Raw genomic sequence first — 60,948 nt, forward strand, 5'->3', positions numbered from 1 at the left:
GGAGCCGGCCAAGCTCTCAGCTGGTGCAGAAAACGGGAGGCTGTGACTCACAGAGAAATTGCCAGGATGATCTGGATGCTTCTGAAGTGCCAAAGGTCCTCTTCCCCTGTGGGGGTCCTCAAGCCACAACACGAGCCAGGAAGCTCATGGGACAGAGCTCGTGATGCCCATCTCTGTCTCCCCGGGGAGGCCCAGGGTAGAGCTGGGATTTCAAGCCATCTTGAGAGCCCTCGTGACGGCACAGCCAGAGTCGCACCAGCCCCGGGGCTGCCGGTGCAAGCCTGCTCCTGGGCCTGCCCGGGGCCTCTGGGCTCTGCCAAGCCTGGTAGAGGTGGCAGAGCCAGCCCCTGGTTCTTAAGCCCCGGGCCAGGCCGGGAAGCACCTCCGCTGCAGAACGGGGTTTGCTACGACTTGTTGTGCGGTTGCTAAGTTCTGCTCTGATCACTCCGGGCCTCTTGGGGTTTTTTTTTCCCCTCTGCTTTCATGTTCTGACGGGAACTGAGTGAATATGGAGCGAGTCAGTGGCAGCCACAGCATTCCAGAGGGTGTGACGTTGCAGTGCCTCCTTGGCCCTGCTTCCCGGGGCCACACCCTCCCCGGGCTGCTGCGGGCTGGAGGCTTCGAGAAGAGCAGCTGTAGAGGGCTGGCCCTCAGCCTCCGCTGTCCTTTCGAGAAACTGGCTGCCTTCTGCTGCTTCAGCTCGCGTTTCTGGCGTGGAAGGCCCCACACACTTTGGTGCACATCCTCTCCCAGACTGAGCCGGCCACACGGCGGGGGGAGTGGCTGCCCCCCCCATCCCAGGCACCCGGGGTTGGCCCCCGCCCTCCTTCCCTAAGTCCTTCCTTCCTCCCTCCCTGCATTCCTTTGTCCCTTCCTCTGGCTTTAGGCAGAGTGTGTGCTGCCACGGAGCTCACACTTCAGACCCAAGCAATATTGGGAGTTCTAGAAATAACCATTTACATATTTTATCAATAAAATCATAGTGTCAGGTGGGAATAAGCACTTAGAAGAAAAACTAAGGAAGACAACATATAAAAGAGGAGATGGGCAGGCGTTTGAGATGCTGCTCGGGACCCCAGCATCGCATATGGGAGAGCCTGGGTTCAAGTCCCAGCTCCGCTCCTCATTCCTGCCTCCTGCTCCTGCACGCCCTGAGAGAAGCAGGTGGTGGCTCAAGGAGTTGGATCCATGTTACCTGCATGAGAGGCCTGGATTGGGTTCCTAACTCCTGGCTTTGGCCTGGCCTGGCCTGGCCCAGCCCTTGCTGTATCGGGCATTTAGGGAGTGAACAGGCAGATGAAAGATCTGTGTGTCTGTGGCTCTGTCTCTCAGATAAATGAAAAATAAAGAAGTTTTTAAAATGTTGTATAAAGTAGGGCCTCCAGGAGGCCCTCTAAGGAGGCACTTTTAGGGGGAGACCCCGAGGGCAGACACTTGCCACAGGGGGGTGTGGGAGAAAGTGTCCCGGGGCAAGGGCATAGAGGGGGCAGGGCTCTGCAGGCAGCCGAGCAGAGACTCCTGTGGGCCAGGCAGGATGACCAGGAGGCAAGGGAGGAGCTGCCCTGAGCGACCTCAGCAAGGGACAGGGAGCGGGAGGCAGAGAGGCCGCCCGAGCGGCGCCGGCTGGCTCTGACTGAGGGTGAACTCAGAAGCAGGGGCTGGAGCTAGGAGGCTCCCGCTGCAACCTCAGGAGCCACAAGGGCGGAGGGCGTGCCCCGGAAAGGACCACGGGTCGGGAGAAGGAAGGAGTCCGCTGAGCCACGGGGAGTCACTTCATCTTGGAATCTGTGACTCAGTTTCCCCAATATTTTGCTTCTCTCTAAAAGCTCTTGCTGCATGCCAGACTCTGGGTTAATTCTGATGCTAGTGCTGCTACATTAGTGATGGGGGTGGGAAGTAACTTGCCCCAAGGTCAGAGTGGAAAAGCTGGGAACTGTGGGAGTCTGCGTGTCTAACCACTGCACTCCACTGTCTGCACACACACACACACACACACACACAGCTCCGGCCCTGGCCTAGTCATATCTGCAGGCTCCTCTCTGTGTTTATTCATTCCTTAGATAAATATTTTTAGGAGAGGGCCGGACTGGGGGCCGCTGGGAAGGCGACAGGAGGATGAGGAGCCCGCGTTTCCTGCCTGTGCTGTGATGGGGGAAGGTGGGGCGGTGACATGAATCCGGCCAAAGCTTTGCCGGGAGAGAAGGGGGCCGCTCACAGGGTCCAGCATGGGCCCAGAGTGGGCAGGAGAGCACTGGCGTTCACAGGGCCTGCGTCAGCAGCACCCCTGCCCTGAGTGGTGGTGGACAAGCCACCCCCAGCTCCCAGCCTCCATGGCGCCTCCTCGTGGTGGGGACAGTCTGTGACACCCCCTTCCCAAGCTGTTGTGCACAGCCCCAAGCCCTCACAGGTGTTCTCCATATCAGTTAAAAAAAAAAAAAAAGTGAATGCCCCACACCACTCTATAAACAGAATAAGGACTTTTTTTCTTTTCTACATTTTTATTTATTTATTTGAGAGGCAGAGTTACAAATAGAGAGGGAGACCCAGAGAGAGAGGGGTCTTCCATCTGCTGGTTCACTCCCCAAATGGCTGCAACGACAGGAGTTGAGCCGATCTGAAGCCAGGAGCCAGGAGCCAGGAGTTTTTTCTGGGTCTCCCACGTGGGTGCAGGGGCACAAGGATTTGGGCCATCTGCTACTGCTTTCCCAGGCCACAGCAGAGAGCTGGATCAGAAGAGGAGCAGCCGGGACACGGAACTGGCACCCACATCAGATGCTGGTGCTGCGTGCAGAGGCTCAGCCCACCACACCTTACCGCCGACCTTTATTTTTATTTTTTGAAAGGTCAAGAGACAGAGCCAGATAGATAGATAGCTTTCCCACCTGCTAGTTGATCCCCCAAATGTCTACAACAGCCAGGGCTGGGCCAGGCCAAAGCCAGGAGCCTGGGACCCAGTCTCCCATGTGAGTGGCCGGGACCATCATCTGCTGCTTTCCCGGCATGTTGGCAGGAAGCTGGATCAGAAGCAGAGCTGGATCTTGAATCCAGCCACTCTGATACAGGATGTGAGAGTCCAATGCTCACCCCTTGCACCAGCAGGGTTTACTATTTCATGTGCCTAATTTCTTTGCACAGTTCCTTTTCTCAGAGAGGCTGGGGGGCAAGGCTTGCTGCTAAAAGTGTGGGTGATGGCCTTTGTCTTGCAGTGCCCCAGGCCCCTCCCCCAGCCTGCACTGTGGCAAAGGATGCTGACTGCATGGAGTCTCAGCGGTCACTTGCCCAGGCAGGGCCAGGGCCAGAGCCCTGCAGAACCTCTGCTGCGGGTGAGAGTTGGAGCGACCCTCCCCATGCCCCCTGCCAGCACTAACTCACCTGCTCTGCTGGCTCCCCACACCTGCCATGAGGTGGGCAGTAAGAGCTCAAGCACTGGAGCCAGGCCGGCTCACAACCTTGGCCTTGGTCTTGGAGCCTCAGTCCTGGGCCCTTCTGGAAACTGTTCTTGACACTGGTTGATCAGTTATGCATTGGCTCCTGCATTTAGCGGCCAATGTGAAATGACCCAGAGAGGAAGAAAACTGAAGCCTCCTCTGGGAAGGGAGATGAACTATAAGGACATTGCTCCTGCTAATACCATCAGAATTCAACACTCTCTGGGGGCCAGTGTTGTGGCATAGTGGGGTAAAGCCACTACTTTCAATGCCAGTGTCCCATATGAGGGTGCCAATTCAAGTCCTGTCTGTTCCAATCCAGCTCCCTGCTAATGCACCTGGACAAGCAGTAGAAGATGGCCCAAGTGCTTGGACCCCCGCCACCCACAGGGGAGACTCACATGAAACTCTGGGCTCCTGTCTCTGGCTTGGCCCAAATCTCTTCTTGGCTGTTGTGGCCATTTGAATAGTGAGCCAGTAGATGAAAAAATCAATCTCTCTCTCTCTGTCTCTCTGTCTCTCTCTCTCTCCCTCTCTCTTACTGTCTCCCCTTCTCTTTTTCATTCTGCCTTTCAAATAAAAATGTTTAAGAAAATCTGAACACTCCAAAAGATGAGATATGTCTTAATTTAAAAAGCGTACAGGGGCTGGAGCCGTGGCGCACTGGGTTAATCCTTCACCTGTGGTGCCAGCATCCTATATTGTTGCCAGTTCTAGTCCCGGTTGCTCCTCTTCCAGTCCAGCTCTCTGCTGTGGCCTGGGAGGGCAGTGGAGGATGACCCAGGTCCTTGGGCCCCTGCACCCGCATGGGAGACCAGGAAGAAGCACCTGGCTCCTGGCTTTGGATCGGTGCAGCTCCAGCCATTGCAGCCATTTGGAGAGTGAGCCAGCAGATGGAAGACCTTTCTCTCTGCCTCTCTCTCTCTCACTGTCTGTAACTCTACCTGTCAAATAAATAAATAAATAATCTTAAAAAAAACATACAGATATATCATATAGCCTGGAGGACAGGACAGAACAAAACCATCACCATGTTGGTCACCCCTGTCCCTGGCTGGAGGGAGATTCTGTGTTTTTATGCTTTCATTTTTTTAAATTTTCTAAATTGGCTCCATTGAAAGTGCACTACTATTAAAATTATGAGAAAAAAATCCTTTTTACAACATAAAAAAGAAGCTCAAAGATACAGCAGAAAGAAACAAAACATGCAAAAGTGTAAGTGCAGTGTTGAAAAGCAAAAATTATACAGGAGATTTCATGACTACAACACCATCCGAGCAGTACGTGATGAGCAGACCACACTTGACATGGAACCAAAGGCATGGCTCCTGCGTGGCCACCATGGCGGCACAAGGGCAGCGCCCTCTGCTTATTCACTTACAGTCTTGCAAGACTACAAGACACTCGAGGGCTAAGATAAAGTGTTCTCGGTCTCTGTGTTCCTTTCTGAAGATGTGACCTGTGGTGGGTGCCCAGTAAATGATTATGAATGACTAGGGGAGCACCATCTTTAAACATGAAGATATAGGGGTGGGTGTTTGGCCTAGCTGTTACATACGATGCCGGTTAAGACACCAGCATCCCACACCAGACTACTTGGTTTAACACTTGGCTCCAGATCCTGATTCTGATTTCCTGCTAACGTGCACTCTGCGAGGCAGCATTGATGGCTTGGGTAGTTGGGTCCCTGCAGCCCATACGAAGACCTGGGTTGAATTTCTGGCTCCTGGTGTCAGCTGGCCCCACCTGGCTGGTGTGGGCATTTGAGGAGTGAACCAATGAATGTGAGCACTCTCGGTCTCTGTATTTTTCTCCTGTGTCACTCAGCCTTCAATTTTTTTTTTTTTTTAAAGAAAGATTTGCTTATTTAAAAGGCAGAGCCATAGAGACATCTCTCATCCACTGGTTTACTCCCCAAATAGCTGCAACAGCCAGGGCTGGGCCAGGCTGAAGCCAGAAGCCTGGAACTCCATCCTGGTCTCTCACATGGGTGCAGGAGCCCAAAGAGTTAACCCTCTTCTGTTGCCTTCCAGCCACATCAACAGGGAGCTAGATCAGAAGTGGAGCATCCAGACATGAACTGGAGCCCATATGGGATGCCGGCAGTGCAGGCAGCAGCTTAACCTGCTACATCACAATGCTGGCTTCTATTCATTTATTTTGAAAGTCAGAGTTACAAAGAGTGAGGGGGAGACAGAAAGAGATCTTCCATCTGCTGGTTCACTCCCCAAATGACCACAACGGCTAGGGCTAAGCCAGGCCTTGCAAGTGCAGGGGCCCAAGGATCTGGGCCATCTCCTACTGCTTTTCCCAGGCCATTAGCAGGGAGCCAGATGGGAAGGGAAATGGCCGGGACATGAATCAAGGTCATACAAGATGCCAGTATTGCAGGCGGCGACTTTATCTGCTACGCCACAACGCAGCCCCTAAAGTTATCTTTTAATTCCATTTCCCACGGACTTTTGGAAGTGCCCTCGTATTCTGGAGGACAGTGGAAATACGGCAGCCATTAGGGAAAGGCAAGGGCGGAGATGCTCTTTATTCCATGAAGCAGTAAGGCAGGCCTGGCTGTCAGCCTAAACGATGGGAGCAGGTGCACCCGGAGGACAGGTGCCTAGAACAGGCCAGGTCCTCCTAGGGACCCAGCCTCCTCCACTAGCGCAGCTTCTGCCCAGCACACAAGAGGCTTCTCTACTCCAGGAATTCAGGGGACAAGGGACGACGGTGCCGTCGAGTCGGGAAGGAAATGCCCGAAGTGAGAGGGACAGACGAGCGGCGCTGCTTCCTTCCCGCGCACAGGGCTGGTCTGACTTGCCTGTGTTCTCCAAACAGAGCTCCTTGTACACAGGGGGTTGGGTGGGGCTTCGATGTCTTTGTCTAAGAAACTCAAAACAGCTGAATGAGTCCGTGGCATTTAAGGCTCCACTGTGTGCTACTGTGTTTACTGAATGAATGGATGGATGGATGAATGGATGGGTAAAGACTCATTTTTGTCACATTTCTATCCCAAGGCCATTTCACTGGAGACACCAGAATGAATGAGAATTTGAGCATCTGCTTAAAAATATTCATTGAGTTTCTCGAATGTGCTAGACACAGCTGTAACTCTTGTGCTCCCTGTCCCACTGTAGCAATACTGACACTTTAAATCCACTCCACTCTATGCATCCTTTGAGTTGCTTTTTTTTTTCACTCTCTGTCTCCTCTTTAAAAAAAAAAAAAAAGAGGTTTTGCTGTTGAGGCATAGAACCAAGGGAACTGAAACATCTGTCCATCCACACCAGGACCCGTCCACGAGTGTTCCTGGCAGCAGGATTTGTAGTAGCCCCCAGATGGAAGCAGCCCACGTGTCTGCCAATCAAAGAATGAACAGATGGATGAAGGGGCAGCCATAGGAGGAGATATTATTCAGCCATGAAAAGGCAGGGAGTACCGATCCGTGCACACAGCGAATGACGTTGAACACATGATGCTGGGTGCAAGAAGCCAGACCCCTAAGACCCCCTACTGTGTGATTCCATCTAAGTGAGGTTTCCAGGGTCCACCAAAAGTAGCTGCCTGGAGTGGCGGTGAGGGGGATGGGAGCGACCGCCCACCGCCAGGGGCCCCTGTTTGGGGTTGGAGGAAACTGATTCCCAAGGCTGATTGTGGTGACAGCTGTGCAGCTGCGACCTAACTGAAAACCACCGAGTGGTACATTTCACATGGGTGAATAATGCGGTGAGTGAATTATATTTCAATAAAGCGTTATAAAGCAAAAAAGCAAGCAAGCAGAGAATTTCCCCTTTCAAGCACGCAGAAGGTCACGGAACTGATTGCACAACCGAGTGATCTGCCACGGTTTAGGAGTGGAATTTTTAGTTTTCAGCAGCTTTGAGTTCTCTTCAAAGCTACCGTTCTCAACACCCGCTCTGTCCTCAAGCAGCCTCCGCGTCCGTCACCACTGCCCGGCCCCAGGGGCTGTGGCCGTACCCCGGGCCCGCAGCCCCCACCCCGGGGCCCCCACGGCTCGGCCGCCGCCCGCCTCCCGACGCCAGCGCTGCCACCTGGGCCCCTGGCGACGGCAGGGTGCACAGTGTTGTGCTGTGTTTGGACGCGGAGCGCGCCCGGTGCCAGCGTTGCCAGGCTCCCACGGTGACTAATCCCATCTGCTTGTTTGGTTTCAGCTGCCGGGCCTGCTGGGCTGGAGGACCTCAAATCTCCCAGCTGTTTCCAGAGAGGCTCTGGGCGGATGCCTGGACGCGAGGTCCCGCACCCCTGCTTACCCACCGCTGTGTCCGTGCTGGTGGAGCCCCTGCTGTGTGCGGCACACGACTCTGGGGATGGGGCAACTCTTGCTCTAATAAGAACAAACAAACCAAAAAAGAAAGAGAGAGAGAGAGAGAGGGAGGAAGGAAGAGAAAAATCTAGAAAGTGTTAGAGGCGTTGTTCTGAGACAGAGTGAAGTGGCTGTGAGGACAGGGGCCCTCTGTGGATCAAAATATTCAGAAAAAGAGGTAAGAGTGTAGCCTAGGGGTTAACACTCCGGTGTGGACACCTGTATCCCATCTCAGAGCATCTGGGGTTAACTCCTAACTCCGGCTTCCTGAATGCTGCCTGGAGGAGGCGGCAGTGATGGCTGAGGTTGTTGGGTTCTTGTCTCCCATGTGGGAGACGTGGATTGGGTTCCTAGCTCCTGACTTCAGTCTCAGTCCTGGCCATCACAGACGTCTGGGGAGTCAACCAGGAGATAGGAACTAGCTCTCTCTCTCTCTCTCTCTCTGTGTCTCTCTGTGTGTATGTTATCTCCCTCTCAAACAAATTGTAAACATACTTTTAAAAAATCTCACCTGTACTGAACACGTACAGACATTTTTCTTGTTTTCATTCCCTGAACAATGCAGTGTAGCGACTGTTTACACGGCGTTTCCATCATATCGGGGACTATAAGTCATCTAGAGATGACTTCAAGGGTACGGGAGGATGTAAATAAGTTATATGCAAACCTTCCCCACTTCCTAGAAGGGGCTGGAACACCCGCAGATTCTGGGTCCCGCAGGAGAGCCAGGAAACGATCCCACCCGCCCCAGAGTACAGAGAGAGGACTACGCTGGGGAGCCCTTCTAAGCCGAGGGACAGGGCCAAGGCCAAGGGCAGCGTCCAAGTGAAGAGCTGGAGGTGATGGTCGAACATGGCTCCCACCTGAAGAGGAAGAAGGAAACGCAGCGGGAGCAGCATGCAGCCAGGGGTGGTGGCACCAGGGACAAGAAGAGGTTGCTGTCTCCTAAACGCAACAGAAAGTCCTTGGGAACAGGTCCCGGCTCCCGGCTCTCCACTGTGGCTGCTGGTTGGAGAACGAGCAGACAGGCGGAGGCTTCCGGGAAAGCTGGCACCAGCACTGGGACCCCCGCTCCTTCTGCCCCTACTTCTGCTGCTATCTCCAGGCGGCCAGCCGGGCCCAGACAGGTGGAAGCCCCTCATTCTGCTCTCTCTGTAGTGGCTATTTCCACATCTTTTGGCTTGTACTTGAAAGTCGCACTTAATTCAATCGCTGTTCTTTTCACTGAACCGATTTTTTTAAATGGAAATTATATCACAGCCAAAGGTTATGGGTTTGATGCACAAGTTACTTTTTTTTTTCTAAGTTCATATGAACATAAACACACAGCAATTCGGAAGGTTTTTAAGTGAACAAATGAATGTCGTCTTAAGACTCAAGATCAATGATCAGGTGAGATAAAAGTTCAGGGGCCAGCGTTGTGGGACAGCCACTTGTGATGCCAGAATCCCGTATGGGCCCCCATTCGGCTCCACTTCTGACCCGGCTCCCTTCTAATGGCCTGGGAAAAACAGCAGAGGGTGGCCCAAGTGGTATCCATGTGAGAGACCCAGATGAAGCTTCCGGCCCCTGGCTTCAGCCTGGCTCAGCCCTGGCTGTTGTGGCCACCTAGAGAGTGAACCAGCGGATGGAAGACTCTCTCTCTCTCTCTCTCTCTCTCTCTCTCTCTCTCTCTCTCTCCCCCTTTCTCTCTCTCTCCCTTTCTCTCTCTCTTTAACACTGCCTTTCAAATTGTAAAGAGAGAATAAAAGTTCCACAGGGCTGGTGTTGTGGAGCAGAGGGGTTAGCTGCCATCTGTGACACTGGCGTACCATATGAGCGCTGGCTCGAGTCCTGGCTGCTCTGCTTCTGACCCAGCTCCCTGTCAGCACACCTGAGAAAGTTCCCAGCTTCAGCCTGGCCCAGATCTGACCATTACAGCCATTTGGGGAGTGAACCAGGGGATGGAAGATCTCTCTCTCTCTCTCTTTCCCTCTGTGTGTGTGTGTGTGTGTGTGTGTAACTCTGCCTTTTAAATACATAAATAAGTCTTTCTTTTAAAGATTTTTTTAATTTATTTTCCTTGAAAGAGTTACACACACACAGAGGTAAAAGTTACACAGAGAGAGAAGGAAAGGCAGAGAGAGAGAGAGGTCACTGGTTCACTCCCCAGATGGCCGCAACTGCTGGAGCTGTGCTGATCCGAAGCCAGGAGCTTCTTTCGGGTCTCCCATGTGGGTGCAGGGGCCCAAGGACTTGGGCCATCTTCTACTGCTATCCCAGGCCATAGCAGAGCTGGATCAGAAGAGGAACAGCTGGGACTCGAACCAGCACTCATATGGGATGCCGGCGCTTCAGGCCAGGGCATTAACCCACTGCGCCACAGCACCGGCTCCATAAATAAGTCTTTGAAAAGAAAGAACAGAAGCTCACCAAGAATGTTGGAGCTCGGTACTGCAGGTTATTTTTTTTTTTTTCAAATAATCCCATGCTGGTTTGAGGAATAAACTTAAATTAGAACAAGGGACTTCGGCAGTAGTTGGGCTCCAGTTCTGCTGCTTCGTGGCTGTGTGACCTTGAGCCAGTGATCGAACCTCTCTGAGCTGTAGTTTCCTCTTCGATGAGGTGGGGATAGTAACCATGAGAACGCAACCTCATGTGGTTGTGCTAAGAACTAGATGCGAGAATGCTTGCGACCAGGCTACACAGACAACTGGCTCCACAAGCAGAATCAATTCCGTGGGTGAAACAGAGCATGGCTGAACAGCACCAGGCTTTCCTGAGCACCTGCTAGCTACAGGCTCTGTCGGAAGGCTGAGGGTCTGAGAGATGGGCAAGAGCAGCCCCTCTCATTCGGCAGGGGAGACGGCCTCACCTCCAGGTAATCACAGCTCACCTTAAAGGGAGCACAACAGGAGGACGGTCCACAGAGAGGGGGGGTGGGTTCTGCCTGGGGCAAGTCACGGACAGTGTCCAGGAGAAGGTCTTGGCTGATGAGGGCTCTGACAGATGGAAAGGAATGGTGAACACAGAACATTCCTGGCAGAGGGGACAGCAGATGCGAAGTGTGGAGGCCTGAACTGCAGAACTACAGTGCCTAAGGGGTAACAGGTGGCCTTGAAGGAGATGTCCCTGCACATCAAGCCTGGCAGGTGCTAAGCTGGTGGGGGCAGGGAAGCCAGGCCCTCACCTCTACATTTCGTGGAGACAAAATGTGCCTCAGTGTAGAAGCAACTAAGAGAGTCGAGGGCCATGACTTGAAATCTCTTCTGTCCTCTGTGTGCAAATAGAGCCCACGGTCTCCTCACCTGTCACATGGCCACGAGGCAACTGGGTGCTTGAGAGTTAAGTGAGAGTGTGTGGAAATAAGTGGTCCAACAGCCTCGGCTCACCCAAGGCCTCGCTGTGCCCCCCGCCCCACGCCATCCCCTGCCCTCACTCCCACCTCAGTATGCAGGGGGCTGAGCCACCCCTGGGAACAGAGAAGGAGTCCCCAGCAGGCTACCTGCCTGCTTCAGTGGCAGCCGGACCGGCTGAGCCAGCCTGTCCTCATCCTGGCCCCACCATGCCCCTTCCCACACCCAGGGAGTTCCCAGGCCGACTGGCTGGGCCTGCCCTCCGGTGGGAGGGTCACGGCAAATGAGGCGTGGATGCCACAGACAGCTCTGGGCTCTGCACCCTCGATCCTGAACAGCATCTTAACACGGCCTTTCTCTGCCCAGTGGGCAGACAAGGGGCCTTGTCCAAGGTTGAATAGCCACAATCAGGGTGCAAACACAGGCCAGACGACTCCAGATCTCCTTCTTGGCCTGCGGCACGTGTGTGTGCATATGTCTGTGTGTTCTTAGCCCCTCCAAGGGCCCCCCGGCTGCCTCTCCTCCCACGGCTCCCACCCACGCCCTGCAGCCAGGTCCCAGGGAACCGCTTGCTCTTGTGTCTTCTGCTGGCTCCTGTCTGCTTGAAGCGCTCTTTTCCCTTCACCCCCTCTCCTGTCAAGCAAACTCTTACTCACCCTTCAGGGCGCAGCCCAACTGCCTCCACTTCCAAGAAGCCTTCCCTGATCCTCAGCCCTACTGAGTTAGTCTTACCCTTCCCCTTGATCGTGCTCATCTCTTACTAAATGTGGAGCCCCTGGGAGGTAGAAGACCCTCCCCAGACGAGAGCTTGGGGCTCCACACCAGAGTGCTAATCCTGAGTCCTGGCGCCGGTCCCTGTGACCTGGGACCCGAGGGCCTGGCTCAAGCAGGCCTCTGCTCAAGTTTGGCGAGGCCAAGCCACCTTCAGAGGCCTGGGACATCAGCCATCCGGAGCCGCCCAGATTTGGGCATGGGCTCTGCGTCCCGGCTCGGGAGCGTGCTGTTGACGCCGTCTCCCAGGCAACAGGATCACAGCAGCCCCTGGCTCCAGGGGTCTAATTTTAAACACAGGGCTCTGGGCAGGCAGTCCCAAAAGGTCAGACGCTGCCTATCTACAAGACGCAGGCACTAAAAAAAGATGACCCTGAGAGCAGAGAACGGAGGAGAGAAAATGCTCGCCCCCTCCTCTGCTCCCCGCTTCCACCAGCTGACTTCTGCCCCCAGGAGCTCTGGGGAGGAGGCAGACGGCCGTGCGGTGCGGCCGTTTTGCCCCAAGCCAGGAGTCTCCAAATCGCCTGTGTGTTCTAGCAGACCCCTGGGCCTGGGCAGGTGATCCTCAGGGCTCCAGTTGAACTCCCTGGTTATTCGCCGCTGCCTTTCATTCGCTCAGCTGCTTTCCAGTTTGTTTTGACCAGTGTGTTGATGAGTTGTGTACCTGGCAACTGCCCAACAGGTCTCCCAGTTCTCATTACTTCATAAACGCCCCTCCCTTTGTCTACTTATTTACTTCCTTATTTCTTGTTCCCGTCTTTGTTATGTGACTTTTCAATTTGTTTCATTTGAGACACAGAGATGGAGAGAGGGGCATATCCACCCGTTTGTTTCACTCCCCCAGTGCCCACAACCACTGAGAATAGGCCAGGGTCATGGCCAGGAGCTGGGGACTTGGTCTACCACAGGCCAAAGGCCTGCTCCTCTCTCTTTCCTTGCAATTGATGTGTAGGAGAAACCCGCTAGTCATCTGAGGAGTGTCCCACAGCTGAGGTTTCCTGGCTGCATCCCTGTGGTGCCACTCGCCCCGTGCCTCTCTCCCCTGCAGCTCTGGAGCTGAGTACCTGCTCCTAGTGCCTTTGTGGATTTTCTTGGGCCCCAGGATCGCTCTATTAGCTTGCAGTTCCTCTGTAAAGGTAAGTGCCTTAGCTTCTGGGAGCCACACAAGGGTAAAGCCAGGACTGAGACCCTGCATCCTACAGATTGGAGTTGCTGCTATGGTTAACGTAGTTAATATCTCCATGCCAGCCTCTGTTCCAGAGCTTTACAGAACTCAGAGGCCCCACCGAACAAAGTGATACCCAGTCTCCTTTCAGACCCCAACAGGCAGGAGCCCACTCTTACCATTCCAAAGGAAACAGTGGGCCTCGATCACTGACCAATAAAAGGAAGGCCACGCACTCTGTGGACCAATCAGAGACCCATACACAAGCTGATCACCACACTGCACCCTCCCACCCAACTTTGGACCATAAGATTCTTTGTTTTGGGGGCCAGAGCTGTGGCACAGCAGGTAAAGCCACTGCCTGCAGAGCTGGTATTCCATATGGGTACCGGTTCAAGTCCCAGCTGCTCCACTTCTGATCCAGTTCCCTGTTAATGCTCCTGGGAAAGCAGCAGAAGATGATCCAAGTCCTTGGGCTCCTGTACCCACTTGGGAGATCCAGAAGAAGCTCCTGGCTCCTGGTTTTGGATCAGCCCAGCTCTGGCCGTTGAGGCCATCGGGAGTGAATCAGCAGATGGAAGACCTACCTCTCTCTTTCTCTCTCTGCCTCTCTGTAACTCTGCCTTTCAAATAAATAAATCTTTTTTTTAAAAAAAAAAAAGAATGAACAATATTTTTTTAAAAAAAAGATTTTCTGCCTTTAATCCCTCAGATAGTCCAGGAATAGAGCATGAGCTACCTCATTCTTTGCTCTGTGTGTAAATAAACTACTGTCTCCCAGCACCCTGGTGGCACCCATCAGCTTGCTGTGTGGTAGGCAAGTGGACCCAGTTTGGGGGTTCTATAGCAACTCCTCCAACCAGTTCTGGGGGTTGTCCTGTATCAGCTCCTGGAACTTGCGGGTTGAATGCAAGGCTTGTTTAGATTCGGCTCTGAGATTGAGGCAAGACGAGTTTGTGGAGAGGTTGCTATGTGGGTCCCTGTGGAGGCTCACTGCCTGCTCGTCTTCCAGGGATGGGCGCAGTCCTCGCAGTCCAGGGTCCGATTCCATTCATCCATTAGGGGTGGAACATGACCAGGCTCCAGCTCCACAGCTGGGTCCACATTTTGAAGCAAGAGTAAATCTATAAACAGCAACTTCCTCCATCAACATCACCTTGGTTGCCTGAGGGTACCAATTACATCAGAAAGGCAGAAGGAACTCAGCTTCTTCCTTCTGAGTGACTTACATCCTTTTTTGGTACCGTGACGGTGTGCTTAAAGCAGGAGTGGCCACACGCCTCTGTGCCTCTGCCTTCCCACCTGCACAGTGAGGAAGCTTTGTCCCCACAGCCTCGTCCTGGTATCTGCAAAGCTCCTCCCCTCCAGAGGCTGTGTGTGTGGGCTCGCTCACTTACACACTGGGGAACCCCAGCACACAGCAAGGTGCCCTGGGCCATCCTGTATGCCTCAATGGGCCTGTGCAGATAAGGATGCCGGGCATACTTCCCAAGAGGCAGCCACTAGTCTGACACGTGGGAAACCCAGCAAGGGTCTCACAGTCCCCCTAGGGGAGCACCCTGGCTCCAAGAAGCTCAAGGTCTCTGGGTCCCAGCACCCCTCACCCCCTGCCACACACGCTCCCGCGGGGACAGATCCCTCCGTGCAGCCCCATTGTTCGACAACTTCCCCAGCCCGGAGGGGGCCCGCTGGGAACGCTGAGGCCCTTCCTGCCTGCCCCTGCCGACCGCTGACGCTCGGGCTGCGGAAGGAACAGCGCGTCTCGCATTCCATTCGTGCCCCGGCCCCAGCACGCACATCCGCTCCCTGCGCACTGATCCCCAGCTGCCGCGGGTGGGCGATCCGAGTCCCCTCCTGCCTGGGGACAGAGGGACTTGGAGAAAAAAAGGGGGCAGAACAGATCTCACATGACCTCCCGGAACCCTCCTGAGCCCTATGACGACAGGTGCATCAACCCATTCTACAGCTAAGGAAAGTGCAGGAAAACAAAGATACCCAAGGCAAACAGGGCCATGCTGGGGCTGGTGACTCGCAGCCTCCCGCCCTGCCTGATCAGGGAGCCCGAGAGCTGTGATTCAGGGGCCCTGGGTACCGGGGTGCCTCGGGCAGGACCTCAGGACGATTTTGACAGTCAAATCTAGATGGCCAGGTTCTCGCCATCCCAGCAAGGAAGGAGCCTTGGGGAGCAGAGGCAGTACTTCCCCAGCACCTCCAGTGTCAGGCCTGGTACACAGGACTCAGCTGACCCATTCTCATTCCGTCCCCAGCACTACCCGGCCCAGGAGGAAGGGACTGAATCCAGGCTCTTCTAGGACCCAATGCATAGCTTTTCTTTTTTTAAGATTCCAAAGGCAGAGAGACAGACAGAGACAGAGACAGGGAGAGATCTTGCATCTGCTGGTTCATTCCTCAAATGGCCACAACAGCCGGGGCTGGGCCAGGCTGAAGCCAGGGGCCAGGAGCTTCATCGGGATCTCCCACATGTGTGCGGGGGACCATCTGCTGCCTTCCCAGGCTCATTAGCAGGGAGCTGGATGGGAAGTGGAGCAGCGCAGACTTGAACCAGTGCTCCCATATGGGATGCCAGCATTGCAAGTGACGTTGTAACCTGCTGTGCCACAGCCCTAACTGGCCTTATCTTCCCACACAGCAAGACAGGGGCCTGTGGCCCAGAACAGCACAGTTCAAATCCTGGCTCACAGCTGGCTGTAGGGCAGGAAGCGGGCTGCAGTGGCTCTCTATGCCTCAGTGTGAAATGAAGATGATAATGCCAGCTACCGCATGGGATTGTTGTGAACATTCTAGAAGGGGACACATACTGTTCCATTTATTAACTATCACTCAGCTTCTAGAACTAACAGAGACTGACTTGAGCCAGGGTGAGCACCTGCCCCAGGGCGTTGGGGTTCAGGGGTCCTAGATGAGAGACCATCCACGCTAAAGCCAGGACCACCCCCTGCAAGCAAGATGGAGACATGATCGCCCACAAGGAAGCTGATGTTTCTAAAAGTCCAGGTGACTCTCACAAGGGCCAGGTGAAGCCACCTGCTACTCAGTGCTGATAGATTTTCCCAGAAGCCCTCGGACCCTGGCCCTTGGTCTTTCTCCTTGCAGAGCCACAGGGAAACCAGACATTCTCGACACGAAAATTTTCCACATCCTTCAGAACAATCTTTTGGTGCCAGAAATAGTCTGGAGGATTTGGGAGCTAGCCCGGGCCTCTAAAAATAGCCTCCACTGCCCCCCTGGCAGGCCTGCTCCATCTCGGCCCCAGATGGCCCTGGCGGGTGCCTTAGCTGACCACAAGTCTCCACCAGACTGGCTGCCCTGGGGCTCAGGGGAGATGAGCCCACACTCAGCTTCCTCGGGCCAGCTGCCAGGCTGGGACCACCCGGTCACATCTGGGCCATCACACCAACGGCCTTGCTGGTGCTCACAGCCACAAGCATACACGACTGTGCCCTCCCTGCCTACTGCCATGGCCACGCACTGTGACACACAGACCAACCACACGCACTCTCGCCCCAAGCGTCTCCTTTACTATGCACCCATCACGCCACTCTACACGCTCAAGAGTTTCCAAATCTTTTGCCTCAATGTCTTGGCAGCTCCCACTCCAGCCCCAAGATTTTTATTAAATTTGCTGCTGGTACCTGGGGCTTGAGGGGAAAACAAGATGGACTCCGCATTTCAAGCTGTTTTAAGCCACCTGCTACTCCCCAGATTTGCTACGTGTCCCCTTCCTGCCTCCAGTCACGTTGGTGAGAATCCAAGGTGTGCGGAGCAGGAGGACTCTTGGGGAGTATCTATGCGGGCTCCAGATTCTCTGCCCAGTCCACGGCCATGGCCCAAGGCGGAACAGAGGGGCCGGGGAGGCCAGTACCCCTGAGGTCAGTGCCACCTGCTGTGGCAGAAACACTTGTCAGCACTGCTGTAGTCCCACCCCCACCTGTTTGCCTGTTCTCTGGCAGGAAATGGAAGACAGGTGTGTTCTGGGCCCAGCCCACCCAGGAGCAGAGGCCAGATCCTTATCCCTGGTAAAAGCCGAGAAAGGAGACTTGCCTGCTGGCTTTGACAAGACCTGAGCGGTGGGGCAGGAAGAAGGTGCCCAGTTTGGACACCCCCACTCCCGCTCTGGCTTGGCCAGGTCCTCCCCTGTCTCCAAGCTGCAGTGCCATTGACAGGTGGTATGCATAGAGTGCGACCTGTTCCTTCACTTATTCACCTCCAAAAATGTTGCCTTCATTTATTAGAGAGGCAGAGACAAGGAGAGAGAAGGGAAGAGAGAGAGAGAGAATCTGCTGCTTCAGTCCCCAAATGTCCACAATGGCCAAGATTGGACCAAGGCAAACTGGAACTGGAAACTCAACCCAGGTCTCCCAGGTGCATGGAAGAGGCCAAATTACTCAGGCCATTGTTGCTACTGCCCAAGATGCACATTAGCAAGAAGCCAGAGTCAGGAGCTGGGGCCAGGACTCAGCCCCGGTGCTCTGATAGGGGACACAAGTATCTCCACCAGTGGCTTCACTACTCGGCTAGACGCCTGCTGTTCCAGGCCTGAGCTTGGGCTGGGGACAGGCTGGGAACAGATTGGCGTGGCCTCCGCCTAATAGATGCTTACAGTAGAGGGGGCGGCCCCAAGAGATTCCTGTTACTCTGGGAAGGTGGCTGTGTGGGCACAGTCATCGTGGAGAGCGGTAGGAGGCCCATGAATGGGGCAACAAGGCTGAGAAGTGGAGGGAGGGGCTGCCCTGGAGAAGGTGTCTTGTAAGACCCCCCAGGGGAGGAGGAGAAAGCAGCCTCACAAAGCAATGGGGGCAGGGGCTGGGAGTGTGTGTGTGTGGGGGGGCGATCATGAATTCATAAGCGTGCAGATTCCAGTGTGGGTACGTATATGTGTGCGTGTAAACAGCCTGCTTAAAACTGAATGAAAGGGACTGGCGCCGTGGCTCACTTGCTTAATCCTCCGCCTGCGGCACCGGCATCCCTTATGGGCACTGGGTTCTAGTCCTGGTTGCTCCTCTTCCAGTCAAGCTCTCTGCTGTGGCCCGGGAAGGCAGTGGAGAATGGCCCAAGTGCTTGGGCCCTGCACCCGCATGGGAGACCAGGAAGAAGCACCTGGCTCCTGGCTTCAGATCGGTGTAGCTCCGGCCGTAGCAGCCATTTGGGGGGTGAACCAACAGAAGGAAGACCTCTCTCTGTCTCTCTCATTGTCTTACGCTGTCAAAAAAAAAAAAAAAAAAACAAACCTGAATGAAAGCCCAGAACAGACACCTCACAGAGAAGATAGATGGAAAATATGTGTAGGAAAAGACGTTCATCAGGGAAATGCAAATTAAAATGACAGTGGGGCAACACACACACCTATTGGAACGGCCAGCCTCCAGAACATTGATAACACCAACGCCAGCAAGCACGTGGAGCAACGCGAGCTCTCGGTCGCTGCAGGGGGAATGCCGAATGCGCCAGCCTCTGTAGAAGACAAGCGAGCTGTTTCTTGCAAAATTGAACGCAAGTTCTTACCACACCATCCATCCACTGCACACACTGGTTTTTACCCAAAGGAGCTGAATACATAACGTCCACAAGAAAACCTGCGGGTGGAAGTTGCTGTCATTCTTATGCACAATGGCCCAAATTGGAAGCCGCTGAAATGCCCTTGGGTTTGTGAATGAGTGAATAAACTGTGCTGGCTCCTGGCGATGGAACATTGTTCAGTGCTCAGAGGAAATGAGCTCTCAAGCCAGGAGAAGATGCAGGAGAGACTTAAAGGCACCAGGGTGAAAATGCTGTTTATCATATGGCCCCAACCTTGCAGCATTTGGGAGGAGGCAAAACTATGGAGAGGGGCCGACGCTGCGGCTCAGTAGGCTAATCCTCTGCCTTGCGGCGCCAGCACACCAGGTTCTAGTCCCGGTCGGGGCGCCGGATTCTGTCCCGGTTGCCCCTCTTCCAGGCCAGCTCTCTGCTGTGGCCAGGGAGTGCAGTGGAGGATGGCCCAAGTACTTGGGCCCTGCACCCCATGGGAGACCAGGAGAAGTACCTGGCTCCTGCCTTCGGATAGGCGTGGTGCGCCGGCCGCAGCGGCCATTAGAGAGTGAACCAACGGCAAAGGAAGACCTTTCTCTCTGTCTCTCTCTCTCACTGTCCACTCTGCCTGTCGCAAAAAAAAAAAAAAAAAAACTATGGAGAGGGGGAAATGACCAGTAGTTCCCAGGGCCTAGAGGGAGGGATGGATGAACAGGTGGCATTCAGAGGATTGTTTTTAAAGATTTATTTATTTATTTGAAAGGGTTACAGAGAGGCAGAGGCAGAGAGAGAGAGTCAGTCTTCCATCTGCTGGTTCACTCTCCCGGATAGCCGCAATGGCCAGAGCTGCACCAATCTGAAGCCAGGAGCCAGGAGCTTCTTCTGGGTCTCCTACACAGGTGCAAGGGCCCAGGGACTTGGGCCATCTTCCACTGCTTTCCAAGCCTATAGCAGAGAGCTGGATCGGAAGAGGAGCAGCCAGGACTAGAACCGGCACCAATATGGGATGTCGACATCGCAGACGGAGGCTTTACCCGCTATGCCACAGCCCTGGCCCCCAGAGGATTTTTAAGGCAGCAATATTATTGGGGACAGCATGATAGTGGACACATGGCATCCTATGTGTGTCCAAACAACACCACGAAGGAACCTGTTATAATCCAGGGACCCTTGGTGGTAAGAACGTGTCAGCGAAGGATCACTGATTACAGCCAGCCTACCACTCTGGAGCAGGAGAAGGGAGGTGGGCAGGCTGTGTATAGGGGAGCAGGGAGCACCTGAGAATTCTCTATACTTCCTGCTTGATTTTTCTGTGAACCAAAAACTGCTCTGAAAGACAAAGGCCATTAGTGTAAAAAGAAAAAAAAAGCTACCCATACATACCACAACATGGATTAATATAAAAATTCTGTGGATTGAAATGGCCAAACACAATAGCAGAAATACCATACGATTCCACTTACATGAAGCTCTGGAAACCACAGACTGTTTACTGTGCCAGAAAGCCTGCCACTCATTGACTGGGAAGAGGAGGGGTTGCTTGGGAAAGGGCACAGGGAATTCCTGTATCCTGAATGCGTGTGGGTGGATAGGAGGCGTCCTTAGCAGGTTGGTGGGAAATGACTGTTATGGAAAAGCTATGTGTGGATTCCAAAAAATAATAATAATTTCTATGAAAGTAAATTCATTTTTTTAAAACTAGGAGTTCTTTAAAAAAATTTTTTTTTCACTTGGAAAGCAGAGACAAGAAAGAGATCTTCCATCCACTGGCAGACTTCCCAAATGCCCACCAGAGCTGGTCCTGAACCAGGCGGAAGCCAGGGACTCGGAACTCAATCTGGGTTTCCCACGACCTCAGCCCTCACCTACTGCCTCCAGGGTGCCCATCAGCCAAAAGCTGGAATCAAAAACAGAGCTGGAACTCAGCCTCAGCTGAGTACTCCGATAAGGGATGCGAGCACCCCAAGCAGTTCTTCACTGGTGCACCGAACGCCTAACCCTGAACCGATCTTTTAATTCCATTGTTCTAGAAACTTCTTGAAGCCCCCTTGTACATTCTGTAGACAACTGTCAGCATTCACATATATACACAACTGCATGCATTTGATGAGATTCATCAAGCTGTGAGCAAAAACTAGATGCTCTTAATAAGTCTTCAACAAAGTGGCAGAAGGTGCCATTAGGGATATAAAAACGCCATGAAGAAGTGTCACTCAGCAGTCCCCAGGGACCCAGGCTCCTCCTGGGCATGGGTTCATCTTGCTGCTTGATCACCATTCCTAGTACCACTGCCTCAGCTCCAGCCATCACTCTGTACCCCAGACCCCAGGGAAGACAAAGTAGGGAGAAAAGCGTTTCCCCTCCCTGTAAGGACGCTCCCTGGCACGTGCACACACCTGAGGCCTGGCTGTACGGGACGTGAAGGACGTAGCCGTATTCCCAGCTGAAACCCTGTCACTACGGAAGGCCAGAGACTGGGAGACCCCGCCTCTGCGCTCCTCATGGTCAGCTCAACAGCAGTCTAGCACAGCACTGAGTACCGAGGACACAGGACCCTGGAGGGAGCATCTCATTTAGTAGCCATAGACAGCCCTTTCTACCTTTCCCAATCTTAAAAAAAAAGGGGGGGTCTCTTGAGCCCCTAAGTGAGGGCAGCATCCTCCCTTGTCTCGCGTGGTGCAGTGGAAAGACCACGCCAGACTTGGGTCGTGGGCCACACACTGCACTTATCCCCCAAAGGCCAGCAGGTCTGTTGCTTCTCCAGGCCCCAGCTCCCTGATCCTGGTGACGATGTGGTAATTAACCCACCACCCAGGCCCGATGGCAGCAACAAATCGATGCCCTATGATGTTGGAAAGGGAATGGCCACAGTTGGTGCTCGAGAAAGGAGACGTAGGAATCCTCCCCCTTCCTGAGCTGCCAGGGCTCTCATGGGCATTAGCTCTGGCCAGGGACACTGGAAATGAGGGGACTTTGAAGGGATGAGCCAGGACCTCCGTGGGATCCTAAGTCTTGCCTTGCTAACGCCGCAGGGCTCTGCACACCAGGAGAGCATCTTAGAGCAGAGAAGCCAGTGTTGAGTGGCAGAGCAGCCTGGCTGTGTGGCATCGGCTCCAAGGTCAGGGTGCATGGCGGCCGGAATGGGGCACGTGGCAGGCGTGGGCATGTCCTAGGTTCACTCTCTGCAGGCTCCAGGTCGGGAGTGAGTCTCTTGGTTCATCTTTTCCACGTTTCAGGATGAAGAGTCTACAAGGACTTTGACTCTTTTGCCTATGAGTAAGACAAGCGCAGGGGCCCTTGTGAGAATCAGGAATGCAGTTCTAGGGCAAGTGGGTTGGACCTGGAATGACTCCTGTGGCCTTTATTCTGTCCATGGAATCTATTGGGTAACAATGAATTGGCTTCAGGACATTATCTCTCAGAGTCCTGGGATCAGGAATCATTCCCAAGCCCCCAGACTGCCAGGGCTCCAGGATCACCTCCTCCAGGAAGCCCCCCTGCCTTGTCCTCCTCCCCACATCTTCCCTCATCCTACTCACACTTCACCCACAGCTCCCAGATCACCAGCAGCCTCTGCTATGTGAGCCCAAGGTCAGGGGCCACGTGTCTCCATTTCCATGTGCCTGGGATCTCCTGTGGGGTCTGGCACCACGGAGAGTTCAGGAGGGGTTGGGTCAGGGACCAAACTGTGGCAAGGGCTCGAGCACCCGGCTTGACCAGAACTGCCTGCCTTGATCTCTCTCTTTCTCTCTCTCTTTCCCTTCCCTTCCTTTCCTTTCCTTTCCTTTCTCTCTCTTTCTTGACTTATGTTATTTACTTGAAAGGCAGAGTTACAGAGAGAGGAAGAGATGAGAGAGAGAGAGAGAGACAGAGAGAGAGAGAGGTCTTCCATTTGCTGGTTTACTCCCCAAATGGCCATGATAGCTGGAGCTAAGCCGATCTGAAGCCAGGAGCCATGAGTTTCTTCTAGGTCTCCCACACAGGTGCAGGGGCCCAAGTACTAGGGCCATCTTCTACTGCTTTCCCAGGCTGGATAGGAAGAGGAGCAGCCAGGATTAGAACCGGTGCCCATAGGGGAAGCTGGAGATGCAGGCCAGGGCTTTAACCCCCTGTACCACAGCGCCACCACCACCACCCCTGCTGCCTTGGTCTTTCTAACATCATCCCTAGCAGGATGCCACTCCTCCCACCACCCGTGCCCCCTCGAGGCCCTATCGAGGCTGCTGCTATCCTAGAATGTAGTGCCCCAGGAGCCCCAAATGTTTCTTCATTTATTCAACCCATTCGCTTCCCCAACAATGTGCTGAGTGGAAGCCGGGGATGCAGAAGTGGAAAAGGCAGCATCCTGGCCCCTACCCACCCTGGGGGCTCCCTGCCTCCCTCCCTTCTTTCCATTGTCATTGAGCAACAGACACACGAGGACTCCAACCACTGAGGGCCAGGAAAGTGGCTCCTGAGAGCGCCGTGGGAGTCCAGAGGAGAATCCCCCATGGTCACTGGAGACCTTGGCCAAGGACATTTCCAGGCGAGTCAGCAGAGTGGAGACCAAGTCTCCCTGCTCGAGGAGAGGCCATGACTCATCAGCCCCAGAGTTCCCCATGAATCACCCCTGCCTCGCTCTTCTCCTTAGAGGAACCCGCTGTGGGTGGGGGAGGGGAATTCTCCTCTGGCCATGGCCGATGAAACACGGGGTGGGGGGGAAGTGGTGGATGGGACTCGGAGTGGGGCCAGGGGCAGATTTCCCCACCCTGGTCCTTTCCAGCACCCCGGCCCTCATCCCCGCTGCTGAGCCTGAGCCCACACAGGGCTTCCTGCTCACAAAGGGTTTCCCTACAGCCCATCCCTGCTCTTATGGGCAGCTCTCCACGGGAAATGGCCGCACGGGGAAGGGAAAGAGCCTGGTGAGCAGAAAGCAATCACTTCCCCCTTTGCTCTGGCTCAGGAGCCAGCCAGAAGGGAAGGGGATTGTCCACAGCCTGCAGCCTTCCTTCATCCAGTCGCCTCGCTTGGTAAGCACCCACTGCACACCAGATGCACACCAGACGCTGCTCCACCTGTAAGATCCTCAGCCGTGAGCAAGACGGACAAGCTCAGTGCCCCCAGGAGCGGCTGATTGTGATCACACACACACGTTTCAGGTGGAGATAAGTGCTACAGAGACTAACGGAGCCGACAGAGGCCGCGTGCTCCCTGGGGCGGACAGGTGGCAGTCAGGGAATAATGGCCAACTGATCTGGAGACTTCTGAGCAGAAAGCTGGAGGAAGATCAGACCAGGTGCAGGCAAGAGCAGGGGTCCTGGGGGGCAGAGCCAGCTTTGCCCACGCCACAAAGAACAATGGGGCCCATGTGGCAGGAAGAAACGAGTGAGGGGGGAGAGTGGTCCGAGGGATGGAGCACTGGGACGAGGGCGCCAGGCCCTGTCTTCTATAAGGCCCCGGGCTTGGATGCTGGGGCATGGGAAGGGGGGGGGGGTGTTGGGTAGAGGAGAAACATTACTTGATCTATTAATCATCTTGCTCTGGATCTATTTTTTTTTTAAGGCTTACATATGTATTTGAAAGGCAAAGTGACAGAGAGAGAGAGAGAGAGAGAGAGAGAGAGAGAGAGAATCTTTTGTCTGCTGGTTCATTCCCCAAGTAGCTGCAACACCCAGGGCTGGGCCAGGCTGAAGCCACGAGCCAGGAACTCCATCCGGATCTCCCATGTGGGTGGCAGGGCCCCAGTACTTGAGCATCTCCGCTTTCCCAGGAGCATTAGCTGGGAGCTGGGTCGGAAGCAGGGCAGCCAGGACGCGAACGGGCACTCGGATGTGAGACGCCGGCGTCGAGGGGGGTGACTTAACCTGCCGCACCACAACACCCACCTTGATCTTTAAAAGCTCAACTCCCTCCCAGTCAGGGCGGAGCACGTAATCCAGAACAATCCTACTCCTGAGAACAAGGACAGCTGGGCCAAATATGTTTAAATGTTCACGTTTGAAGACATCAAATGCTAAAAAGGCAATCAAGAATTGGGGGCCAGTATCTGGAAGAAACTCCAATGGGGCAAGCACAACCCTTGGGGCTTCTTTTCCCCCAAGAGGTATCTGCCAATTCTAAAATAAAAAGGCAAAGGCTAAACAGTTGAACGGTTTTTAAAAATACTCCTGGGTCCAATGGGACAAAAGTTTGAGTTCAGGGCACACCAATGGGGAACCTAGTATGCGCCTAGGTCTTTTGGGGGGTGGGTATTAGCCAAAAAAGCAATTTAGGATAGGTGGCCTGGAAAATCCCCCTAACATTTAGTTGAGCCGTCAGAAAGATACATTTTGGGACACCTTAGGGGCGCTAAAACCCATTTTCAAGTCATCTCAAGCCATGTCGATCTTGGATTGGATTCCGATAACCCAGGAGTCCTAGGAAACCTACACACCTGCGGCAAAGCCCTCTTCAGAGAAAGGGAACACCCAGAGAAAGCCTCAAGTAGCCGCCCCAGGTTCTCACACACAACGCCTGACATGCAATCCAAGGGAGCCAGGCACACGCGACAGGATCAGAAATCAAGAGAAAAACCTGGCAACAGAAATCAACACCAGAGGAATCCAGAGAGCTGTTGGTCATAGATGTTACAATAACTTGCTTTTAGAAAGCTAAAGGTTTTAGATGGAGAAATAACTGAAAATGTTGCAAGACTATCGCAGGCATTAAGTCATAGATTCAAAAGCACTGTGCATCACAACCGATACCAACGGGGGGGGGGGGGGACTACAAAGATGCATGATAAAAAAAAAAAAAAACTGCTAAAAGACAAAGAGAGGTCCCAAAAGCAGCCAGAGGGAAAAAGACAGAGAGGAACAAGAGCAAGTTAGTGAGCTGACTTTGGACAGACACAAAGGTGGCTCAGAGACAATGAGATGCACCTTCAGAGTGAGTGCCGAGAGCTGAGAACATACTGGGCGCAGGGTTGATGATGGAGCCAGATGGGCAGTTTTGGAAGAGATGAGGAATGGACGCAGTTTGGAAATGGTTATGTTTTGAAGGTAGATGTGTCTCCACCAGCTACTGAAGTAAGTACAGACTGTGAGACAAAGGAGCCCAGGTGCCTCCAAAGGCCTGGTCCTGAGCTAATGCGAGGAGGAGGTACCCATTAACCAAGGTGGGAAGACCGCAGAAGGGGCCGGTGTGTGCTACATCGAAGCGTTGTTTTTGGAATTGCCAAATTTGGGGATGTATTTGACAACCAAATCCGTATGTCATGGAAGTTCCTGGATATTCAAGTCTGCAATTAGGGGAGAAGTCTAGAGACTTCATTTTTTTTTTTAAGATTTATTTATTTATTTATTTGGAAGGCAGAGCTACAGAGAGGCAGAGAGAGAGGCATCTTCCATCCGCTGGTTCACTCCCCAGATGGCTGCAACGGCCAGGGCTGTGCTGATCCAAAGCCATGAGCCAGGAGCTTCTTCCAGGTCTCCCACACGGGTGCAGGGACCCAAGGATTTGGGCCATCCTCTACTGTTTTCCTATGCCATAGCAGGGAACTGGATTGGAAATGGAGCAGCTGGGACTTAAACCAGCTCCTATATGGGATGCTGGCACTGCAGGTGGCGGCTTTACCTGCTATGCCATAGCACCGGCCCCCAAGACTTCTTTTTTTTTATTTAATAAATGTGAATTTACCAAGAACAACTTTTGCATTGTGGCTTTTCCTCCCTCAACCTCCCTCCCTCCCATCTCCCACTCCCTCTCTCATCCCACTCTTCATCAGGTTTCATTTTCAATTAACTTTATATACAAAAGATCAACTTAGTATGTACCTAGCAAAGATTTCAACAGACTGCACCCACACACGATATAGAGTACTGTTCAACTAATAGTGTTATCATTAACTCTCATAGTAAAACACATTAAGGACAGAGATCTTACATCGGGGGCAGGTGCATTGCAGGGTCTTAGTCCACCCGAACGAGGATGGACTGGGTCTGAAGAAAGGTAAGTGCGCTGCTCGCCCGTTCCCCAGCCTCCCGATCCCGGAGACAATCAGACACAGCGGGGAGTCAAGTCAAGCAAGCAAGAACTCCGTTTATTGGCACATGGCAAAGCCTTTTAAAGCACAAGACCACATGATTACTGGGGCAGGCCTTAAGGACCAACCAATTACTTAAAAGGTCATTTTACAGGGCGACTTTCTACAGGACCAGCCATATGTCTGTACACTCATCATCAGTTGTTACCTCCCCTGATGCTGCGTGGCCCCTTGAGTTCACCAACTCTGAACTTCTTTTTTTTTTTTTTTTTGACAGGCAGAGTGGACAGTGAGAGAGAGAGACAGAGAGAAAGGTCTTCCTTTGCCGTTGATTCACCCTCCAATGGCCGCTGCGGCCGGCGCGCCGCGCTGATCCGATGGCAGGAGCCAGGAGCCAGGAGCCAGGTGCTTTTCCTGGTCTCCCATGGGGTGCAGGGCCCAAGCACCTGGGCCATCCTCCACTGCACTCCCTGGCCACAGCAGAGAGCTGGCCTGGAAGAGGGGCAACCGGGACAGAATCTGGCGCCCCGACCGGGACTAGAACCCCGTGTGCCGGCGCCGCTAGGCGGAGGATTAGCCTAGTGAGCCACGGCACCGGCCACCAACTCTGAACTTCTTTAGTCAAGGCCATATCACAGTGGAGGTTCCTTCCTCCCTTCAGAGAAAGGTGCCTCCTTCTTTGATGGCCCGTTCTTTCTGCTGGGGCAAGACTTCATTTTGATAGCTGTCAATATGCATTTGTTTCCTCCTTTCATTTTCCCTTATGATGATAAATAGGACAATGATGGGAAAATAGCTAACATTTATTGTTGCAGGAGTCACGCGCACTGCCAAACATGTTATATGCACAAGTTCATCTTGACACCACCATGCAAAGCAGATACTTCGTCTACTTCCTTTTTAGACCTGTGAAGACTGAGGCACTGAGGGGAGAAATGGCCCACACAAGGTCACGCAGACATTGGTTCTGTCCTGGGCACGTGAAACAGAATCTCGGAACTTCTCCTGATTCTACTCACACAATTCTAACATCTACATAGTGTCACAAACCGTGGCTACCTAATATATGTTTATTGAAGCAGTGAATGAGTGCTTGGGGTCATTGTTGGTGCAGCCTCTATCTTTTTGAATTCATACTTTGTATTTATTTACCATTCTTATATTTTTATGTGACAGGCAGAGAGACAGACAAAGGTCTTCCATCTGCTGGTTCACTCCTCCAATGTCCACAACAGCCAGGGCTGAGCCAGGCTGAAGCCAGGAGCTGTATCTGGGTCTCCCCCTTGAGTGGCAGGAACCCTAGTACTTGAACCATCACCTGCTACAGTCCAGGTTGCTGGAGACAGAAGCGGAGCCAGGACCCAAACCCAGGCACTCCGATGTGGGATGTGGGCCTCCCCAACAGCATCTTAACCGCTCTGCCAGATAGTCACCCTTTTGGTGAAACTTCTAAATTCCCTCTCTGCGGTGCGGCCCGCTGCGGGGGACTGCCTGGGCTTGGAGAGGAGGGTAGGTCCCCAGGCCAGGAGTCTATGATGCCCCGACAGGTCTTCGTCCGTGACAAGCAGTCCCCCCACCGTCTTGTTCGCCCCCACACACCTGTGTGTGGCCCAGGGCCCTGTGCTGACCCTTGCCAAAGGAGTCTGCTTCCTCCTGCTTTGGTCTTCCTGGATCAGCCCAAGTGAGCTCCAGGGATCCCGGGCCTTTGTGCACAGAGCACAGCTCAGCGCTGTTGGCTGGGCAGGCAAACGGCTGCACGAGGTTCCCCTTGGGTGCTGCCTGCAGAAGAGGAAACTGAGGCCCAGGCACGGAAGTGCCCTGCCCAGGTCAGGGAGGGGGTGTGGGGAGGGGGAGAGAGCCGGATGATCTCAGCACCCAGGCCACTTCTCCAAACAAGCTCTGACAGCCCCAAGGCAAGCATGGCACAAATGCAGGCCCGGGCGTCATGGGGCCCACTTCTCTGTTTCCTTTGCCAGGGCACCTGGGAGAGTCGCTGCTGCTCGGGTGACAGAATGGGGCTCCGCTGAGTCACAGGGAGACACTGAGCCTTGCCCAAGCCTCTCTCGTGCACCCAGGCGTGACTGCCTTTCATTTCATCCGTAGGGCGCTTCGGAGCCCTATTGCAGATCGGACCCTATTATAGAGGAAGAACCTAAGATGTGTACCTTACAGCTACAAGTGGCAGAATCGGGACTGGAGTTCACTGTCACTGACTCCAAGTGAAGCGCTCTATGCTGCAGCCCACAGAGCTCCTTCTCGGGTCTTTGCTGCCCTCCTGGTTTGGAAACTTCTTTTCAGTTCATGTCTCAAATGAGCAACTGGGCTGTGTTATTTGGGTCTCAGTCCAGCCAGTCGCCATCAGAGAGGCCTCCCTGAGAAGTCCCTCTTTGAGTATGCCTTCCGCCCAGCTTTCATCCTTACTTAGTACCTCCCCATCCCATTGTTAGCTACTTAGCATTGGAAACTTGCTCTTATACTACAATATCCCTGGATCTCTGCAGAGTCAACAAATACTTGTTAAATGCCTGCAGGAAGGCAGGCAGGCAGGAAGGAAGGAGGGAAGGAATGAGTAGGCCTGCCGCCTCGCTTAAAAAGCCATAGTTCAGGAGCCAGGGCTGTGGTATAGCCAGTAAAGCTGCCACTTGCAGTGCTAGCATACCATAAGGGTGCTGGTTCGAGACCCGCCTGCTCCACTTCTGATCCAGCTCTCTGCTATGGCCTGGAGAAGCAGTAGAGGATGGCCCAAGTCCTTGGGCCCCTGTACCCATATGGGAGACCTGGAAGAAGCTCCTGGCTCCTGGCTTCAGATCAGCCCAGCTCCGACCATTGCAGCCATTTGGGGAGTGAACCAGCAGATTAAGACTTGTCTCTCAATCCTCCGCCTTGTGGCGCCGGCACACCGGGTTCTAGTCCCGGTCGGGGCGCCGGATTCTGTCCCGGTTGCCCCTCTTCCAGGCCAGCTCTCTGCTGTGGCCCAGGAGTGCAGTGGAGGATGGCCCAAGTGCTTGGGCCCTGCACCCCATGGGAGACCAGGAAAAGCACCTGGCTCCTGGCTCCTGCCATCGGATCAGTGCGGTGCGCCGAACGCAGCGCGCTGGTCGCAGCGCACCGGCTGCGGCGGCCATTGGAGGGTGAACCAACGGCAAAGGAAGACCTTTCTCCCTGTCTCTCTCTCACTGTCCACTCTGCCTGTCAAAAAAAAAAAAAAAAAAAAGACTTGTCTTTCTACCTCTGCCTCTCTGTAACTTTGCCTTTCAAATAAATGAATATACCTTTTTTTTTTTTAAAGCTACAGTTCAGAAAAGGGTGGTTTGCAGGTGTTTTCCTAAGCAGGGCACAGCGGGGTCAACACTGTAATACTGTTAACACTGGGCAGGGCATCTGGAAGACACCTCCTTAGCTCATCAGGGCAACAGAGGCTGCTGCGCACCCAGAGGCGGTTCTGGAACAGGTGTGCTCTGCAGAGCCCTAGAAAAGTCCCCAGAGATGGACAGCCCTCCCACCTGCTCTGTAGAACGCAACCTGCGGAGAAAAACAGCTGGGGGTGAGCTGGCTGCGCCCAGGGTGGGCGGGGGTGAGGTGTGGGAACCCTGAGCAGGGAGCGCACGCTGGGCGGGTGCAGGGCAGGGCCAGGCGTCCGCGGGAGCATTGTTTGCCTCTGTGTACAGCAACCAGAAACCACGAAGCCAGCACTTCTCAGAGGCCCCCGTCCCCTCCCCCTCCACCGTATTTTAATCTAAACTGATTTGTCAGCAGCAGGAAGTGACATGACAGCTTTCCTCACCAAGAGGAAACTCCTCCACGTTACCATGGCAATGGTGGCCACTGTAGGATCACAGATTTATATAATCTTAAAGGTGTACTGCACCATGATGTCATCCACAGAGGGGCCAGAGGGAGGGAGGTAGATTCCAGGAGCTTTCGCTGTGATTTGCAAACTTCCAAAGAAAGGAGAGGATGTGGTGGAGGCATTGCCGGCAGGAAGCATCCTAAGGAAATCATGGCTGCCCAGAAAGCCCAGAGCAACACCGAGTGGGCACTGCTACATCTTCACCTTCACCTTGCACACCGGATGTTTTACAGAGTGAGGAGCTGAACTGACAACCGCCAGGACTGGGGCTTCCCTACGCTAATGAGCACGTTTCTTCCTCACAAGTGGAGTGGATTTTATTGTCTTCATGTACGGAGGAGGAAACCGAAGCCCAAAGGGAGACAGAGCTTTCCCACCCCAAGCTTTCACAGGGTGGTGAAACTGGCAAAGTCCGCCTGGCTGCAAAGCTCACCGTTCCTCACCCTATCACGCTGCCCTCCGGCTGACTGACGTCTTGGTCTCCTGTCTCCCTTCACACCTGGGTTCCCATCTCTGCAATGCCCTGCACTTGCTACACAACCTTGGGTGCCTCTCTGGGAGCCTCAGTTTCCTGCTCTGTGAAATGGGTGTTGCTGTTAGAAGTTAAATGCAAGCGCAAGCAAAACACACAGCTCAGTGGCATGCAGTGCCTGCTCTACCACTGACAGCCGTCACTGCCGCGTTCCCAGTATTAAATGATGAAGTTGTCTTTGCTTCCACCTCTCACTACAAGACCATTCAAGAGTTTCAATACTGAGGTCCTACGTCATTGTCCCATGAATACAGTCTCATGCCGTATGTGGCATTGTCCAGAGGCCCTGGGCACAGCATATCCAACACCCAGGCAAAGAGGGTTATTCTGCCTGGCTCTCGGGGCTGGCATGAGGGTGAGTGGATTGAGTTGGGAGAAGTGAGTTAGTTATTTTCACTGGCAGATCCCTGAGGCAGTCGTTGTATTTTTCCACTGAGTAGATCATACTGGAGATTAATTTGGGCTCAGCCGGTGCCTGCCAAGCAGAAAGCAAAGGCCCAAGCCCACGGGGAAGTCAGCCACAGCATCTGCCACAGGCACCATCCCCGGTACATTTCCACGAAGGGAGCCGTTTGCGATAGTAAATTTCTAGGGTTCGATAAAAACATCGGGTATGGTTTGTTTTGAAAAGAATGAACACACTTGCCATAGACTGGAAACCCAACCCAGCTGAGGAAATGAGCCTACGAACTCAGGGCAAGTCCTTAGAACACAGGGATCTTTCTGGCCCCGGAGCCAAGCAGCTGGTGGTAGACCCATGGAGAAAGGTCAAGGACACCGCGGTCAGTGTCAAGACCTGGAATCAGGACCTAGGCCAGGACCACGGCACAGAGCATTGCTAGCTAACTTGAAGGGGATATCTCCCTCTCTGCTTCCAACAACACTTGATCCAGCACAAGTCAGCAGGAAGCAGGCCCTAAAAGGGCCTGTAGTAACCCGAGAGAGCTTGGTGGTTATTTAATTCAACATTACAGACTGGATTATGGGTTGGTAGTAAATTACAGCTTCTCTGCTGAGCAAGAGAGAGTACAAATTCAGAATATTACCCTAGAGCAAGTCAAGCTTAATCACCTATCTTCTGCATCAAAATTATGAAATCAGATTAAGCAAGTGGGCAGGAGGAGGCAGCCGCCCCAAACACTGAGCCTTCACCCCCTGAGCCAGTCTGCAGAACTGCTGGCATCAACAGCCTCCCAAGCCATAACAGTGGTCACGCTGCGGGTGAGGGTCTGGCTGGTGATTTATCTGTATTCTATTCGCTTACAGTGCTTGGATTTTTTTTTTTAGCCACTTAATGTATTTTCATAGAAATGAGGGTCTTTACAAAAGCATGTGAGACTGAGTGATAAAACCCAAAGCTCAAAAAATCAGGTAACAAAACGGAACAGCAGGTTCTGATTCCCCTGCTGCCGCTGAGCTAGGCTGGGTCTCCCTATCTTCAGACTGGGCTGTTTTTCTGGGGGCAGGTGGCACACACCGCCTCGCAGTCAGAACACATGTGATCTATGCCAAGTGCTTAGACACAGCCTAGAGTGGAGGGAGACTTTTTATATCATCCTGAGAACGGTATTCCATGAAAAGGCAACCCAGGCCAAGTGGCTGTGGGGACACGAGGGCATCCCAGGTGACACGGCAGATGACACCACTGTTAAAAAGGGAACGGGGCATTCTCACCCTCTCTAGTAAGACTTGCAGCGCTGATGTCTCCCGACAGACCTCTTGTCCACCTCCCTTATGACTCGGCTACCTCACGGGACCAAGTGGCCACGGAGGGGCACAGGATCAGACCCTCATCCAAATTCTTCCCTATTTCACTTGCAGGAGAGGAGCTGGCTGAGGCAGCCAAAGAAATAAAAGCCTTGAGATTTCAATAGAAATGCCATAATTTATTCTGTTGTATAAAAAAGTCATCCTTACGTAACAAAATGTCTTCTTAGAAGAAGAAATATATTATTTCAGGTCATAAATAATCAGCAAACATACAACTGTTGGCAACTAAAAAAAAAAAAAAGAAAAAAACAAACAAAAAGCCAACACTGGTGTCTTCCCTCAGTGCTGGAAACAACCTGCTCTGGGTCTATTTACAGGACGGTACAGTACTCAAAACACAAAAATTGAGGTATTTGGTTCTTCTAGAAGTAGACACTGACATGTGTGAAGGCGGACCACCTACACAAAAATAAATAAGGGATAGTCTCATATGTGTATGTCTTCAGGAATGGTAATACTGGTAGGTGTGCCAAGCACGAAGATTTCTACAAAAAAACAGGGGCCAGCAACAAAGACATGGGCTCAAACAGTCCTCCTCTCCTGCCCTGTTTTGTCGGAGGGACTTGATGTACCCACTACACATTGGTCCCCGTGTGCTGGGTGCGACACGCATCTTGCTGTCACCGCTACCACTGCAGAGGAGCCCAGTGGAAGCCAGGTGACGTTACATAAATAAGGCCCGGTGTGCGCTCGTGAGCCCCCTCCCGGGAGTCATTGCCTTTCTCCACCAAGGAGGAAGCCTGGAGTCCCGGGCGCGCGTGGAGGTGGAGGTGGCGCTCCTAGCCCCGCCCCGGCCTCTCAGCAGCTGGGGGAGGTGGTGATGGGGCTCTGAAGGTAGCTCAGGGCACTGTTCGTGGGGTGTACGGGAATGGAGACGGGGAAGTTGAAGACAGTGGTGGTGGCGGTGCCGCGGTCCAGCACAGCCATGGCGGGGCTGCTGGCCTCCGCCGAGCAGTGCGGGGCCAGCACCTGCGATTCAAACTGCAGCAGCTGGCCCATGAAGCTGAAGTTGGGGGAGATGATGCTCCGTCTCTGCTTCACGAACTCAAAGGCCTCGTCCAGCTTCACGCGGTTAGTCCTCATGAGGTAAGCGAGGCAGATGGTGGCGGACCGGGAGATGCCCGCCTGGCAGTGGACGAACACCCTTCCTCCGGCATTTCTGATGGAGTCTGGAAAACAAGAAGTGCGGCTGCTTACTAGAGAGCTCGGGAGAGGGACCCCAAGTCCAGGCAAAAAGCGTCAAAGAACAATGTCACACGTGTCCTACCCAGGCGGCCAACATCACCTTACGCTAGCCCATGGACTTATGCTATCATGGAGGGCACCGTGCAAAGGGGCAGCAAGGGACTAAACCCAGATGGGGTGTCTCCACTTAGCAGGTTGATTCTGGGCAAGTCCACTTGCCAAGCCTCGGTTTGCTCATGCGCAGGGTGGGACATCAAGTCCTCATTCTGCAAGGATGATGTCCACCCGAGATGGACAGTTCATGTCTGGTGGATGGCTCACAAGAGCAGCACCCAAGTCCTCTGCCAGACAGGTTGAAACGGGGAGGCATCAGCAGTGCCGGGCGTCCGTCCCACTCACCTATGAAGTCGATGGCCTCGCTGAACCAGGAGCTGATGTCTGCCTTGTGGTTGTCCTCCACAGGGATGCTCTTGTACTGATAGTGACCCTCAAAGTGGTTGGGACAGTTGGCTGAGACGTTGATCAAGGCCGTGATGCCCAGGGCATCCAGCATGTCCTTGCGGGAAGCGTGATAGGCACTGCCCAGGTATAGGAAGGGCAAGATCTCCACCGGGCCACCCTGTGAGGCAGAAAGACCCAAACACTGCTCAGGCCGGCTCCAGGGCACCACCAGCACCCACACCCACAAAAACTCCCCAGTGGAAAAGTCAGTGGTGAACTTCTCAGTACCCCTGCTGCTGCTGCTGGAGTATAAACAAACAGGGGTCTAAGCCCATGTGCCCCTGGCAGCACCAGCCAGTTCATTTCTGTAGTGCCATGCATCAGACACGCAGAGCCATTGAGTGTCCCCAAGTCCCCTTTATAAATAAAGCTGCAGGTCACTTTCCACGTTCTCACGGGCACCCTCTTCCAAGCCTTGCTGGCCCCGACTCCTCCCCTCTGGCACGGGGCCCCACTGACCTGATCGTAGAGCGGGGTGCTGCAGGAGCTGCATCCGGATTCCGCGCTGTCCGGGATACTGGTGGTCAGGGGAAGGCTGAGCCCCATGGGGGTCGACTGTTTGCTGCACAGTTCTGGGCAGGACGCCGAAAACGCCTCATAACCTCCTGGCAACAGAGAGAGGAAGGTTTGCTTCCATCAGCATCGTTGAGCCAAGGTCCCTTCCCACAAAGCCCCCACCCCACCAGGCGCTCCAAGTTCATATCGCTAAGGCCCAAGCAAGTCTTTGTTCCCAGGACCAGACAAAGCCGGTGTGACAAGTCCCCAGAGCCACAACGCCGCGCCCATGCGCTCCAGGTAGGACTCGGGCGCCGGTCCCCGCCCCCACTAGAGAGCCAAGGGCCAAGGGGCCCCCGGCAAGGCAGCGCTGCCCCGAGGTCGTACCTTTGAGGAAGAAGACGTGCGCGGCGCGCGCCTCCCGGCACAGCGCGCCCGCCGCCAGGGCCAGGGTGCCGTCGCGCTTGGCGCCGTCCAGGGCGACACTGCGCTCGTCCAGCAGCACCACGGCGTGGTAGGCGCCGGCCAGCAGGCGGCCGCGCAGCTCGGCGTTGGGCACGATGTGCTCCAGCCCCATGGCGCCCTTGGCCCGGCGCCGCACGATGGTGCTGAAGCGCACGTTGACCGAGCCGGCGATGTGGCCAGCGTTGAAAGCGAAGAAGGAGCGGCAATCCAGCACCAGGCACTGCGCCGCGCGCTCCCGCAGCAGCGTCCGCAGGCCTCCGGCGTCCAGGATGCCCACCTCCATGACCATGGCCGGCCTCAGAGCCCCCAGCGTGCACGTCGCTCCGGAGTCCTTTGTCTGTCCCCGGACGCCAAGAGCAGAGCGGCGACGGCTTTCGAGGAAAAGTCCGACCCCGACTCTCTGGGCGCGGAACAAGACACTGCCTTTGGGCCGAGCGAAGGGCGTCACACGGGACTGCAGCCACCCGGGCTTTCTCCAGCCGCTCCCGGGACCGTCCCTGCTCCGGCGACCGCAGCGCCTCTCCTACAATCCAGTCGTCCTTCTCGACGAGCTCGGCCCCGGGGAGTGCAGTTATATGGGCCTCTCCGGGGGCGGGGCGGGGCGGGGCTGGCGCGCGCTGGGAGGGGGAAGGGGGGTTTGTTTGTTTGAATGGCGGCCACGTGACCGGGTGGTGACGTCACCCACCCGGCCCGGCCCGGCGCCACCAGAGCCAGAGGCAAAGACGTCATCGGCCTCGGAGCGGGGTGCGCTCCCCGCGAGCTGGCTCGCGCCCCAGCCCCGGCCTGCTCCTGGCTCGTCCCCAGAGACCCAGCCGGCTCGGCTCGGCTCGGCTGTACGCGCCCCGCGGGAGGACAGGGGCGCGCTGCCAGCCGAAGGCTGACCTCCGCCACCTGCCTCGGCCTCTCGGCGCTCGGCGCCGCCGCTGGGTCCTCTCGGCCGCTCGCCTCGTGTCCTCGCTAACGGGCCGGGCTGCCGGGGTCCCGACGGCCAGCGTGGAGGGTGGGGGGCGGCGGAGAGGAGCTCACGATGTGGACCGGGGAGGGCGGGCGGAGAATGAACAACTCTGTCCCTGGAAATGGCGTCCCCACCAGGAGAGAGGCCGGAGTGAGAAAGAAAGAAAAACTTTGTATACGTTGAGCAAGAACAATGGCGTCCAGTGAGCCACCCCACCCCCCATCTCCGCCGCGGGACAAATAGCTCCTCTAGTCATGTAGTCCCTACGAGGTTGGAGCAGAGGAAGGCAGAGCGCGGGGCGGCAAGCCCGGGGCGGGGGGCGCGCGGGTCGGCGCCTGGGGACGGGCCGGGCGGCTCCACTGGGGTCGCTGGTGCGCGCGCGCGCGTGTTACCTTGGCTCGAGGCCGAGGCCCCTGGGCCCCGGCTTTGCGCACCCCAGCCCCATTGCGCGCCCTCGTAGCGTCTGCCCAGCGCTCCCCAGCTCACAACCCAGCCACGCGCGGGGAGAGCGGCTGCAAGACGCGCGCCCCGAGCCCTGCTGACCACCCCCTGGGCAGGAGAGCCGCCTTCGCGGCGACAGCGGCATGTCGGGTCCACAAACAAACCTTGCGCCACCGGCCGAGTGCAGAATCGGGAACATTCTGCGGTTTCCCCTCTGCTCTCCTGGGGGGAGGGGTGTTCGCTGCCAGCCTGCGTCGTCCCTCTGTGGGTTCTAACACCAGAGACAGCTTCTCCCTTTGCCTAGCGTAGCTTGTGCCAAGTGCCATGCAGAGACTTTGTGCTCAGATGCTTCTAGAAACGTGTGTTTGTTAAACTAGTGTTCCACCTTCCTTGGACCCTTGGCCCAGGACAACAGTAAAGCAGGCTTCAGATAAGAGGGGAAAGATGGCGAGAAAGAAGAAAAAAAAATGAATCCTCTGTTTGTTTATTCTACTTCAGCTGAGGAACTCAACATATTTTTGCGTTGAATCACAGAATGTTCGGGCTGCTGACTTTTCTCTGCATACCAACTTGATCCGTCCCAAATTTTTTTTTTAACCAAGAGTATTCATTTTACATTCCTCTACCCAAATGTTTCAAAAAGAGCCCCTTTTTATACAAATGGCACAGTGGTCGTGGCACAGTCCAGCCCTCGAGTTGGGAGTCTGCGGGCCTCGTGAGTTTTCCCTCTCATCCCTTGCTGGAAAGGGTACAAAAGCTGGCATGAACCCCAGGGTCGTTTTGATTTCTTATTCCCCAAGTGATGTGCAAGCCCACACCTCTTCAGTGGGTCTGTCCCAGCCGACCTTGTGGAGGGCTTGAGGTCCCAGATGAGAGCGGCTGAAGCCAACCCCTCCTGCGCTGCTTCTCCTTGTGATTCACTCAACATCTCGGGTTTCCCCTTCCCAGCAGAGCAGTTCTCATGCGTTTCAGGGTCTGGCCGCAGAAGCGAGAGGCAGTCGGGCAAGCCAGCGGCTTGGGAGAGGGACATGGGCCAGCTCAGAGAAAGGTCCCTCCTTAGCACAATGGGGCACATCCACGGCTCACCTGCCCAGAGCCAGGTGGTAAAGGTGTAGCCACCGGGGCTCCCAATCCAGGCTGTGGAGACGCTGCTCCTGGCTAGGGGTGGAGCTAAGCAGAGGCTCCCCATAACCTGGCCTCCAATGACTGCAGAGAGAGCGGGGGGCTGGCACCAGGGGCCTGGCTGGCAGGAGGGTATGAAGCAGGATGAATCAGCCTGTGTTGACTCATGGGTGTCTCTGAGTTGGGCCCTTCCTGGTTCCAGATGTGCTAAGACAGGAGCCTATAGGCGGTATGAGGCAGTGGGAAGGACCTAGGGCCGCGCACGCCCCCAGAAGCCAGTGCCTCACCGTGTGGTCTTCAGTAGGTTCCTTCCCTTCACTGAGCCCTCCCTCTCTCCCTTGTGATGGACAGATAATCACATCTTGGAGGGCTGTGTAGCCATGACTGGCACCGGCCTGCAATCCCTGGCCGAATCCTGCTCTCAGAGTTGACTTCAAATCTGCCATGGGGTCATGGGAAAGCAGGGTGGCGCTCCCACTTGTCGCTCCCCGTCTTCGTGGAGGAACGACACAGGACCCTGCGCTGTTCTTTCGTCTGCTCGGCCCTCCCCGGGTTTGCTGCTGGTTCTTCCCGGGTTGGCTGCTGGTCCTTCCCGGGTTGGCTACCATCCCTTCCACCTCCGTGGAAGGGCGGTTCCCCCTGCCACATTCCCCACTTCCGCGGGGGAGCGGCACACCGCCGGCCGGCTCTCTCGGGGGCTACACAGGTGTTCCCCTTAGATGTTCCTGGTGCATGCCGTCTCTCTCCTCCTTTATAGTCCTCCTCCGCCAATCCTAACTCGGCTGCCCACATGCTGAGTACGCTGCTCTCCTCCAATCAGGAGCAGGTCCTGCAGCTTGTAAAGTTGGTGAGAGGCAGCTGGGTAGAAGCTGTTGCCTCCTCTCCCAGCGCCATATTGTGGGAGAGCAGATGCATAGAATAAGTCTTAATTCCAGTAACTCAGTCCAGTCCGGGTTGCTCCCCACACCACTGATGGCCATCAGAAAGTGGCCCTGGCTCAGCGTGGGCCCTGTGAGCCTGCACACATGGCTCAGCATTTCCCCACTTGCACCGTGGGAGTGCGGCCTTTCTGGGACTAGGTGGAATGCTGTGTGAGAATCTCTCCCGCCTGGGCTGTGTGGTGATTCCTCCCCTTGCTCAGGACCTGCTGAGAGTTGCTACTTCCCACCGAACCCACAGCCCCCTGCCCCTGGACCTCCCACACTCTGATTTTCCTGTCGTGCTCCAGGAGAACTCAGTGGACCTGTGCCACTTTAAAGCTGTGGTCCTCTCCCACCCTCACACATTGCGGGTCAGGCCCCAGCCAGAGTGCAGTCCCCTCTTCCCTCTCCCCATCCTCCAAGACCTGGTGAATTTCCAGTCTCCAGGAAGCCTCCGCTGGCTTCTGCACCTGCTGGGCGACCTTGTCCAAACGCTCCAATTGTGTCAGGGTCACCTAGGTCTTTGTCCGACTCCCCCGGAGTTGCAAGCTTGTAGGTTCAATGGCAGCAACTTCCTCTCGTCTTTCTGCTCCCCACCCCCACCTTTGATACAGTCTCCGCACGTAGTAGGTCCACAGTTCGTGAAATGACTGTTGAAACATCCCAGAAATTGACTCGGATTAAACTTCACCTCTGCCAGGTGCGTTACAGATACCACTTCATGAGCTCATCAGTGGTTCTGTGGTTGTTGTCCCCATTTTCTGGGCAAGGAAACAGGAGACAGTGAGGGGATATGCTCAAGGTCCATAGCCAGCAATCCCCAGACACAGCTCCAGACCCAGGGCCTATCTGCTTGAGAGGCAGCTGGGCCCAGGCATTGGCCATGGAGGCCATGGAGGCCTGGCTCAGCCTCTGTGTGCCCTGTCCCAGGCAGCGCTGGCGGGAGCCTGAGTGCCCGCTCGCCTGGGCCTCACCTCACCGGGCAGAGTGGTTCCCCGCTCCAGCTCCAGCCCTGGAGGAAGAAGCCTAGAGCCTCCTAGGACCCCAGACTCAGGTCCTGGCATCCCTGCTGCCTTTCCAGCCATGCAGGGCTGGGGATTAGAGGAGCCGCAGGTGGAGAGATGCAGCAGCCACTTGGGCTTGCAGGGGGTGACTGCACCCCTCACATTGGAGTGGTCAGGACGGAGCCAGCTGCTGTTGCACAATCCTTCCAAAGGGATGAAGCCCGGGGGAGCTGACAGAGCCGTGTCATGTCATCCAGCCCCCTCATGTGAGAGATAAGGGCTCAGAGAGGTTAGGCAACTTGTTCCAAGTCACACTGTGTTCAGTACATTCTAACTCTGATCAGCACTGTGTGAGCTGTATGTCCAAACCCGTAATACTGTTTCTCTCTGGAGAGTGGTGCTCTTTTGATTTTCTCCAGTATAACTGTATGATTTGAATTTTTTGGCACAAATATGTAACTTTTGTAACCAAGAAAAAAGATTAAAAAAAAAGAAGTTAAAAGATAACCATATTGAGGATAATAGGATTTATGTAAACCAGCTACAGAGTTAGACACTTAGGTGAGAATCTCAGCTTGTATGTCCTTGGACAAGTTACCTCCCCTCTCTGAGACTCAGTTTTCTCATTGGTAAAATGGGAACAAAAATGGTATCTGTCTTGTAGGGCTGGCAAGCAGTTCATGTGAAGGGTAGGACTTGTGGCACAGCAGGTTAAAGCCCCTGCCTGTGACAGTGGTATCCCGCATGGGCTCTACTTCCAGTCCAGCTCCCTGTTAATGGCCTGGGAAAGCAGCAGAAATTGGCCCAAGTTCTTGGGCCCCTGCTATCCACCTGGCTTCAGCTTGGCCCAGTGCTTGTTATTGTGGCCATCTGGGGAGTGGAGCAGTGGTTTGAAGATCCTTCTCTCTCTCTTTCTGTAACAGAAGGAAAGAAGGAAGGGAGGGAAGGAAGGAGGGAGGGAGGGAGGGAATAAGGAAGGAAGAAAGATCATGTGAGACAGGGAGAAACTAGAAACTCATGAGGCAGTCTAGGCCACTGCCACTTTTGGTGCAACCCACAGGATAAGAGTGGTCTACATTTTAAATGGTTAGGGAAGGGCCGTTTGGCGCACTGGTTGAGCCCTTGCTTGGGATGCTCATGTCCTATACTGGAGGACCTGGGTTCAAGTCCAGGCACTAGCTCCCAATTCCAGCTTCCTGCTAATGTACACTATGGGAGGCCGCAGATACTGGCTGGAGTCGTTGGGTCCCTGTCATCCATGTGGCAGACTCAGTAAGTGTTCTGGGCTCCTGGTTGCAGCCTGGTCCAGGCCTGGCTGTTGCAGGCATTTGGAGACTGAACCAATGATCTCTTTCTGTGTGACTGCCTTTCAAATAGGTAAGATAAAATGATTAACAGTTAGGCAAAGTATCAAAGGAAACCTACTTTGTGGAGTGAAAGTTACATGAAATTCAAATTTCAGTGTTTGTAGATAGTTTTATTGGCACACAGCCACATCAGTTCATTCAGGCATTATCTGTGGCTGCTTTCCACACTGTGATGGGAAGTGAGTGGACAGAGGCTGGAGGGTCCCAACGCCTACAGTATTCACCCCAACCCTCTGCAGGAAAGGTTTGCCAACCCCTGATAAAAGTTCTGGGTTGTAAAGCACTCTAGAACAATGTTTGGCCCACAGTAAGTGTTCAGTAAACATTGTTGCTTTCAGTATACAGATATTTACAAAAATCTTCCTCTAGGACGTATTTAAAAGCAGCAATTGCTTTCCACATGCATTTTATTGTGTCAAAGACACATTTTTCATATCTGGACATTTTTCAGAGTGGAATGGGACAGAATCAGAGGCTTGCTGCTATTAGCTGCCGTTGTAATTGATGGTATTTTTCTTTCCTAATAGTGTGTAAATTAATGAGGAGACCTTAGGGTTAATGATGTTTTAGATCCAGTAAAATATATAGTAAAGGCTTAAGATGAACAAGAATTCAGATGTAGGGCCGGCGCTGTGGCGCAGCAGGTTAACACCCTGGCCTGAAGCACCGGCATCCCATATGGGCACCAATTCTAGTCCTGGCTGCTCCTCTTCCAATCCAGCTCTCTGCTATGGCCCAGGAAAGCCGTAGAAGACGGCCCAAGTCCTTGGCCCCCTGCACCCATGTGGGAGACCCAGAAGAAACTCCTGGCTCCTGACTTCGGATCGGCGCAGCTCCGGCTGTTGTGGCCATCTGGGGAATGAACCAGCGGATGGAAGACCTCTCTCAGACTCTACCTCTCTCTGTGACTCTGTCTTTCAAATAATAAAATAAATCTTTTTAAAAAAAAAGAATTCAGATGCTACAGTCATTCCATCAGTGTACCTCCTGGTGGGGAACAAACTTGTCAATAGACAAGTAATGCTGAGGTGCCAAGCAGCAGGATATAAACTGAGAAGCAGACAGAACAGGTGCCTTCACATGGCTGGGAAAACCACCCCGAGAGGGACACATCCACCTGGAAATGGAGAACAGAACTGTCTGGGCCAGTGCTGTGGCTCACTAGGCTAATCCTCCGCCTGCGGCACCGGTACCCTGGGTTCTAGTCCTGGTTGGGGCACCAGATTCTGTCCCGGTTACTCCTCTTCCAGTCCAGCTCTCTGCTGTGGCCTGGGAAGGCAGTGGAGGATGGCCCAGGTGCCTGGGCCCTGCACCGCATGGGAGACCAGGAGGAAGCACCTGGCTCCTGCCTTTGGATCAGCACAGTGTGCCGGTGGCAACGTGCCGGCCGTAGAGGCCATCTGGCGGGTGAACCAACGGAAGGAAGACCTTTCTCTCTGTGTCTCTCTCACTGTCTAACTCTAGCTGTCAAAAAAAGAAAGGAAGGGCCGGCGCCGTGGCTCAATAGGCTAATCCTCCACCTTGCGGCGCCGGCACACCGGGTTCTAGTCCCGGTCGGGGCGCCAGATTCTGTCCCGGTTGCCCCTCTTCCAGGCCAGCTCTCTGCTATGGCCAGGGAGTGCAGTGGAGGATGGCCCAGGTGCTTGGGCCCTGCACCCCATGGGAGACCAGGAAAAGCACCTGGATCCTGGCTCCTGCCATCGGATCAGCGCGCTGCGCCGGCTGCAGCGGCGGCCATTGGAGGGTGAACCAACGGCAAAGGAAGACCTTTCTCTCTCTCTCACTGTCCACTCTGCCTGTCAAAAAAAAAAAAAAAAAGAAAGAAAGAAAGAAAGAAAGAAAGAAAGAAAGAAAGAAAGAAAGAAGAAATACCATCAAAAATGCTTTAAAAAATATAAAGAACTGTCTGGAGGTCCCATACCTTAGCTGTTGTGAACGGGAACGCGGGAGTGCAGGCATCTGTTGCATATGCCGACTGCATTTCCTTTGGATGTATCCCCAGAAGTGGGACAGTGAGGATCATGACTTGATCAGTACACATTGTATACACTGACTGAAATGTCACACCGTACCCCATAGATAGGTGCAACAATTAAGCGTTAAGCAAAAATGTTTCTTCAAAAGTTTAAGGAGATAGAAATGCTAACTAAGCTGATTTGATCATCACCCTCTGAATACAGGTACAGAATTACTACAATGTGCTCTGTAAGTAAGTATATACAATTAAAATAACAATAATGCTCACACACACAAAGAAAAGGGAGGGCAAGGGAGAAAGGAATGCATGAATGGATGAACGGAGATACAACTTTCTTCCTGGGACCTTGTTTTCTCCCCAATAAAATGGGGACAACCCTCATGCCTACAGACCAGTGTAGTAGGGATGGTTTGTTATAGGAACAGTAACCCCTAAAGATGCATTGTGGGGAGCAGTGCATTTTTCTCTCTGCCGCTAGCCTGGGCGCAGGGACATAGTTTCTTGCCTGTCTTGGTTCCCAGCACAAACCTCAAAGCAGTGTTTGTTGGACCCAACTGTGCAGGGAAGGGACCAGGAACAGCAGGGCCTTGGTGACTCATGCAGGCCTGACCCAAGCTCTCAGACTCCCCAGGATGGCCCCCAGCCACACCCCAGCTGCTAGGGGAACTGACAGCCCAGAGAGAAATGACAGCAGAGTTTCTGCTGGCTCCTCCTCCTCCCCTCCTCCTCCCTCTCCTCCTTCTCCTCTTCTCTTCTTCTCCTTCTTCCTCTTCCTCTTCTTCATAGGAGTGTGAATTGAGATATTATTTGTTTTTTAGAATTACAGGAGTGATGAATGTTGGCAGAAACAAATGAGACCGTTGTTTGTGTTTTCCAGACTCAGCCCTGGGTCAAGGCGTAGAAAACGTTACCAGCGGTTATGTTCCGAATTGTGGAGAAGACTCACAAGCTGTGCATCCTAATTGTGCCTACTTTGGGGCAGTCCTTGTTAAGAATAATCACTGGAGGCTGACGCTGTGGCTCATTAGGCTAATCCTCCACCTGCGGCGCTGGCACTCCAGGTTCTCGTCCCAGTTGGGGCGCCGGATTCTCTCCCAGTTGCTCCTCTTCCAGTCCAGCTCTCTGCTGTGGCCTGGGAAGGCAGTGGAGAATGGCCCAAGTGCTTGGGCCCTGCACCCTATGGGAGACCAGGAGGAAGCACCTGGCTCCTGGCTTCGGATCAGCGCAGCGCGCCAGCCATAGTGGCCATTTGGGGGGGTGAACCAACGGAAGGAAGACCTTTCTCTCTGTCTCTCTCTCTCTCTCACTGAATAACTCTGCCTGTCAAAAAAAAAAAAAAAAAAGAATAATCACTGGACTCGACTGGGCACTTGCTGTGAGCCTGGCAAAGCCTGGTGTTTTGCTGAGTCCTTTATATTAATTTTCTGATAGTGTCCTGACCCTGACCCTGACCACAACAGCCTCCAAGTGAAGACAGGAGGAAGCCAAGACTCAGAGAGGTGAACTCACGCAAAGGCATAGAGCAAGTGTTCCATCTCTCGGCTTTCTCGGCTCTTCGTCCTTATCTCTCCACACACACAGTAGGTGTGGCAGGAGGGTGGTGTGTTGCTCTGTTTAGGGGGCTATCTCTGGGTTCCAAAGAAAAGGCTAGAGGAAATAGGCCCCAAACTCGGGCTTTCTGCCTGGGCTTCCCTGACTCACTGAGCCACACTGCATAAATGAGTCATTCACTGGCCTTGACCTCAATGGGTTTGACCACCCATTGAGAGTGAAGTCACATCTCCAGTGCTCCAATGCGTTCACTGGTTCACTCATCCCTCTCCATGGCAGGCAAGGAGGAGGCCTGGGTGGGCTTGCTCAGGGCCAGGTGCTTCTGGATGTGCCAAGTTGTGGCTGGGCTGCTCGCTTTGGCCTGACGCATCCTCCAAGGGCTTGTGTGAGTTTCCCAGGGACCACAGACTAGGTGGTTTCAACAGCAGAGAGTGACGGTCGCTCTGTTCTGGAAGCTGCACAGCGAAGGTCAAAGTGCTGGCTGGACAGATTCCTGGTGAGGACTCAGGGAAAACCTGTCCCCCAGCTTCTGGGTGGGATTGCGGTGCCGGCAATGCATCACCCCAAGTGCCGCCTCCGTCCTCACGCGGGGCTCTCCCTGTGAGCCTGTGTGTCTCTGTGTCCCAGTTTCTCCCTCTCATAGGAGCACGTTAGAGTGGATGAGGCCCTGGATGACCTCGCTTTACTGTCATTATGTGAACACCCCTCTTCCAAAGAAGGTCACATTCAGAGGCAATGAGCACTAGGATTTCAGATCTTTTGCGGGGACACAGTTTAACCTCTGCCAGAGCCTTGGCCTCTAAGTGGGGGAGGGGTGACCCAATGATCTCATCACTCAGGACGAGAACGGGGTGCAAAGTGGCTCCCAACGCAGGGGTGGGAGACAGGAGAGGGAGGGAACAGGCACATTTTAAGGGCATTCTCTGTGGGCACCCGGCCTGCAGGGAGGCATTCGTGTGCTGGACGTGCTGATGAAGAACGGAGACCGAGACAGGGCAGTGTCTGCCGCCCTGGGCTCTTCCTCGGCCCATCTGACAGAGGTGGGAGCCCCGGTTCTGAAGCCTGAGTCCCCTGGCTCGGCTTTGTTGGGCTTTGAAGTTCAGGGTCAGGACTGGACCCAATCCGGGGCTCCTTCCACTTCAACCCCCGCTCTGCCAGGACTGGGGTCATCTCAAGCCCAGCTGTATCCCAGCTCCTAATTCTGGGGCAAGCTGAGATACATGTGGGAGTTCAGAGAGACCCTGTTTCTGAACACTTTCTGGGACGCGTGCTTCAGTTGGGTGGCTGGCGGTGCAGTGAGTGAGGGGACGATGAGGAGGATGTTAATATTGAGCAATGAATGAGCATGAACATAATTCAGTGAAAATTCTAGATTTTTATTTAGAAGTCTATTTTTGAAAAGTCACACAAAATGTTTTTGCAGCAAAGTAAACCTAATCCCATTCCGCATGAGCTCTGTGACGTTACGACGCAGGTCATGTCACTTAACGACACTCTGAGAAGTTCATCATTAGTGATCTCATCGCTGTGTGAGCATCACAGACAGCACTTACAGCAACCAGGATGAAGGATCCACCATGGGGTATGTGGCCTGTCCCTGACCGATGTCATTCTACAGTCTCGGGGTGTGTGTGTGTGCGTGTGTGTGTGTGCACAGGAGAAACAGAAGACAGGCATTGGGGAGAGCAGTGGATGGGGAGGGCAGTGAGCAAGAGGCTCAGATTTAATAAGGCCCCTCTTACATTGAGTAAACACCTAAGCAGGTGAGGGAGAGACCCATGGAATAAGCAGGACAGTTGTCCCCCAAACAAGAACAAGCTCTCAGGCACAAGGAAGACCAAAGGAGCACCAAGCTTGAAAGGGAAGAAGTCAAACCATCCTTACTCTCGGATGACACCGTCTCGTATGTGGAAAATCCTAAAGGATCTATTAGAACTAATTGGAGGGGGCTGGCGCCGTGGCTCACTTGGTTAATCCTCTGCTGAGGCGCAGGCATCCCATATGGGCACCGGGTTCTGGTCCCAGCTGCTCCTCTTCCAGTCCAGCTCTCTGCTGTGGCCCGGGAGGGCAGTGGAGGATGGCCCAAGTGCTTGGGCCCCTGCGCCTGCATGGGAGACCAGGAAGAGGCATGTGGCTCCTGGCTCCTGGCTTCCGATCGGTGCAGCTCGCCTGCCGGCTGGCCGGCCATAGCAGCCATTTGGGGAGTGAACCAATGAAAGGAAGACCTTTCTCTCTGTCTCACTAACTCTGCCTGTCAAAAAAAAAAAAAGCTAATCCTTCACCTAGCGGCGCCGGCACTCCGGGTTCTAGTCCCAGTCAGGGCGCCGGATTCTGTCCCGGTTGCCCCTCTTCCAAGCCAGCTCTCTGCTATGGCCCAGGAGTGCAGTGGAGGATGGCCCAAGTGCTTGGGCCCTGCACCCCATGGGAGACCAGGAGAAGCACCTGGCTCCTGTCTTCGGATCAGCGTGGTGCGCCAGCCGCAGCGTGCCGGCCGCGGTGGCCATTGGAGGGTGAACCAATGGCAAAGGAAGACCTTTCTCTCTGTCTCTCTCTCTCACTGTCCACTCTGCCTGTCGAAAAAAAAAAATGAACTAATTGGAGGCAGGTGTGTCATACAGCAGTTAAAATGCCCACATCCTCTATCGGAATACCTAGGTTCAAGTACTGGCTCTGCTCCTAATTCCAGCTTCCTGCTAATGCACCCCCTGGGAGGCAGCAGGTGATAGCACTTGAGTCCCTGCCCCCATGTGGGAGACATGGATGGAGTTCCCAGCTCCCAGCTCCTAGCTTCAGCCTGGCCCAGTTCTGTGGCCATTTGAGAGGTGAACCAGTGGATGGGCAATCTCTCTCCATCTCTCTGTCTGTCTCTGTTTCTCTGCCTTTCATGTAAATAAATAGATATTTAAAATAAATATGATAGGCCGGCACCGCGGCTCACTAGGCTAATCCTCCGCCTAGCGGTGCCGGCACACCGGGTTCTAGTCCTGGTCGGGGCGCCGGATTCTGTCCTGGTTGCCCCTCTTCCAGGCCAGCTCTCTGCTGTGGCCAGGGAGTGCAGTGGAGGATGGCCCAGGTGCTTGGGCCCTGCACCCCATGGGAGACCAGGAAAAGCACCTGGATCCTGGCTCCTGCCATCGGATCAGCGCGGTGCGCCGGCTGCAGCGCGCCGGCCGCGGCGGCCATTGGAGGGTGAACCAACAGCAAAGGAAGACCTTTCTCTCTGTCTCTCTCTCTCTCTCTCACTGTCCACTCTGCCTGTCAAAAATAAATAAATAAATAAATAAATATGATAAAGGAATAATTTTTAAAAATGAATAAAATGAGCACAATGAGATCACAGGTTGTACAATCAATATATATATAAATCAATTTTATTTTTATATGCAAGCAATGAACAATCTGAAAATGAAATTAAATGAATATATAAATTCCATTCATATAACATTTAAAAAAAAAAGAAAATACTTAATAAATCTAACAGGGCCTGGTGCTATGGCTTAGTGGGTAAAGCCACTGCCTGCAGTGCCGGCATCTCAAATGGGCACCAATTCTAGTCCTGGCTGTTCCACTTCTGATCTAGCTCTTTGTTATGGCCTGGGAAAGCAGTAGAAGATGGCCTAAGTGCTTGGGCCCCTCCACACGCGTGGGAGACCCAGAAGAAGCTCTTGGCTACTGGCTTCGGATGCCCAGCTCCAGCCATTTCTGCCATTTGGGGAGTGAACCAGTGGGTGGAAGACTTTCTGTCTCCCTCTCTCTCTGTATAACTCTGACTTTCAAATAAATAAATAAATAAATCTTTTTTTAAAAGAAAGAATAAATCTAACAAAAGAAGTGCAAGAATTAGGGGTGGGTGTTGTGGTGCAGTGGGTTAGGCTATTGCTTGGGACATCCTCATCCCATATCAGAGTACCAGTTCAGGTCTCAGCTACTTCGCTGCTGATCCAACTTCCTGCTAATGTATCCTGGGAGGCGGCAGATGGCTCAATTGCTTGGGCCCTTGCCAGCCACGACCCATGTGGGAGACCTGGAAAGAGTTTCTGGCTCCTGGCTTCAGCCTGCCCCAGCCCTGGCTATTACAGGCATTTGGAGAGTAACAATGGATAGAAGATTCTCTCTCTCTCTCTCTCTCTCTCTCTCTCTCTCTCTCTCTGTGTGTGTGTGTGTGTGTGACTCTGCCTTTCAAGTAGATGAAAATAAATAAACTGGGGGCCGGCGTTGTGGCACAGTGGTTTAAGTCAACACCATCCTCCCATATGGGTGCTGGTTTATGGCCCGGCTGCTCCACCTCCAATCCAGCTCTCTGCTAATGTGCCTGGGAAAGCAGCAGAAGATGGTGCATGTGCTTGGGACCCTCCCACCCACATGGGAAACCCGGATGGAATTCCAGGCTCCTGGCTTTAGCCTGGCCCAGCTCTGGCAGTTGTGGCCATTTGGGGAGTGAATCAGCAGATGAAAGAGCTCTCTCTTTCTCTCCCGTACCACCCCCACCCCCACCCCTGTAACTCTACCTTTCAAATAAGTAAATAAATCTGTTGAAGCATTAAAATAAATAAAAATTTAAAAATTTTTAAAAAGAAGTGCAAATTTTACTAAGGTATTTAGATCAAAGGTGGTCTAAACAGGTGGATAGGGAGTTCATGTTCTTAGATTGGAAAACTTCAGATTGTCAAGGTAGCAAATCTCCCGACACTGGACTATCAGTTCAACACAATCCCTATAAAAATTCCAGAAGGCTTTTTTTTTTTAACAGAAGTTGACAAGCTGACCCTAAAATATATACAAGCTGGAAATTAAAAATATCTAGAATAACCTCCAAATAAATTTTTGAAAAATAACAAAGTGTTTGGATCTTTGCTCCCTGTTTTCAAACTCACTATAAAGCTACAGTTGTCAAGACAGTGTGGTCCCGGCATGGGGCTGACACAGAGACAGCAGTGGAACAAACTTAAGAGTCCAGGAATAAACCGCACATTCATGGTCAATGGGTCTTTGAAAAAGCTGCCAAGACAGCTCCCTGGGAAAAAGGACGGTCTGTTGAACAGTACTGGAATAACTATTAACTATAGTCAATGGAATGACTATTAATAACTGGAATGACTATTAACCCACAGGCAAAAAGAACAACTTGGGCCCTATCTCACCCATATGCAAAAATCAACTCAAAATGGAGCATTGACTTAAATGTGAGAGCCAAAGCAATAAAACCTTAAGAAAAATACATGGGGAAAAATTTTCAAAGGCTTGGGCTAAGCAAAGATTTCTTAGATGGAACACCAATAGTATGGTTTGATAAAAGAATAAATTAATCAAATAAAAATACATCAAAAAGAAAAACTTCTACATTTAAAAGCCACCAGTAGGTAGATGTGTTAACTACTTTGTGATTTCACAATATATGTGTATATCACATCATCACTTTTTAAACATTGTATTTATACAAATTTATTTATCAATCAGATCTCAATAGAGCTGGGGTTGGGGGAAGCCACCATTAAGAAAATGAGAAAATGGGGCCAGCACTGTGGCACACGAGTAAAGCCACTATGGCTGGGAAAGCAGTAGAAGATGGCCCAAGTCCTTGGGCCCCTGCACCCGTGTGGGAAGACCTGGAGAAAACTCCTGGCTCCTGGCTTCGGATTGGTACAGCTCCAGCTGTTGTGGCCAGTTGGGGAGTGAACCATCGGATGGAAGACCTCTCTCTCTCTCTCTCTCTCTTTCTCTCTCTATCTCTCTGCCTCTTCTCTCTGTGTAACTCTGACTTTCGAATAAATAAATAAATCTTTAAAAAACTAAAACAAGAAAATGAGAAGGTAAGAAATAGATTAGCAGAAACTGTTTGCAAGTTTGACAAAGAATTAGCATTCATGTTTGTAAAGAACATCTACAATGCAGTAAACAACCCAATCCAAGAAAATGAACAAAGGATACCCGTGGCTATTTCTCCAAAGAAGATACATCAACAGCCAACAAGCACACGAACAGATGTACATCAGGGAAATTCAGATGAAAACCACAGTGGGTTACTGCTTCCTGCCCACCGGATGACTGTGTCCAAAAAAGACAGACAATGACAAATACTGGCTAGGACGTAGACAGATGGAAGCCTCACACAATGCAGGTGCGAATACAAAATGGTGAAGTCTCTTTGCAAAAGTTTGAGGTTCCTCAAAAAGTTAAATATAAAATTACTCTATGGCCTCACAAGTCCACACCTCGCTATCCACCTAAGAGAGTGAAAACACAGCAAAGACACCTGACTCAGTGTTCATAGCAGCTTTATGCATAATAGCCCCATCCTGGAAACAGCCCACATAGCCATTGATTAATGAACACCAGCCCCCAATACATCTATGTTTAAAGGCTCCATTTTGGCCGGCGCTGCGGCTCACTAGGCTAATCCTCCGCCTTGCGGCGCCAGCACACCGGGTTCTAGTCCCGGTCGGGGCGCCGGATTCTGTCCCGGTTGCCCCTCTTCCAGGCCAGCTCTCTGCTGTGGCCAGGGAGTGCAGTGGAGGATGGCCCAAGTGCTTGGACCCTGCACCCCATGGGAGACCAGGAGAAGCACCTGGCTCCTGCCATCGGATCAGTGCGGCGGCCATTGGAGGGTGTACCAACGGCAAAGGAAGACCTTTCTCTCTGTCTCTCTCTCTCACTGTCCACTCTGCCTGTCAAAAAAAAAAAAAAAAAAAAAAAAAACTCCATTTTTATTGTAATGTAGTGTTTTATTTATTCTGTTCACTAATACTGAATATTTGAGAATATTTCCAATATCAATGGTACTTGATCTCAGAGAAGTTCAACTTTTTGTTACAACTCAATACTATGCTTTACTATCAGAAGGAACATTGGTTTACTCACCAAGACGGACCTCTCTGAATCTGGGATGACCTCCTGTCTCTGCTGTTGGTTTTCAGCTGTTCCCTGTGGTGGACTGAATGGGGTTGAGCGAGCAGGACTCAATTAGTGCTGAGGTCGGCAGTAAACAGGAGGCAGGCACTGATCATGCACCTGTCCACTCACTTTGAGGTCTATAGGTTGGATTCGGGGATTAAAGGCCACACAGATAAAGCATGAAGATTCAGACTGGGAGCATACAGAAAAATGAAAGGGGGGTGAGAAACACAAATCGTTCTTCCTGGGAGTGGTGGGTGTGATTGTACCACCACGGTTTTTCCTGCGGCTTGAGGCTCCGCGCAGGGTGCTCTGCACAAGCTCTGCTCAGGGAGCTGCAGTGGGTGAGAGTTCAAGGTTCAGCTGGAGGCTTTGTTTACACCTGACCCTGGAGGCCCTTGTGGCCTGTGACAGGGAGAGGTGGCCTGCTTTGGCCTCAGAGCACAGGCCACACCTCATACAATCGCAGCACCTGTGCCACACAAAATCCAGGTGGGACCAGGGTTGGTTTACATTCACTGTCAGTTTCTTGAGGACAAAGAGTCTTTATTCCCAGAATCCCAGAACAAAGTCCAGGGCTCTGGAGCTCCACCTGGGCTGTTCAGTTAACGAGTGGGCATGACAAGGAATTCACAGCCGGCAGAGGTAGGACGCTGGAGCCACTTCAGAGTTTTATTGCATTGGTGTGGTTTCTGATGGAGACGTACATTCGCGTGAGAATAATAATAAAAAAAAATAAAAAAAAAAAAGACGGAACCTGGAAAATACAGCCTATCTAACGCCCCATGGTTGGCTCCTGTACAGAAGAGAGTGCGGGGGAAATGAAGAGGGGCCCAGGTCGGTGTGGGTGAAGTGGGTGAATGTGAATGCCTTCTCCAAAGAGGCTGGCAGGGAACAGAAAGCAAGGAGAGAGAACACAGGTGGACAAACGCCTTGGCTGTGAATCGGCTGCATCTGCGTGGTAAAGTATGTCGAGAATGGGGGAGGGGAGAGCGGGAGGAGGTGGCAGCAAGGAAGGGGTGGGGGGAGGGCTGGGCTTCTCCTCCCAGTGAGGCAGGGGCCCCGAGGATGTGGGCAGAGCAAGCAGAGGGTGGTGCCCATGGTGCCAGCGTCACAGGCCTCACTTTGAGAGTGTGAGGGAGGGATGGGTCCTCAGTGCCAAGTCCTCGGAATGGGGACACACAGCAAGCCCTGCTCCTACTGCGCAGTGAGAGTCCCTGTCACTGTCTTATCTCACACATCTGTGGCCTCAGAGAGGTAAAGTCCTTGCTCCAGGCCCCCCCCTCCCCCATTTGTCTCATGCCCCGGGGGTGCCGGGCTAGGCAAGCCCCTGACCTCTGGGGATAGCCCAGGGCAGGTGGTCTGCTCCTAGCAGACAGGGTGCTGACAGTATAGGGCAGGTGAGAAACTGGTGACCCTGCCACCCACCCCCAACTCCCACACCCTTGGCCTCTGAATCTCTTCCTTGCCTGGGGCTGGGGGAGGGGCAGTGACACCTTCTGTGAGTCACCAGTGAGGTGGGGTTGGGAGTCTGTGTTCTTACGTGCCGGTGTTTGCTGATTCTCACTCGTCACAGGGCACAGCAGCCCAGACGCTAGGGACACTACCACAGCCGCACACACAGACACAGAAGGACACAGACACACACCGTCGCAGCCGCAGAAATAGACACAGGCAGATACAAACACAGAGACAGGTTCATGCGCACATCCAGGCCCACCCACAGACACACAGACACATGCCAATGCACGGGCAAGCTGTGTGGATGAACGGAGGGGCCACTCCTGGCCCCACCTGCTGGAGAGCACATAACCCTCCCTGGCCCCGCACTGGTCCCTACTAGTCCCTCCTTGACAGCTTTCTTTGATGATCAGAGGAGAAACCTCAAGCTCCGCCCCCACCCCACCCCCCACTGCCCCATCCTGGCTTGGCACCCCACCCCGCTCTTGGCCCTATTTTCCCAGAGGTGGCACCATGAGAGTTAACCATGCTTCCACCCCGCATAGCACATGGAAGGGCCCAGCCCCTACTCCCTGCTACCAGGAGCCCCCAAGAAGAGCTCGCACCCCAGCTCCACACCTGGGACCCTCAATGAATCCTGCATTTGTGACCCACTCCCACGGCTCTGATGCAGCTCACCTGGGCAAGGCCTGATCATGGGACCTTTTCAAACCTTCCCCCAGGCCCCAGTGCACAGCCAGGGCTGAAAAACCTGCCATGGAGGATTAGCCTTCATGCTCAGCAGGTGCTACTGAGGGAAAAAGAGGAGGCCGAGGAGGCCACATAGTAGGTGCTCAACGTACAGTCTTCGAATGATTGAAGAACACAATGTGACTTCCCTCCTGTTTTTAAGATGGTGTGTGTGTGTGTGTGTGTCTGTGCATGTGTGTGTGTGTACCCCGGAACCACACAGAACACGCTGGAGCTCCCAGCCCACCCCCACCCACACTCCCCCCCACACACAAGGGGTCTTTCTGGAGGGTAAGGAGCTGGGGACATGCTGCTTCTTCGGCCTTGGCATTGTGCTACTTCATGCCCGCGCCACTGTTTACAATAAGAATAATGAAAACGATTCTGCCAGCTGTTCACAACCCACACCTCGAGCCTCTTTCACTTCCCTTCTCTACCTATTCAAGGGACACGAAACAGCCAGAAATAGCCAGGGGGAGGAAAGACCTGAGCAGGGGCCTTGTCGGGGAGCTGAAGCCCACAGGGGCCAAGCTGCTGGGCTAGGAGCTAAACCCTCAAATCCCCCTCCAAAAGTCCCTGGGCCCCTCCCGGGCCTGGCAGGCTGGACCCCGCAGTGGGTCTGGTACCTGAGACGCAGGGGGTTACTGGAGATGAGGCAGGGGATGGGAGGGGGAGCGGGTCAGGGTCATGGAGGTGAGTCACCCTGTGACCTCACCCTGACACAGCCACCAGGCTCCGCCTCTGGGTGTTTCAGAGAAAACTCCAGGCAGCATGCACAGAGCTCACCAGGGGCCGTGTTATCTAGCTATCTAGCACAAAGGCCACACGTGGTGCTCTGTGAGGGCCACGCTCTGCTGTGAGCCTTGTGCCGCTGCTGGCAACACCAAGGCCAGGCCCAGGGTTTCTGGTGCTGGTCCTAGGCCACACAGTGTGGCCTCTGAACTGCAGGAATGCCCATGGTCCTGATGCTCAGCCCCTCCCCCAGCCCCCCACTGTCCCCCAGGACCCTGCCTACACTAGACCCAGCCCAGGGAATGCCTGCAGCCTAAATATGAGCCCCAGGAAAGCCAAAGCTTGGGAGAGCACAGCAAATCCGCACCCCAGCCCTAAAATCGCAGCAGGGTCCCTACTCGGTGCCCCTGCCTGGAAGTGCAGGGGCTGGCATTGCCAGGACACCTGCTGCAGGCCAGGGGCAAGCCATGAAAACCCATCTTCCCGCGGGAAAGCGGTGCCATCATTTCCCCCACTCGCAGGCAAGAATGCTGCTGCTCAGTGTCAGGAGGCTACATGACCATGACCATGACCATGACCGGGGTCCCCGCAGGAAGGGCAGAGGCAGGCCCCACGGTCTTCCTCAGGGCACCTGAATGGCACAGGGCACCCAGAGCTTTCTTCATGCAGGCCTCAGCCACAGGCCTTACCTGGGAAGGCCAGGAGGAAGAATCTTGGTGGACGTGGCCCCAAGCAGAATCGTGGCTTCTTGCATGGGCTGAGCCATGCTGGGCTGAAGTTGGAAACCACCCCACCCTGCCCGGGCCTCCGGCCTCCTCAAGACTGTCCAGCCTCTGTCCTGTGGCCGGGACAAGCTTGTCTGTGTGCTTCCATTTGCTTGCAGTCTTCTGGAGGTGTCCTCTGTGTGCCAGCAAACTGCTGAACCCTTCCTTCCCAAAGGGCAGGTGCCCCAGGGCTCAAGGGAGGGACATCAGACACCAGGGAACCCTTGAGAGCTTCATTTCTGCTTCCTTGGAGCGGCTGTCAAACAGGGTGGGTGATGGGAGTGCCTTGGCAGAGCGCGGATCCCACTCCTGGCCTCACGATTTCCATGGGGCAGGGGCTGGCTAATGTGCCTAGCAGGGCCCACAAGTCTCACCTGGGTGATCACTCTGGCTGGGGTCACTCTGCCAACTTCCAGTGCCCAGGTGAGGACAGACCGTGGACAGGTTGGTTTCAGCTCAAACAAAGCCACATACCCAGTGATCAGAGCACCAAGGCTGACCTTACTCCCTGGGAGTCCCCCAGCTTGCTCATGCCCCGGCGTGTGGTAGGGCTTAGACGTTCCTACTGAGCAGATGAGACCCCACTAGTGCTAGGCCCAAGGCTAGCACCCTTTGAGCCCCATGGGGCTATGCAACAGGAAACCACGGCAAAGTTGGCACTTGACTCACCGAGCCAGAGCTTTCTAAAAGGCACTGGCATTTACCTGTGGCTGCAAATTCCTTCCAGATCTTTCTGGATGATTCCACCCAGCCTGAAGCTCCTTCAATGTGGTCCAGGTTGGTCCCATGGCATTTCCTAGGGAGAAATGGAGGCCTGTGAGTATCCCCACTCTAAACGGCCCAGTCTACTGGGCAAAGTAGGGTCAGCCAAGTGCCCTGTGTGGGGAAATCAGAACTTTGATCTTGGTTCTGCCTTTTTAAAAACATTGATTTATTTGAGAGAGAGAGAGAGAGAGAGAGAGAGAGAGAGAGAGAATGCGTGTGAGAGAACACTCCCATCCACTGGTTCACTCCCCAAGTACCCACAATAGCCCTAGGCCATACAGGGGCAGAAGCCAGGAGCCAGTTCAGTCCAGGTCTCCCATATGGGTGACAGGTACCCAAATACCTGAACCATCACTGCTGCCTCCCAGGATCTGCATTAGCAGGAAGCTGGAGTTGGGAGCCAGAACCAGGTATCAAACCCAGGTACTCCGCCGGTGCCACGGCTCAATAGGCTAATCCTCTGCCATGCAGCGCCGGCACACCGGGTTCTAGTCCGGGTCGGGGCGCCGGATTCTGTCCCGGTTGCCTCTCTTCCAGGCCAGCTCTCTGCTGTGGCCAGGGAGTGCAGTGGAGGATGGCCCAAGTGCTTGGGCCCTGAACCCCATGAGAGACCAGGATAAGTACCTGGCTCCTGTCATCGGATCAGCGCGGTGCGCCGGCCGCAGTGCGCCGGCAGCGGCAGCCATTGGAGGGTATACCAAAGGCAAAGGAAGACCTTTCTCTCTGTCTCTCTCTCTCACTGTCCACTCTGCCTGTCAAAAAAAAAAAACAAAAAAAAAACAAAAAAAAAAAACAGGTACTCCAATGTGGGACATGGGCATCCCAAGGGTGTCTTAACCCCTAAGCCAAATGTACCTTCCCACACACCCACCAAGCTCTGTCTTTAGCCTGTGGCTGCCAGTGGACCTCCACACCTCCCGTGGTAACACAGGCAATGGTCTAAAATAAGGCTCTGATCTCCATTGTCCCTTTGATGAGACTCTGGGATTCTGTTTCTGTGTTGGATAACCATCCTAATTGTATTACCACCCTCACAATAGCTAGCATTTATTGAACACCTGCTATATGCTAGAGACTAAGCCCAGTGACTCGTTCCATAACTGTCAGTTATGAATACCACAAATCCACTGTCCACCAGTGGATCCTCAGCCACCTGCCGGGCAGGTGTGATGCTCATCCTTGCCATAAAGGTGAGCAAACCAGAAGCCAGTGACAGAGTGACCTCATGCTGCTGGTCAGTGGCTGGGGAGAGCCCCAGAGCCAGGCTTGTAATCACTAAGGTACGAATTATTGTCTCTGTTTTACTGATTAAAACAAACAAAAAACTGCGGCCTGGGGGAAGTGACTCAGCCCTGTCACAGTGTTGGAGATGATGGCCCGGAGGATATTCTGCCTCTGCCCTTTGTCTCCTGGCACCCTGCACCCTGGCTACTCAAACAGAGGTGCTTGGGCTCTGTGGCCCTCACTCACCACTGGGAAGCCCTCTGCAGTTACTCGGGGCCTCCAGCAGGGCTCCAGGTTGATGGGGCTCCAGCCATCGCCATGAGGTCTAACTTCCAGCTAAGCAGAGCTCTCATTCAGGGACAAGGACTAGCCCACAGACAAGCACTCACCTCCCCGGTGACTTTTTCCTCACTGAAACTCAGGCTGGGAACCTATCCCGCTGGGAGAGTGGGCTCCGCGCCTCACTCTCAGCATCTTCTTTGCTGCCTGTGTAAGGCAGAGAGACAGACAGACAAAGATCTTGTATCTGCTGGTTCAGTCCCTCAAATGCCCACAACAGCCAGGAAGCCAGAGCTCCATCTGAGTCTCCCACATGGGAGGCAGGGACTCAAGTACCTGAACCATCACCTTCTGCCTCCCGGGACACACTTCAGCAGGAAGTTGAATCAGAAGCAGAGGGAGGACTGGAATCCAGAGGCACCGGGATATAGGCTGCAGGTGTCCCAAGAGATACCAAAGCCCACCCCTGCCTGTGACAGTTCCCCAGCTCCATACGATGGTCTCCACTTGGCCAACGCGGAAATTGAGGTCAGATGGTTTATCCAAGCAGGGAACGGTTGACTCATCCCCCGGGCAAATTATATTATCAAGGCTCCTTTCTGAAATCCCAGCAGATCGTGGAGGGTAGGTTGTTTTTCCACTTTTGGGTAAGGAATTTGGACTGCAGGCTGCAGGCCCCGCCTTCAGCAAGGCAGGGAAAAGGTTGTGCAGAGGGATGCGGCTCCGACCTCGGATGCTCCCTCCCGGGGGCCGGCCGCCAGCGAGGCTGACCCACTTCCTCCTCGCAGCCCTCCCTTGCTAGGCTCACCTTTCTTCCCCCAAGAGCAAAGATAAGAGGAAGCTGCTGCGAGGTGCTGTGGAGGCCCCGGCCAAGTGAAAACAGGAGCCCTGTAAGGAGGAGGGTGACTCAACTCCCGACCCAGGGACGGGGCCGGCCAGAGCAGAGGGCCCTGGGAAGACCTGGGCTTTTGTTCCCTTTAGGACCGAAATGAATCACCCATCGCATGAAGTCACACTGGCCAGTCCCAAACTTTCCCGGCTAGAACCACGGCAGGCATCGGCCGTGCGGAGGGGCGTGTCTGTGGGCACCCACATGGGCCTAGAGGGTGAACTTCTCCTGACTCCACACCCTCAGCTCGGCACCTGGAGGAGGCCAGATGGGACCCATTCTCCTTGGAACAAAGTGGAAACTGGAACGAAAGGAGCAAGGTCAAGCGCAAGGCCTCTGCAGAGACCCGTGAGCAATGAACGCGTGCTAGCGCTGCTGGAGATGCCACTCATGGGCTCAGTGACCCAGGCAGGCAGGCAGACAGCAGCGTGGACATCCCCAGGTGCCAGGCATCCCTCACGCTCTCCCTTCTCCAGACCCTGCCAAGGAGGAATGTGTGAGCCTCGTTATACAGACATGGAAACCAGGGCACTGGCCCGGGCCGCAGAGCCAGGAACTCATCCCGGAGCCTCTGCCCTCGAAACCTGGCTTCTCGGGATGCTTGTCACAGAGCCCCGGCCTTCATCGGTGGGCACTGAAGGCCCACTGCCCACGTCACCGCCTGGGCTGGCCTGGGAGGGCTGGAGACCTTGACCGAGCAGCTGGGGTTATTTTAAGAGGAAGAACCTGCCGCCAGGAGAGGCAGAAACGTGGGCCTCTCGGCTGGGGCCTCAGCATTCCAGAGACCAGATGTGTGAGCTGACGTCACCCAGCAGGCCGGGCGCCGGTGCAGGCTGCGCTCCGCTGGCTGGCGACCCTGCCTCCTCCTCGCTCTCCCTCCCTTTCCTCAGCATGAAAGAGGCTGAGCAGGGCTGGCAGCGGCGCCTCGGCATCTGGTGGAAGATTCCACCCCATAGCTGGGCTCCTCTCACTCTCCAGCCACCCCTGGGGATGGTGGTGACTCATATCTCCACTTTCAAGGCAGGGCCAGGCCCCAGATCTTTCCATGACCACCAGGACTGGCCACATGGCATTGAGATCAGGGACATGAGCTGTGACATCAGACAGCTCCGAGTTCAAATCCTCCTCCTGCTGCTTGCTGGCTGTGTGATTTTGAACAAGTCGCTTTCCCTCTCTGAGTCCCACTCAGAGGCCATAGCTGTCAACTCTGATACCTTCCTTATTGAAAAAGTCCCTTTTCTTTGGCTTGCAGCCCTGAAAAAATGAACTCTCCTTCGAGTTTCTCTTGTATACTTACCTCTCACAATCCAAGGGAGAAGAAGCTCACAATGGACTTTTTGAAATGGAATGATGCAGGCACCGTGGCTCAACAGGCTAATCCTCCGCCTTGCAGCGGTTCTAGTCCCGGTCGGGGCGCCGGATTTTGTCCCGGTTGCCCCTCTTCCAGGCCAGCTCTCTGCTGTGGCCCGGGAAGGCAGTGGAGGATGGCCCAAGTGCTTGGGCCCTGCACCCCATGGGAGACCAGGAGAAGCACCTGGCTCCTGCCATCGGATCAGCGCGGTGCGTCGGCCACAGCGCGCCGGCCGTGGTGGCCATTGGAGGGTGAACCAACGGCAAAGGAAGACCTTTCTCTCTGTCTCTCTCTCTCACTGTCCACTCCTGCCTGTCAAAAAAAAAAAAAAATGGAATGATAAAGGGTGGAATGGCAAGTTAAGCCATCACCTGCAATGCCGGCATCCCAATGGATGCCAGTTCAAGTCCCAGCTGTTCCATCTTCGATCCAGCTCCCTGTTAATGTGCCTGGGAAACCAGTGGGAGATGGCCCAAGTACTTGAGCCCCTGCACCCACATGTGGAGGCCCAGAGGAAGCTTCTGGTTCCTGACTTCAGCCTGGCCCGGCCCTGGCCTTTGCAGCTATCTGGTGAGTGACCAGCAGGTAGAAGATCTCTCTGTCTCTCCCTATCTGTGTAATTCTGCCTTTTAAGTAAATAAATTAAAAAAAATTAGAAAGAAAGAAAAGAGGGAAGAAATGGAATTGTAGGATTTATACAGATATACTCGATCTGTAATTTTTCAACTTTCTGATGATGAGAAAGCACAGCCACACAACCGTAGTGCAGTATTCAATAGATTGCATGAGAGATGCAATGTTGTATTATCAGACACGCTCTGTGTCGGATGCTTTTGCTAACTGTAGGCTAAGCTAAGTGTGAGGGCATGGCTAAAGGAGGCGAGGCTAAGCTACAACGTTCGGAAGCTGAGGTGGATTCTATGCATTTTCATCATATGGTTTTCCCAGTATACAATGGCTTTAGCACAACGTTGCCTCATCGTAAGTCAAGGAGCAGGTGCGTACGCTTTCCCATGTGCTGGAATTGATTCCTAGGAGCTGCGATCGGCCCCGCCGTGCAGATGAGGACGCTGACGCCCAGAGAGGCGACGCAGCTTGCAAAAGCTCCAGCAGTTGTGGGCAGAGACTAGAGCTGGGCTGCCTGGCTTCAGGGCCCATGCTTGGCCATCACTCTGCTGA

At 53.9% G+C, this 60,948-nt stretch overlaps 1 protein-coding gene and 2 long non-coding RNA genes across 3 annotated transcripts; 1 reads left to right on the forward strand and 2 right to left on the reverse strand.

Moving 5' to 3' along the window:
- The first annotated feature begins 15,856 nt into the window (after nucleotides 1-15,856).
- LOC127490553 (uncharacterized) lies at nucleotides 15,857-22,203 on the forward strand. Its single transcript, XR_007918556.2, has 3 exons — nucleotides 15,857-16,032; nucleotides 17,271-17,400; nucleotides 20,288-22,203. It is a non-coding gene; the product is annotated as an uncharacterized lncRNA (long non-coding RNA).
- A 10,592-nt stretch (nucleotides 22,204-32,795) lies between these two features.
- DUSP1 (dual specificity phosphatase 1) lies at nucleotides 32,796-35,911 on the reverse strand. The gene is made up of 4 exons (XM_002710379.5): nucleotides 35,269-35,911; nucleotides 34,846-34,991; nucleotides 34,285-34,504; nucleotides 32,796-33,869 (listed from the first exon to the last, which is right to left on the reverse strand). The coding sequence occupies exons 1-4, from the start codon at nucleotides 35,633-35,635 to the stop codon at nucleotides 33,499-33,501; spliced, it is 1,104 nt and encodes a 367-aa protein (XP_002710425.1). The 5' UTR covers nucleotides 35,636-35,911; the 3' UTR covers nucleotides 32,796-33,498.
- A 15,449-nt stretch (nucleotides 35,912-51,360) lies between these two features.
- Nucleotides 51,361-59,724, reverse strand: LOC138850215 (uncharacterized). The gene is made up of 3 exons (XR_011389901.1): nucleotides 57,866-59,724; nucleotides 57,640-57,736; nucleotides 51,361-56,057 (listed from the first exon to the last, which is right to left on the reverse strand). It is a non-coding gene; the product is annotated as an uncharacterized lncRNA (long non-coding RNA).
- Nucleotides 59,725-60,948: the final 1,224 nt, after the last annotated feature.

The sequence above is a fragment of the Oryctolagus cuniculus genome, chromosome 6, assembly GCF_964237555.1.
Source record: "Oryctolagus cuniculus chromosome 6, mOryCun1.1, whole genome shotgun sequence".
Classification (NCBI taxonomy): Eukaryota; Metazoa; Chordata; class Mammalia; order Lagomorpha; family Leporidae; genus Oryctolagus; species Oryctolagus cuniculus.

Coding starts and splice junctions, on each gene's coding strand:
- DUSP1 (XM_002710379.5), bottom strand. CDS start 35,635: ATGGTCATGGAGGTGGGCATCCTGGACGCCGGAGGCCTGCGGACGCTG. Junction 34,992..35,268: donor GCACGTCTTCTTCCTCAAAG/GTACGACCTCGG, acceptor CTCTGTTGCCAG/GAGGTTATGAGGCGTTTTCG. Junction 34,505..34,845: donor GCACCCCGCTCTACGATCAG/GTCAGTGGGGCC, acceptor TCTGCCTCACAG/GGTGGCCCGGTGGAGATCTT.